The sequence below is a fragment of the Anguilla rostrata genome, chromosome 14, assembly GCF_018555375.3.
Source record: "Anguilla rostrata isolate EN2019 chromosome 14, ASM1855537v3, whole genome shotgun sequence".
NCBI lineage: Eukaryota > Metazoa > Chordata > Actinopteri > Anguilliformes > Anguillidae > Anguilla > Anguilla rostrata.
The window spans coordinates 22,728,098-22,789,450 of record NC_057946.1 but is presented as its reverse complement, the minus strand read 5'-3'; the positions used below and the strand labels follow the sequence as shown (position 1 = coordinate 22,789,450).

Genomic DNA, 61,353 nt, shown 5'->3' with positions numbered 1-61,353 from the left:
CTGGTACTATTACTACTGACGATGTTAACTGTGGTAATAGTAGCACAGTAGTAGGCTATCGTCATTTTTTTTCTTTTCAGACATGGCCCCATCGGAAAAGAGGTCAAATATGGTATAAATGTGTGATTAAAAAAAACAACCTTGAGTGCGGTATAAAAATGTAGCCAATAATTCAAAAATATCCTTAATCCTGTTTCATAAACTGAATCTATATGGCGATGGAATGTAATTGGCACTAGAGGGCGCTATAAAGTAAGTAAATGCTACTGGAAAAGCAAACGGCAGTCTAGACCTGTAGACAATCCGCGACTATCGAAATGACTGTCGAGTTATTTGTGTTTTCATATTCAGTCCATAACTGTGATAACAATAACTTCAATAACACTATTTACAATGCCTTAAGTTTTAAACCTTAAAAATTACAGAAAAAATAGCCTAAAATAGGATTATGATAACAAACTCACTGTTGTCACAGCAAAGTTTGTTGGTGGTTTTGGAAGCATTACCGTTCTCACTATGACGTACGGTAGTAGTGCAGCTTGTTGGCCTATTTGGTTGGTGATGTAATATTCTGACAATGGTGAAGCACTGTTACTTTGAAACACTGTTATTTTGACATTGCGTGTGGGCTGTCGTTTCAGAGAATATAATGAGCCAGTCACATGGACATAAACACAATACAGTGTATTTTTTTAAACAGAGAACCAAGCTCTTTTTAACAATTTAACTTTCCTAAGACCATAATATTTAAGTTGAGGACAAGTTAGGTTTCTTATAGTGATGTTTTGCATAATGTTAATGAAGAACACATTGTTTCAAGTGCAAAATATGTTGGCAATGCAATAAAAATAAAGCTACATGGAATGTAAATGCTATTTGTAAGCGGGCTCCAGTCACTGACTCTTATGCTGAACAAGGTTCTTTCAAATCGTATTTTAGAATAACATAGTCTATGTTGGTTGCAAGAATGAATTATTTGTATAGGATTACTCAAGTCGTTACGTCGTAAAACATTCGGCTTGCGATGGTGACGTCAGTGTCTGAAATGTTCTCTTACATTGCTCTCTCTCATTTATTTTAGTTTGTGGTGCAAATTTTCATTACATTACAGGCATTTGGCAGACGCTCTTATCCAGATCTCTTATCATTACTGGATCTCAGCCGTGTCTTTCATTGTGCGTGGCCTGTTTGAGATCTTTAAGACATAACACGTTAGTAAAAAGTAGTAAAAAAAAAAAACAACTATTTCAGAAACCTAGTTTTAATGGACATAAGTTAAATCAAACTTTTGTTTTCATGTAGGCTACTGAGGCAACACCTCGCTGGCACCCTTGCGAAGTCGCACAACAGTCATGTACAACCACTGCGCCAGGATGAATGAGGGGAACTTTGCTTATGCGTCAGAGACAACACACAAGTAGCCTACATTTTCATCAAACGAATGGAAGATTATTGAGTGAACAAACAACTAACGACAAAAGCTGTATGTAAGGCCTATTTTTAACTGTAGCCTACAAACATTTTTTAAATAAAGTTTTGCGCACGGATTAACAATTTAAATAGGCTATAAGATAATAAATGCACAAAAAAGGTAATGTGAGTATTCAAACGGGAGACAAAGCTAACATATTTTGTAGTGTATTCATCAGACCCTGTCTGCATTTCGGAAGGGTGTGCTAAGTGGAGCACCTTGCTATACCGGCACTCCGGCTGCAGGGGGGACACGAGACCGGCCGCGCATAGAGGGAGGGATCCATCATTACCCCTGCTCTCTCCGCGGCTCGAGCGCACTCCGGGCAGCGCAGTTAGTCTGTCTGTCTGTCTGTGACTCAGAAGGGAGTTGTCCCTGCCCACGCGCATAAAAACGTCCTACCGAAGCGACACACACCACCCAACAAAGATCACTCCGGGAGGAACAGATTTTCAGCGGATCGGTCCCGAAATATTATAATCGTTCAGCATCAGGTAAGGGTGGCGTCTGGAAAAAAGGTCCTCTATACGAATGTATTTACGCATCGTATCAGTGCAGTTTATTGCGACGTTTCTTTATCTTTTCATTTCGGAGAATCAGCCAGTGCCAATGTAAAGATAGCAATCAAAGGTGCCAGTGTAATTGGTTTCTCGACCCGTTACATCCCTTATGTCTTTATACACTTCTTCGTCGTATTGTCTGCTGTTTTCCTATTTAGCAAGGATATTTATTGAAAATTGTATTTGAATTCATAGCCTCCTTCTAGCGAGTTTGAGTCCGACTTCACACTTTTATAAGTTTTCTCCTGCAGCCTATTGGACGATAGGCTGGTTTCTGACTTTTCGAACAGTTTTCTACACCCCGACGCTCGCTTTAACATTTGTTGTTTCCAGCAAAATATTCTTTACTTCAGCCGTACATCAGTATGAGGTCTGTGGTTATCCAGCCAGTCCGTGCGGCTTATCGATAGATCCCATGCAGCGGTGGTGCAGCCGTCTGAACTGATTTACCGTTCAGCCTATAACGTTCTTTCATAAAAGTGGTTCCAGGATAAGAAAGCGAATACGAGAATGTTGCCTTACAAGGACTGGAAAGAATCGAAACGGAAGGGAATAAGCAGTTAAGGGGACACACTTTTATTGGGCCTAAATGTGAAACATTTCCACGTAGCCATTTCCACTTCATAAAGGATTAGTGGTTCGCAAAACTTACAAACCATAATGACTTTAATGTCTGTTCATGCCAGTTTATATTTAATGCATATTATGACGTACGCGTAGGGAACAGACAATCCGGAATAATTTACCAAGTCAACCAGCACCAAGCTTCACCGAAATGACACATCATTGGGAAGTTGAAGCCTGCACTTTAGAGCAACGCTGAAGAACCATAAGTAATTCCAGTGCAGATAAAATGCATTGCTCATTTTAATGAAATATTCACAAATCATATCTATACGCAACTTAAGCATGGATCAGAAATAATAATTATTGAATAAATGAGTTTATTAACGCGTATTTTAAAGCCTTGTGCTTAATATGAAGTAGAATAATATGAAAACGTAAATAAGTGGTCCTGTTCAAAGCTTCTATTTCAGTTATTAAGTGGGCTACTGCAACTGCAAATACTGTAACTGTAGCATCGTTTTGATCACGTACAAGTTTTACTTAAGGGCAGGGTAAACGCGACTCGTGCCACAAGCAAGTCGACACAAGACTAAAAATAAAACATTTACAGTTGATTAAACTGACTGCGAGGGCAACACCAAATCTATTTACATTGATTATGGCATCCCCTCTGAGATTAAATTTTGAAACAACACAAACCAACATATTTGCATTAAATAACAGTGTGGACATCGGCAGGCCTATTAAGTTTTCACGCAAACTGGGTGTGGCGTGAACATATTCCCCGTGGAGTAACTGAGCATTCCCAATGTAATTGCTGGGCATTCCCCGACTAATATTGACATAATAATCACCATGGAAACACACACAACTCTAAACAACTGATTTTCTAAATATAGGCCCATCTCCAGACAGCGTTTGAGGAAGAGCACGCGTGATGTTGACGGTTTGCCGTTAAGAGGCATTCAACTCATTATACGTGTGTCAAACCAAATGCAGAAGCGTTGCTGCAGGCTAAACAATGCACGCGGTGAGCCAGGGAGAAAATGCCCGCCCACTTGGTTGTTATAGATCCACAGTTCGTCGCTCACTTTAACCGCCATAAGAATCCTTTGTAGTATGTTTGCGGGACAATACTTAAAAACGCAATTTAAGAGATATCCTGATTAGACCCACATTTTTGTATCATCCAGAGAAGAAGCAAATGGTGGGTGTAATTAAATTCAAACTTAGTTTCCTTGGAAAGGAATGCAAAACTAAATATTTAACATTTTTTCAGTCCTTGTAGTGCTGTAATGAAAAGGCTAAAATAGTGAATTGCAGTTTATAGGGTGACCAGAATCCCTGCATGTATGCTAACACGCCCTCTGTGGACTTGCTCCACAGAGGACTTGAGTGTTGACTAAATACCTAAAATATGAAAATTGAAAATGTAAAAATACAAATAATAAACTACATCCCATTTGCACACTTGCAGATAAAAAACAGAAAAGTATCAGGGTCATATAGAAGGGATGGATTTGTTAGAAGGGACTGATCCCACAAACCCCCTTAAAATGGGCCTAGACTACAACGCCCAATAAACACATTTGCTGCTCTGACTAACTTTGTGCCATCCTGTCAAAGGTTTCGAAAAAATGAGGCTTTGGAATAGAAAAAATAATTTAAATGTTTTTAATTGTCCAGCAACAAGTACTCTACACCGTATTACTGCTATATGTAGCTACACGCTGATAATTGTGTTTTTTAGTATATTTGTGAGTGGAGTGCCACAACTGTAGTTCTTTAGCGAAAATGGTAGTTCAAAAGTTCTGAGTGTGATTCTGGCTATGATTATGATCTTTGTTGTTCATTTTCCCCAAACCCTTATTTACAGTAATCAGAAATAGTAACAAGCAATTCCAGTTATCTTCGGCTGTGGTGAACCAGGGATAAACTGGGAGGGATTTTTAAAAGGCAGGCACGTCCAATCACCTTTAAGGGGGATGATTAGGTGGCCAGGTGTAATTGGCCAGTTTGGAAATTTAGCCAGTATAAAAGGTCTAATGTCCCTCCCTACCTCTGAAATGGAAACCGAGGGCTCTTTTATTGGACCGGGCGAGTCAGGGAGTGTGTGACATCGTCTGCAATCTTGTCTGCGTGCTTTAAGCGTTTATCTCACCATTCCGTGGGAGCTGTTACTGTTACTCTGCATTTTGTCCCTTAGGCAGATTTTTAGACACTTACTGACAGTTGTTTTCAGAATTGAACCTTGATGGCTATTTTGTCCAAATGTACGAAGCTTCAGCACTTTGGGGTAGAAATGAACATGTGCATTTGCCCTTGTCCGTCTAGCTGTTTTTTTCAGTACATACTGAAAATTTAAGCAGCAGCTTCACTGCCAAGCTGTCAGACAGATTAGATTAGTGGAATGCCAGTCAATGCAACTGACACATCCGTGCTAGCAGAGGAAATGTAACGCCGGCTTCACCTGATTGGCCAGAGTGCTGTCTCTGATGTCATTCTGTATAACGCGTCTGTATTCGTTATTTAAAGTAATATTCAAAAATATATTTTCCTAGTGAGGATAAATTATGTACTTTATTTCGTATTCTTATGTATACAGGAATCAAAATGTATTTGGGTGGTGCTTTTATTTTATTTGAGAGGGACAGCACACAATAAATATATTGCACCAGATTCAGCTAAAAGCTAAGCTCCATCTGTTGTCCCTGGGTGGTAGGTAGGTCACAGTATTAAAAGAAAGCAGAGATCATGTACAGTAACATAATACAATACATAATACATTTTAAAGCACCGTTCTTGTACTTTGGGCATGGTTTCATGGGTAAGAATCCTTACCACAACCTTTGCAGCGAAGAGGAAAGGTTTTCAAAATATTGGAGAAAATATCAGTCTATTTTTCAGTAAAAGGATGTCGGGACTGAGCAGCTTTAAGTGCTGCTTTGAGTGCTTGGGGCTGTGTTAAGCACTGAGTACTGAGAACTGTGTCCAGCACTGTGTCGAACGCTGGGCTCTGTGTATAGCGCTCTGTGTTTAGCGCTGGGCTCTGTGTAGAGCGCTGGGCTCTGTGTAGCACTGGGCTCTGTGTGTAGTGCTCTGTGTGTAGCGCTGGGCTCTGTGTTTAGCGCTGGGCTCTGTATGTAGCGTTGGGCTCTGTGTGTAGTGCTGGGCTCTGTGTGTAGCGCTGGGCTCTGTGCGTAGTGCTCTGTGTGTAGCGCTGGGCTCTGTGTGTAGCTGTAGCGCTGGGCTCTGTGTTTAGCGCTGGGCTCTGTGTAGCGCTGGGCTCTGTGTTTAGCGCTCTGTGTTTAGCGCTGGGCTCTGTGTGTAGCGCTGGGCTCTGTGTAGCGCTGGGCTGTGTGTAGTGCTCTGTGTTTAGCATTGGGCTCTGTGTCTAGCACAGGGCTCTATGTTTACCGTTGGGCTCTGAGTGTGTAGCGCTGGGCTCTGTTTTTAGCGTTGGGCTCTGTGTGTAGCGCTGGGCTCTGTGTGGAATATTTCGTAAAAAATCCCACCTTATATACCGTTCCTCATGAAGCATCAGCAAGGTGACTTAGTTGCAGAAGCTGCCACCAGATATGTTCCAACAGTTACCCCCATTCCAGCCAGTACCTGTAGGCAGGCAGGCATATCTGCCGTTTTAATACATGACCCTGTGCATGCTGGGATATTAATTTGTTAATTGACTGAGGAGCAATGCCTGTGTGGCTGTCTCTTCTGTGCATATACTTGTAGAAGGTTATGCACCGATACACACAACCAACAGCTCCCAACTTAATTTGTGCTCCTCATTTGTGTGCCAAGTGATCTAATAAGTGTGTTGAAGTCAAAAGTCAAGATTTAACATGTTCATGAATAAAAAAAAGTGATTGAGGTCTTTATCAGAGGACATTTCAGGCCTTTACCCTCCTCCCAGGGAACTAGCTCAGCATGGACTTTGAACCTTAATTCTTCCTAAGCCATGGGCCAAACAACCAAGCCTATTCGCTCTCTCCTCTTTTTACAACACAATAATCTGCCAAATGCTTCCTGTTAAATGTGTTCCTTTGGTTTGTTTGAGCCCAGAGCAGGATTGGGAGAAGCATGCAGGGCTGAAATTGGAGAGGGGGGGGGGGGGGGGTTAAAATGGCTGCTCATGAGGTACAATCAGAAAAAGACAGCGATGATGAGTTCCTCCAAAGACAAAGAGGAACTTCTTTTTTGGAATGGGATGCTTAGCTGTGGAAAAATACGAGTCATTCCCCCCCCACCCCCGCCCCGCCCAGCTGCCCCCTGGTGTCCCACGGTGGTGTAGCGTCCACCAGCATCACGCCTCGCTGCAGTGCCTGCTGGGAGGCTTAACAAGGCCAGACCTGTCTGGGACTTAATTAATAAATAAACCGTAATGACCCCTCCTGGGGAAGTTTGCTGGGTTTTCATATCACGCCATACTAAGAAAGCGATCTCGCAAACATGTCACATCCAGATCAGACATGGGTTAAATACATATTTTACGTCCAGATGTTACACAGTTTGTTTTTAACCATTTGGTACACTGAATCGTTAAGATAAGACAAAGCATACATGCAGAATTATGCAAAATTCAGACTAAAGGAGACGGGGTGTGGGAAAAACCTCGTTGCTACAGGAGCAACTGCGCAGAGACCTGCTGTGTCCCAGAGGTTGCAGGTTTGATTCCCAGTCGGGGCCACTCCTAATGCACCCTTATGCACGTCAAAGCACTTAAGCTGAATTACCCCGCTAAATAAAGGGCTTTGTAGCAGACGGTGTCTGTTAAGCTGCTCTGGGTGAAGGTGTGTGTGTTAAGGTGTGATGGTTTTAAGCTGCTCTGGGTGAAGGTGTGTGTGTTAAGGTGTGATGGTGTTAAACTGCTCTGGGTGAAGGTGTGTTTGTTAAGGTGTGATGGTGTTAAGCTGCTCTGTGTGAAGGTGTGTGTGTTAAGGTGGATGTTTAAGCTGCTCTGGGTGAAGGTGTGGTTAAGGGTGGTGTTAAGCTGCTCTGGGTGAAGGTGTGTGTTAGGTTGATGGTTAAGTCTCTGGTGAAGGTGTGTGTGTAAGGTGGATGTTAGCTGCTCTGGGTGAAGGTGTGTGTAAGGTTGATGGTTTAAGCTGCTCTGGTGAGGTGTGTGTGTTAGGTGTGTGGTTAAGCTGCTCTGGGTGAAGGTGTGTGTGTTAAGGTGTGATGGTGTTAAGCTGCTCTGGGTGAAGGTGTGTGTGTTAAGGTGTGATGGTGTTAAGCTGCTCTGGGTGAAGGTGTGTGTGTTAAGGTGTGATGGTGTTAAGCTGCTCTGGGTGAAGGTGTGTGTGTTAAGGTGTGATGGTTTTAAGATGCTCTGGGTGAAGGTGTGTGTGTTAAGGTGTGATGGTGTTAAGCTGCTCTGTGTGAAGGTGTGGTGTTCTAGGTCTGATCGGTAACTGCTCTGGGTGAAGGGTGCTGTGTTGGTTGATGGGTAAGCGCTCGTGAAGGTGTTGTTAGGTGGTTTACTGCTCTGTGCAAACTTTTAGATGAGAGAACTTCTCTGTGGTCTGAAGCAGCTTGTCGCTGTAGGTGATGGCTAAATCTGCCTCGGGGAGTGTGCGTCAGGTGCAGAGCTGGGTGTTAAGCACGGTGAATGCCAGGTTAGGAGAGACAGCTGTTATTCAGGCTGATGGCTGAACATGCATTACTGCAGACTGGGTGCGCAGGGGGTGTGGCATTGTGGTACAGCTGCATCTTACTGTTATTCAGGCGACTGGCTTCGCAAACAGCAATTACTGCAGACTGGGTGCGCAGGGGGTGTGGGCATTTATGTAAACAGCTGCAGTCTTATTTTTGGAAACGGCTCCTTTGCGTTAAATACAATCACGCACCGTCTGTTAGCTGCACCCCAGCCGTGTGATTTTTTTACCTGTCAGATTAATCTATTCTCTGTTAGGAGTTTAATTGACGCTGCATAAATCATGGGGCTGTTTTTACACGCTGCCTGTCCCGTGCTGGCTGAGGAGCCCCTGTGATTTTTGGATCCGAGCGCTTGGTTCTGTTGGGGTTATCCCGGCAGAGTCTGAGCGCTTGGTTCTGTTGGGCTTATTCCTGGCAGGGTCCGAGTGCTTAGTTCTGTTGGGCTTATTCCCGGCAGGGTCAGAGCACTTGGTTCTGTTGGGGTTATCCCCAGCTGGGTCAGAGCACTTGGTTTTGAGTACTTGATTCTGTTGTGGTTATTTCGGCAGGGTCCGAGCGCTTGGTTCTGAGTACTTGGTTCTGTTGGGATTATCCCAGCAGCGTCCGAGGTCTTACTGAAGCCCCGAAGATAGGGAAGCAGTTCCAGCTCTGAACTCCCAGCATGCATTTCAGGTGACAACTCCTCCGATAAAACAGCGCTGGAGGCTAGACTGGTCTGAATTCCTGCAGGACGTGGCTGTTTGTGTGCGTGTGTGTTTATATATGTGTCTGTGTGTGTGTGTGTGTGTACTGGTTGCATGTGCTAGTCTGATTCCTGGTCCGTGTAGTTTATAGTAATGCAACATCTGGGAAAGCATTTTGCCACAAATCAATTGGTTCTGTGCCCCCCACATATCCAATGACTCGGGCTGGGGGGGGGGGGGTCGGGTGAGCCTGTCCCAGACTGAGTGAGCGCAGCTGGGGTTCAGTATGGGGGGTGGGGGGGTCTCTGTGGAACATCCTGGTGAAATTGAGTCACTCTTGTGGTGGGTGGGGGGGGTTGGCTAGGGGCTGGAGGAGGGGGTGGCGTGATCTGGGCCAATCACAGGGATTATGAAACAGTACCATATTTTCCAGTCTGCCAATGAGACAATTTGCTGAAGTCATGTGACCTGTAGACTATTTATACCCCTGCCTGCTGTCTACAGGGCAAGCAGCCTGCATTCAGTGCTGAGGGTCTGTTTACAGTTTCTTTAAAAAAACACACAAAATAACCTTAAATATGGACATCTGAAATAAAAAAGGCAAGATTATTCTGCTGGTTCATGTTTCCATAGAAACGCATCCCTGCTGTTCTCACATCTTCCCTACAGGAAGTCTATAAATGTCCTCATTCGTCATCGTCAGTGATTTCAGTCATTTAAAAAAAACAAAAAAAAACAGTATGTAATTAGGCTGAAGTTCAATTTGAATTCAGTTTTAATGCAACGAATGATCAAAAGTGCAACATACTCAGCGCACATGAAACAAAGCTTTCCCAAAATAATAAATACATAAAAATAAATCTTTGATATTGTCATATTTCATCATTGCGAAACTTCTTCAAAAGCACGAACTGCGTGGATATTTTGCAATACGATGTAGGACTGGACCGCCTGCACAGACATCCAGTGGTGAACCACTTCCTGTTCCTGTTTTGCCTGTTGGAGCCCCGTTGTTTTACACAGGGCTTAGATTGGGCACAACATGGGCTGCGTGTGGACAGGTGTAGTTCCGTGCTCCACGTTGGCGGTGAATGGAGGTGCGCTGGGCGTCTCTGCTACCTGTCCTTTCACCGCTACGCAGCTAACCGTGTCGGGTTGTTGTGAAATATCTGACAGCTAGAAGAGCCACAGCGGTTTCCTGTTGCTACGGTGATGATATTTGTCATGTAGGCGCCTCTGGCTGGTGTTTGAAGTGTGCAGTTCTGGGGAGGAACAGCGTCTTCTCTATCAGGGTACGCGGGAGTGCGGGATTTCGGATATGCATATGAAGTGGGGGTTGGGGGGGGGGGGTGGCGATTTGGGGTGGTCCCATAATTGGTCTGCAAATCCATGTTAAGGTCAGTCACCTGGACTTGAGTGACAGCCGCTGTTCTTCTTCTCTCTCTCTCTCTCTCTCTCTCTGTGTGCCCGGGTGTGCCGTTGCCACAGGACGTGCCCGTGTGTGGGCGGGAGACGTGTCATTACTGAGGACTGCTGCACCACTGACCTTACCTTACTCACTGCACCGTCTGTGATTAGGGACTGGATAGGTGCACTCTGCGTTTGGACTTTAGTTTGTGCTTATGGTGACATCACACGGGCGTGGGCCCACGCCTTTCCAGTCATAAATCACACGTTAAATCCTGTTTCAGAAGGTTAATGTTTAAGCCAGTCTGTTTGAGTGCTGTAGCACATACAGGATTTATGTATTAAGGAGGGGGGGGGCAGTGTGGGTAGAAGTGATAAAACAAAATGATAGTTATGAAAGCCAAAATTTCTGCGTAGGATCAGATCAGTCCATCATAAGCATTAGCACTGTTGTATATGTTACTGTACAAACATAAAGGTCACCAGTGAGAAAACACAAATATACAAACCCAGGGTGAAAGATATGGAAACTTCTGAGCCAATATCAGGACCATTATTTGGTAAGCCATTTTGGCTCATGCTGATACCATCTTTCACATTATAGCGACAAATGCAAACTGCAACGAAGGTTCCACATTCATGGAAAAAGTAGATCAGCACAGGCATTCAGTTCAAACGGGAAAATGTAATAAATTTTATTTTTATTAAAAAATTTCAACATTCTTGCTTTGTTACTAAGCAGAGAGCATGAGTCGAGTACTACTGAATCTTTAGTTCTTGTTTGGCCGGTAAAAAAAAAGAGATATTAAATTATAAAAAGTTCACATGACTATTAGATTAGGCTACTTTTTGTGGATGACATTTTCAATTAATCTACAACATCAGCGGGGCACCAAACGAAAAGTTTGTTTTAAGCCATTATCACTCAATACTAATATGACTCAGATATTATTGCGAGTGGGTCATTATTACATTACATTACAGGCATTTGGCAGACGCTCTTATCCAGAGCGACGTACAACAAAGTGTATACCCATAACCAGGAACAGTGTCGAAAAACCCTAGAGAGAAGTACCGTTCCAAGTGCAGGGAACAACCGCATAGTTCAACTTGGACCCTGTAGGTTAAACTGATTAACACTAACACAAACAAGAACAGCAACAATGCAGTCTATGCAAAAATACAAGCAGAAGTTAAGACGAGTGCATTAACTAAGTCAACAGCTACCTAGGTACAACCCTAAACTTACAGTCAATTTAGAGATTACAGGGGGGTAGGGAGGGATGGGGAAGGGTGCAGCCTGATTATGATACTGTGATAAACCAATGCAGAGCAGAAAGATCGTTATAGAAAGTAGGATTGCACTTTTACTGAAATGCAGATAGGGCAAGCGGATGTATAACTTTTGCCCTCAGTGATCTGATACATGAAGACTGGCAAAGATAACGTATAGGCGAGCCGTTCATTTCTTGCTACGGTATTCATAGGGGAACTTACATTTGACATATCCGTTTTGAACACAGTAGGAAAAGATAACAAGATAACTTTACTAAAGTACAGCCTGGTTTCTTGTTTGTGGCCTTTCAGAGGAGAGTTTACATTTCTGTACTCCCCTGAATGTTTGGAGAGGCCAAGAACCACCATTGGACACTCCAAATTCCCCCCAAGAAGGGGTGAAACACAATTTCAGGCATCTGTACCATGAGGTCAGTATAACTAGGGAATTGGAAGCAGAATAAATTGAGCATGCACAATGTAGTTTAAGACACGACTCATTTGTTAGCTACTCATTAACTGTGTGTGTTTTATGTCTTCTTGGTGTGCATTGTTTTGCGACCAAAACAATGGCGTAGGCGTTGGAGAAATCACAAAGCAAAATAAAAACCATTTTGGAGAGTTATATTCGGAATATATGTTTTAAAAGGCACAGCGGCCTTGTGCCAACACTGGAGACAGTGGCTGAGAAAAAAAATAAAAGAAACTTGGGACTGCTTGCTTTGTAAAACCACCTCCCCCCGAGGACTGGGATCACAAGGGGATCCTGTTCTGTGTTGGGTGTCCATTAACAAGAACAACAACAACAAAAACATACGACGCCAGATGCTGAAGTGAAAGATTCACTTTAGAAACAGTAACGGAGTCCTAACCTCATTCTGCCTGGGGGAAACATGCACGCGGAACATCGGCCTGTTCCGGAATGCTCTTTCACTCCAATTTGGAATGGTGTTCAGCGTTCGGAACTTGGAACTGGCTTCATCCTGGAACGCATCAGTGTAGCAATCTGGACGCTGGACCGTCACACTAATTGTGTAAGGATTTGAAAGACAAAAAAAAAAATAGCGTGGGGAAAAGTACTCGTTTCTTACCAGATGTTTCTCTCGCAGATGCAGGGGGTTGTGTTTGTCTGCTGTTTGTTTGTTCGTGTTTCGTTTGGCACAGGAAGCTCCGCATACTGAACGTGTCAGAAACCGCTCCTGCAAAACGGAAATGAAGTGCGGGTTACATCTTCAGTTCAGCCGCAGCCTAGAAAGCAGAGCACAAATTTTACTCAGGGACTTTCCCTTTGACACCCGCAGTCCGCACGATGCAGCGTCGGTGCGTTTAGCATAACCTGACACCAGGACAGACAGTTGAAGAGAGGGAATTAAGAATGAATTCTCTTGTTTCAACTTCCTCATTTATTTGACAGTTTTTTAAGCCTACACAGCAAGGAGTTATGTGTCTGTGTATGCGTGCGTGTGTGTGTGTGTGTGTGTGCCTGTGCGTGTACGTGCATGTGTGTGTGTGTGTGCCTGTGCGTGTACGTGCATGTGTGTGTGTGAGTGTGTGTGTGCATGTGTGTGTGTGTGTGTACGTACGTGCATGTGTGTGTGTGAGTGTGTACGTACATGTATGAGGCAAGCTGTGCTCGGACACAGCCCGTTACTCACATCTTAGAAATGCCACATACGTCCTGAAGTGGCTGATAATCTGAGTACCGCACGGCTGCCTCTTCAGATGCACTTAATGCAGCGCCTCAGAGTCCTGGGGTCTGAAGAGTGTGTGTGCGTGTGTGAGTCCGTGTGTGTGTGTGTGTGTGCGTGTGTGTGTGTGTGTGTGTATTGTGTGTGTGTGTGTGTGTGTGTATGTGTGTGTTGTGTGTGTGTGTGTGTGTGTGTGTGTTTGCGTGTGTGGGTGTGTGTATATGTGTGTGTGTGTGTTTGCATGTGTGAGTCCGTGTGTGTGAGTATATGTGTGTGTGTGTGTGTGTGTGTGTGTACTTGGAAAAAACACTCCATAGAGGGGAACAACTGTGCCATGGGTCCGTTGGAGTCCCACTCCACCCGAAAAACAGCCTCGGCTCAGTGCAGCTGTGGGGGGGGCGGCAGCTGCAGCCATCCCATTCCTGTTTCAGGACGGTGCCCCTGTGTGCAGGGGCGGAAACCCCGGACCGGCTGGGCCGGGACCTTTGGAACAGAGAGCGCAAATAACTGAAATCTCAGGGATTCAGAATGGAGCAAATAACTCACATCTCAGGGATTCAGAATGGAGCAAATAACTCACATCTCAGGGATTCAGAACGGAGAGCACAAATAACTCACATCTCAGGGATTCAGAAGGAAGAGCACAAATAACTCACATCTCAGGGATTCAGAATGGAGCAAATAACTCACATCTCAGCGATTCAGAATGGAGCAAATAACTCACATCTCAGCGATTCAGAATGGAGCAAATAACTCAAATCTCAGGGATTCAGAATGGAGCAAATAACTCACATCTCAGGGATTCAGAACGGAGAGCACAAATAACTCACATCTCAGGGATTCAGAAGGAAGAGCACAAATAACTCACATCTCAGGACTTCTGGCTGACACATTCCTGTGGGTAGGAGAACTCCCATTTAACCACTAACAACAGACAAGAATGAATCTGTGTAGGAACTGATGCAGGATACTTTTCAATGCAGATCAATATTTTGTTTTTTTAAACCATTTTACCGTAAACTCAGGTGCCAGTTTACAGTAGATTTGTCACAACGGGTCTCTCAGGGGGGGATGCCTGGCACGGGACGGCGTCCCAGTTTGACCCGCTGTGTCGCCCCATTTCCGCGCAGCATGGTGTACCACCCGGAGTTCGAGAGGGCGGGGCAGCAGCCGGGCCTCCAGGTGTGGAGGATCGAGAAGATGGACCTGGTCGCCGTGCCGACCAACCTGTACGGGGGGTTCTACACGGGCGACGCCTACCTCATCCTCAACACCATCAAGCAGCGCTCCGGAAACCTGCAGTATGACCTGCACTTCTGGCTGGGTAAGGAACCGGCGGGGGGGGGGGGGGGGGGCAGGCCTACCTCTGTCTTTCAGCCCTGCATGCTTTCCCAGCCAATGGGAAAATTTAACCAGTTCTAAGAAAATCAAAAGGAAAAATAAAAATCTAAAAGCTTGACTATATCCAGCAAACATCAAATTTTAATGAGGAAGGAGTCAGGAAGATGTCAAATGTTAAACGTGAGGTACAGTCCTGATCGACCTCAAAAGTGCAGCCCTTATTCTGCTGTAACTTTCTACACTCTACTTTTTGGCATTTTTGTACAGACCTTTCTGCTCAACAGAAAGAACTGAAACTCTTTCACTGAGTTTACAATGAAATTTTAAACCGTCAGTGTTTAGAACCCTTTTTGTACGCCTGGATTAACCGCATGACCGCTTACGTTCTTTTGTTCTGCAGGTGATTTCTGTACGCAGGACGAGAGCGGGGCGGCGGCCATCTTCACTGTCCAGATGGACGACTACCTGGGCGGCAAACCCATCCAGTACCGCGAGGTCCAGGGACACGAGTCCAAATCCTTCCTGGGCTACTTCAAATCTGGGATCAAGTACATGGTGGGTTGGAAGTCTGGACCGTGATCAGCTGGTACACTTCGACTGTTTTCCAAAATTAAGTGTGTGATATTATAAGGTCACGACAGAATCCATGGCAGAACGGTAGCCAATAGCGTTGGTGGGGCTATTGAGTGAAAAGTAGTGATTGGCAGTGGTTGGTGACTGGGGTGAGGGAATACATGTGGGTGGGGTGAGGGAATACATGTGCTTATGTGATTTAAAAAAAAAAAGTTTTCTTACCCTTTGTTTGCAGCAAGGGGGTGTGGCTTCAGGATTCAAGCACGTGGTCACCAACGAGGTCATCATGCAGCGCGTGCTGCAGGTGAAAGGTCGCCGTGTCGTCAGGGCGACGGAGGTGCCGGTCACCTGGGACAGCTTCAATCAGGGAGACTGCTTCATCCTGGACCTCGGAAATGTGAGTCACATGACGCAGGCTCCTTATTGGTCAGCTAGGGATTCGGTTGATTGGAGGTGCAGAGGCATTGCTTTGGGTTTAGGGGAAATCGGTGATGCCATTGTTGTATATATGCTGTCCTCCTTACAATATGGGATTTCGAGGCTTTAATTCGTAATTGGGGGATGTACCATGTGCTGTCAATCGCAAGCTTGTTTTTGAGCCAAACAAAAGGCTTCTTGCTCACAGTAACACCGTATGATTGGTTCTTTGATGACACCTGACAGCTCCCACATAAATAGTTTACATACCAATGCAAGTCCTCATATCATGGCTTCTTAAGCAGAGACTCACCAATTTTTAATTAAAACTGTCAATGAAAAACAGGAAGCTTGTACATCAAAAGAATTCTGTATTATTTAAGCTAGTACTACTGCAGGAATCCATCCACCGATCCCACATCACAAACATACTTTTCTGTTGTCTAACTGACCCCTCTGTTGTCTGCCCCCCCCCCCCCCCTCCCCACAGGAGATCTACCAGTGGTGCGGCTCAGGAGCAAACGCTGGATGACGAGGAGAGAAGAGCGGAGGCCCGCTGTAGTGTGCGATGAGGGGGTGGAGAGAGAGAAGATGCTGGAGGTCAGTTCTGTATGTGTGTGATGAGGGGGTGGAGAGAGAGAAGATGCTGGAGGTCAGTTCTGTATGTGTGCGATGAGGGGGTGGAGAGAGAGAAGATGCTGGAGGTCAGTTCTGTATGTGTGCGATGAGGGGGTGGAGAGAGAGAAGATGCTGGAGGTCAGTTCTGTATGTGTGGGATGAGGGGGTGGAGAGAGAGAAGATGCTGGAGGTCAGTTCTGTATGTGTGGGATGAGGGGGTGGAGAGAGAGAAGATGCTGGAGGTCAGTTCTGTATGTGTGGGATGAGGGGGTGGAGAGAGAGAAGATGCTGGAGGTCAGTTCTGTATGTGTGGATGAGGGGGTGAGAGAGAGAAGATGCTGGAGGTCAGTTCTGTATGTGTGCGATGAGGGGGTGGAGAGAGAGAAGATGCTGGAGGTCAGTTCTGTATGTGTGCGATGAGGGGGTGGAGAGAGAGAAGATGCTGGAGGTCAGTTCTGTATGTGTGGGATGAGGGGGTGGAGAGAGAGAAGATGCTGGAGGTCAGTTCTGTATGTGTGCGATGAGGGGGTGGAGAGAGAGAAGATGCTGGAGGTCAGTTCTGTATGTGTGATGAGGGGGTGGAGAGAGAGAAGATGCTGGAGGTCAGTTCTGTATGTGTGTGATGAGGGGGTGGAGAGAGAGGTCAGTTCTGTATGTGTGCGATGAGGGGGTGGAGAGAGAGAAGATGCTGGAGGTCAGTTCTGTATGTGTGCGATGAGGGGGTGGAGAGAGAGAAGATGCTGGAGGTCAGTTCTGTATGTGTGGGATGAAGGGGTGGAGAGAGAGAAGATGCTGGAGGTCAGTTCTGTATGTGTGCGATGAGGGGGTGGAGAGAGAGAAGATGCTGGAGGTCAGTTCTGTATGTGTGGATGAAGGGGTGGAGAGAGAGAAGATGCTGGAGGTCAGTTCTGTATGTGTGGATGAGGGGGTGGAGAGAGAGAAGATGCTGGAGGTCAGTTCTGTATGTGTGTGATGAGGGGGTGGAGAGAGAGAAATGCTGAGGCAGTCGAGTTTCCTGGCCAGGAGTCTTCGAGGTGAAAAAGACTGGGCTCTCCAAACAGCTCCACGGAGCAATTAATGACCCCCCCCAGAGGCGCATGTGTACCCCCCAGAGGCGCATGCTGTGAGGTGCAGTCGCGGCTGCGGCCACTGCGCTGGAGCGCTCGGCGATGCGCAGGCAGACGCAGGCAGACTGCGCTGGAGCGCTCGGCCAAAGCGCAGGCAGACTGCAGGCACTGGACCGTGGAGGCGGAGCCCCTGTAGTATAATGAGCCGGGGCCCTGTGGTCTACAACGGTCTCCTGGCAACAGCCTGGCCAAGTCTTTGTTGTTGCACAGGAGCGCCAGCCCCAGTCAACACTGAGAGTCAAAATCAGATTTTGGAGCCAGTGCCAAGGGCTGGATCTCCCCCAACTAATTTGCATATTTTTGCATATATTTTGGAATATGTAAATATTGAAGGATAGCGCTGTTTTCCATTTGCAGTAATCTATCAGTGTTGAGGCCAGAGCCGGGTGTGTAAAGTTACTCACGCTCGTTAGCGCCCGTTTATTAGCGCGTTCTGTCCTCGTTAGTGTCTGAACATCCGCTCCGCTCCCCCCTCAGCTGCTGGGACCAAAGCCCGATCTGCCCGAGGGGGCATCCGACGACATCAAAGCCGACGCCTCCAACAGGAAGATGGCTAAACTATACAAGGTATGATGTCAGAGGTCGGAGGTGAACCAAGAGCCCAGGGTGGATTCCATCACACAGGCATAGTACAAAGGACAGCGAAACAGAGACTTTATCTTTAAACTTTTCTAAGCTTTCCCTTGTTCAATAATTTTAGTCCATTTAGAGCCTTTTCCCTCCATTTTATCTTTTCCCTCCCAACACTGGGGTTGGCAAGGGGTGCCAACCACACTCGCCTGCACACCATTTCCCACAATGCACTGCAGGGTGTGACTAAGACCCTTTACAGAAACAAAGGAAATTAGGAAAACAGGAAAACAGGGAAAGACCAGGCCTGAACCCCCTAAAGTACCAGCAAGCTGGTTAAAAATGTCCCCAGTGGGAAGAAAAACAAAAGAGACAGTACTACAGGAGAGCACTAGCGTCAGATGTGAGGTTTATTCATTAGATATCTATTAGGGTCTCTGGGTTTCCATCTGTGTGAATGTACCTGAGCTTCCTGTGTTCTCTGCTCCTGACTTTCCTCCTCTTCCTCCTCCTCCTCCTCCTCCTCAGGTGTCCAACGCCAGTGGAGAGATGGCCATCGCCCTGGTGGCAGCGGAGAACCCTTTCTCCCAGAGTGCACTGGAGTCCAGCGACTGCTTCATCCTGGACCATGGCTCCGATGGCAAGATCTTCGTCTGGAAAGGTCAGCAGGAGAACAAACAAAAAAACGGTTAAAAATTCAACAAAAAGAATAAAATCTTTGTCACTTGTGCCCATGCATAAAAACTGAACCATACACATCCTGTCTGTCAGGGGCTACCCAGTGAGCACGTTTTAGGCGACATTTCCTGTTGTTCTCCCATTTCGCATAATCTCTTAAGATGACTACTTCCTACTTCCTGTTTCCCGTTTCCTGGCAGGCAAGGAGGCCAACATGGAGGAGAGGAAGGCGGCGTTGAAGGCGGGCGAGGACTTCATAAAGAAGATGGGCTATCCCAAACACACGCTGGTGCAGGTCCTGCCCGAGATGGGCGAGACCCCGCTCTTCAAGCAGTTCTTCAAGAACTGGCGGGACATGGACCAGACGGAGGGCCTGGGCGTGGCCTACGTGTCCAACAGCATCGCCAAGATCGAGAAGGTGCCGTTCGACGCCGCCACCCTGCACGACTCGCCCGCCATGGCCGCCCAGCACGGGATGGTGGACGACGGGAACGGCAAGAAGCAGGTGAGGGAGGGGGGGGGAACGTGCTGGGGCCACCAGGGGGCGCTCTGTCCTCCCAGACTCCTATTCAGTCTCCAGGATAAATAAAACAGCTGCACTCTATGGGCCAGTTTCACAGACACGGGTTAAATCTAGTCCTAGACCAGACTACATTCTAGTTTGAATGGAGATTCTCCATATAAACCTCAGTTCAGTCCAGGACCAAACTTAATCTGAGTCTGTGAAACCAGCCCTAAATCTTCCTGTGATGAATCCGGTTCTTTTCCTTTCTTTCTGGATGCCGTATCAAGGCTATTCACCTTATATGATGCCGTATCGAGGCTATTCACCTTATATGACCATATAAGGTAAAGCCGGTGATGTAATCGCTGTGTGAACGAAAGAGGAAGTCTGCCATCATGGGGAAAGCCCGGGAGGAAAGGTTTCCCCCGGCCGACGGCGGAAGGACACGGAGTCCCTCTCTCAGTTTGGACGCTCACCAGCGCGCGCCTGTCCCCCGCAGATCTGGCGCATCGAGGGGGCGGACAAGGTGCCCGTGGACCCCTCCACCTACGGGCAGTTCTACGGGGGCGACAGCTACATCATCCTCTACAGCTACCGTCACGGCGGCCGCCAGGGACACGTCATCTACATGTGGTAAGGGGCGACGCCCAGGCCTGCATCCGGGGGTCAGTCAGGGCTCAAAGGCTGTGTCCGTTTTAGTTTACGACACACGCCCTACTCACGCGGCCAAAACCGGGCTGCGTTTTTGAAGCTCACTTCCTGGTCTTGTTGAGAGACGTTGCTCACTAGCGCCAGTGCGTTTCCACCAGAAAAAGTAGTCACAATATGTGTTTCTTCTTCATCTAGTGTCTTCCCATATGCCGATTTGTTCAGTTATTGTGCTATTTGGACAAGCTGGTAATATTTTGTGGGATGAATCAGGGACAGTTTGCATCACTACCGAGTCACAGTATCTCACGTGCTTAGTGGAGGACTGGACTTCATGTCCCTTCTGCACAGCCTCTGACTCCAATTTGAACGACATGGCGGCGCTCACAAACTACACTTCCCAGGCTTCAAAACCCTTTTCAAGAAGCCCATGCAGAGTCAACGGGGGACGTCACAGTGACCTTGTCCATATTTTCCTGCAGTCTATGGCCCTACTGCTTCCGATTAGGAAAATGCCCCCCTTCTAAACTTTCTTACCTCTCGCAGGCAAGGAGCGAACTCGAGCCAGGATGAGATCGGGGCGTGCGCTATTCTGGCTGCTCAGCTGGACGAGGAGCTCGGCGGGGGGCCGGTGCAGGTAACGTTACGAATGTGGGGGGGTGGGCCAAGGGTACAAAAGGACCACATCTCTGTTCCTTCCTTTATCACGTGTTATTTTTGATCCATCTCTGCAGCGTGATCTCATGGACAAAAGCTCACTGTACTAAAACGTTACAAGCCCTCCTGCAGTTGTCACTGTCACGCAAGAATGCCATCGTATTTGAGCCTTAGTTTTATCTATCTATTTTTGAATCAGTTTTATTAGCGTTAAACTGCTGTGAACCAATCCGTCCAAGGGCAGCAAATACACCATTACCTCACCGCTTTCTGGTTTTAACCCTTTAATATATGAGATCACAAACATGTGATTAGAATGTTCTTAACTGAACATTCTAACTAACGCTGATGTCACAATCACTGCTGGTGACTGAGAGCAGTGGAGCTCTAGAACACTGGCTTTGAATTTGAAGAAAAACTTTCCAAAAAACCCGCTCTTTGAAGGGTTAAAGCAGCCAGGCAGCAGCTCTGTTTAATGTTTTTTTTTGCTGGCTGGTAACCTCTCCTCTGCTGGGACGCCGGCCATCACGTCTCTTCATCCACCCACTCTGCCGCCATCCATGGCTCTCCTGACTTCCTGTTCTGCCCCCGGGTTCTGAAACCAAAGTTAAGGCGGGCTGTGACATATCCACCCGCCAGAACTAAGCAGTCCTATTTGTTTAGAGACTTATTAGATCAGGAGTTCCCAGACTGGGATCCAGTGACCCAATGTGGCTCTGTGAATGAGTTCCACCGCAAATGTAACAATATGTTGTAAAGGTTTTTGTTAAAGGGTTTTGTTAATAGTGAAGGAAGCACTGGAGTGCTGCTTTGTATTGGAGTTATAATGGGTTCTTTCAAAATGCCAGAAAGAAGTACTGGGCGCTCTTATTTTGAAAGCCATAAGCCCTTTATTTGACATGGCTGTCAAAATGGCGGAAAATGAGCGCCTGCATGTGTTACTGCAGTATGTAGGCCTTCATCACCCTGACAAAGGGAGTACCAGAGAATCATTTTCTTTCTGATTTTTTCATTTAAATGTTCCCATAATTTACCAATTATATATGTTAGATGTGCGGTCAGCACATTGGTGGTAATACTCTGTTAACTGTAAGATTTTAAGATTGAATATAATAACAGCAATAACTAGCCTTATTATTTTAGATTTTAATTAACATGGTAAACCACTGCAGTGGATCGTGGATAATGAATTAAAGGGTCAATCCAGGTTTAGATAAGTTCTGGCGGGGTGCCAATAAGTGGATTTGTCACAGTCTGTCCCCAAAACTATTTTAATAACCCTGCTCTGCCCCCCTTCCCCCCTCCAGTACTGTTTTAATACCCCCGCTCTGTCCCCCCCAGGACTGTTTTAATACCCCCGCTCTGTGCCCCCCAGGACTGTTTTAATACCCCCGCTCTGTCCCCCCCAGGACTGTTTTAATACCCCCGCTCTGTCCCCCCCAGGACTGTTTTAATACCCCCCCGCTCTGTCCCTGCAGGTTGTGGGTAGTCCGATCACCACACAGGTACCTCTCTCTGTGCTCCAGACCTGCATGTGTTTGAACACAGCTGTGGCATGTGTGCACATCCTGTAGTTTTCACCTCCCAACCACTAGGGGCAGTGTGCTGTACGAAGGCGTACGTAACTCTTCCTGGCTTTGGGTTATCTGCCCACCTCCCCAAAAGATCAGGAGAGATAGATACGGCGTCTGAGATTGATGGATACATCCCAGCTAACACGAAATGTTCTGGCAATGTTGCTGGAATGGTTTGTCAGTGCTGTAACACTGCCACAACATGGCAGCAACATTGGGAGAACGTTTTGTGTTAGCTGGGTGTTTTGCGTGTGAGAGACTGTCCGGCGATGGCGTCCGTCGGTCCGATAAGGCGACCATAAGGCACAGGATCAGAGATACTCACATGCTCCTGACTGGCTGAGCGGTGGCTGTTAGACAAACAGGACATTCCACAAAAACTGTTTATGATAGGGTTCCGTCCCCTTTTCCCTAATTTGTCCCCCGGAAGTACGCCGTTGGCCCTAACAGCAGTTTTGTTTTTACTTTTTTGCTGACAGTTTATATAGTGAGTTACGCGGGCGTGAATTAAACTTTTTTTAAGAGAAAGTTTTCCATGTTTAAAGACCTAATTTACCTGTGCCATTACGGTCTCCTATTAATCCACATGCGTCCTACAAACATACAATCTTATTAAGAACGAAAACGATTAATACAAAGTCCATACTCTTACAATCTTATTGCCACTGTAGCTACCGTGTGGTTAATTCTCAATTAAATAATGTAGACTGTTCAAGCGACCAGCAAACTACACAGTCATGCACTGTAGTCCAAATCACAACGGATTTACAGCTCAGATCCCAAACAATACACAATCGTCAACTTCACCACGATTGAACACGATGCCCAGATGAAAACTAGGACATGCAAGTGTAATAACGCGACATAAAGCAACTTCCCACAATATTAATGCGTTAGGCTAATCCGTTATCACCAATCAAGGCTAAAAACACACGCCAAGTCTAAAGAGACACTATGTCCTTGCAAAAGCTAACTAGCAAGCCAGTATCATTAGCCAAGTCAATGGGTACGTTTACATGCACACTGATACTTTGATAGTGGCAAGCAATACTCTGATTATTGAAACGGTCATGTAAACTGATTATCTTTATCGGTGTAGGGTCATAATTGGCGTATTTTTTACCAATCTTTTGATTTTTTTGGTGCACGTAGACATCTTACTTCAAGTTTCTTTCTGCTTTTTGAAACTGCGCATGTCAGGCGGAAGTTGAATATCCCAGATGAAAACAAGTATGGCTGCTGCGTCCGTTGAGCATATGCCAATTATGGAAAGAATCATGTAAATGCGGCTGTTGGAGTGATCTCATTACATGTTAAATACTGGCATGAACTGATTACTCCCAATAATCGGGGAATTGGTGTGCATGTAAACATAGCCAATGTAGTAAGAGTTACGTGATCCACCCGGATCAGTATCAAAACACTCGCAAAAGCCAAAGGTTATTTATATGAGTCCCATCAGCAATTAACAACTTCCAGCATCCAAACTGGGAAACAGGTGACCTCACCCCAAAGGAAGCTTTCCTCTGGCCCACACCAGCCCAGTCTTCTGGCCATTTCCCGGTTTTTCAGTTGAGTTTTTCTCAATTTGTCCCATATTCATTCTGTTTTTTATTAAATGTAAAAATATAAACAAAGAACATACATGGACGTGCACTTCCAGAATGGGTTTTAAAACTCAGAGGAAAAAACTTACCTGTCTCTGAAACTATCCAGCGCCAAATAAAACGCTCACGCCGCAACATGGTCAGGCTGTTCCTCGATCTGACTCCCACTCAAATGGGTTGGCACTGCTTCAACAGTATAAATGAATCATTTTGTGCCAGATCACTCATCACACGTCAGCTGATCTGGAGAGGGGAGGTCTGTCTGACCAATCAGACTGGGGCAGGATTGGGTTGCCAGATTGACAGAGCCAGGCTGAGTTGGGTCCTCACACTGTCTGTGGGTCCTCACACGGTCTGTGGGTCCTCACACTGCCTGTGGGTCCTCACAGTGTGTGTGGGTCCTCACACTGCCTGTGGGTCCTCACAGTGTGTGTGGGTCCTCACACTGCCTGTGGGTCCTCACACTGTCTGTGAAAAGCCCTGCAGAAAGTGTGTTACTCACGGGTGCCACATATCTCTGTCCCGCCGTGAGTTCAGACCTGCCGGTCTTACAATTACACCCCCCAGTTCCCCTAAACACCAGACACAGACACACACCAGCATATCCTGAAACATACCCCCTGCCCCGATACAGCAAATGATCCCTTTCGGCTACAGGCTGTTTTTTTTAAACCACTGCTGCCCTTTGCAATCACAACCCCCCCCCCCCCCATGCTCCATGCTTGAAATTTCAGCCACCCCCACAAGCCCCACACACCTGCTCCTTAGCACATGCCGTTTGGAAAGTGTGAGCACACTGTAGTAACAGGGTGTGGTTTGAGCCGCACCGGACCGTCCTGTGTGTGGCTGTGTGCTCTGGTTATATGTAAAGACTCTTGGGTTATTGGGACCATCTTTGCTTGGCCACGCCCACACGCTGAGTGTGTGACTGCACCAGCCCTGCAGTGAGCCACACTGCATTAATATCACCGTGCTCCAGGGGGCAGTGGTGAGTCAGGGAAGAGCCTCTCGGCTCCATTCACATTCACACGTCGCCCCTCATATCTTTCCTTCCATCGTCTGTGTCGTCAGTGCTCCCAGCATGCATTGTTCTGTGCCGTAGGTGTTCCATATGCTAACAAGATAACCCACTCTCACCTCCCTCCCTTTCTTTTTGCTTTTACCTCCTTTATCTCTCCGTTTTGGAAGTTCTCCCCCAGTCATATTTATTATTTTTACCAGAGCTCGTTGCTGTAACTTCCGCTATCGATCTCCTCTGACGCATATGATGTCAGCATATCGGGTTCGACTCGCGGGTGCCCGATCGACCAGCAAGGGTCGCTGGTGCTCAACGGGACATCGTCAACCCGGGCGACTGAAACCCTACTAACTACTGGTTCCGGGGTAAAGTTCCTGCGGTGGAAACGCGGCTTATATCTGATACCAGACCCCAGGGCTCATCCATACGCCAGAACTGCGCTTTAAAAGGCCCTCCCGTTCCTTCTGTTTTAAACTAGGCAGTTTCAGTTTGTAAGATGCTGCATGTAGTGATGTCTCCATTGCAGGTTTATATATGAATACTCTGTCCTCAGCCAATGTCCCTTCACGAATACTTCTAATGAACCGGCCAATCAGAGTAAATAAAAAAAAAATACATATTCATAAACAACTTAATAAAACTACATTTGAGCCTCAGAAAAGGCAGAGACAGAACATTAAGTGTTAAGAATCTGGTTGCTATTTAGAGCACTTGTGGCAATCCCTCCAAAAGATGGAACTTTGCAAGCCGGCACAAAACAAAAATATGCACAAAAATGCTGTTGTGATAAAGACACAAAACAGTCCAATGTTAACGGGCTATATCAGTTCTGCTGATCAGATAAAGTGTGCCTTATCTCTCCCCATCGCTACACACTGACGCAGTTTAGGTCCCGTAGCGATGGCGACAACAGAACATTCACTTCAAGCCAGAAGCAAGAAAGGCTGTTCTGTCCCCTCTCAGATTTGGGGAAGGGGGTGGAAATAAAAAGGGCCCTTTTGTTCGAGCTGCTGATGAGGAGCTCCTACATCCAGCAACAGGACGTCCCGTTGTCAGTCAGCCAGACGGGGAGGATTCTGGGATACTGGAATACGGAACACTTGGCTCCAACGCCGCATTCCAGCTCGTAGCCCCGCACGCTTCTGCCACCCAGTGGAGAAAAGTTGGAATAGCAGTTTTGCCTTTGGCGCAAGTTTAAACACGATTTAAACTTGACTTGAAATCACAACCGCACAATAACCGCACACTCAAGTTTCCGAGGTTTTTTTTTCTTTTTTTCTCCATTTTCACAACATCTTAGTTATCAGTTAAAGCAAAACGAGAAGGTTATGATACAGAACTGCTTCTGACTGTGTTTTTTGCGGACGGTGGAAAATGGCATCGATGATGGGTACAGTGTTGAGTGTGTTTGATTGCACGTAAGCAGAACAGCCAGGAGATGCCGTGCCGTGTGTGAGCAGGTGTGTGTGTGTGTGTGTGACTCGTCCAGGTGCGGGTGGTCCAGGGGAAGGAGCCGGCCCACCTCATGAGCCTGTTCGGCGGGCAGCCCATGGTGGTGTACCAGGGCGGGACCTCCAGGGACGGGGGCCAGTCTGCCCCCCCCGAAACGCGCCTCTTCCAGGTGCGCTCCAACTCGACGGGGTGCACGCGGGCCGTGGAGGTGAGTACCGGGACGGGACGGGACGGGACGGGACGGGACGGGTGATGGGTCTGGGCAGGGGGGACAAGTATATATAAAATAAGTCTATATAAAACGTTAGCAGCCCCAGTAAATCATAAAAAACGATGTCATCTAATATAAGCTCTTATGTCTTTGAATGGTGTATAGCAGGGGTGTGGATGCAGGTTTTTTGTTTTAGCCCAGCGCTACACCACCTGATTCTGCTAATTATCTAATCATGGTCTTCAATCAAGACCTTGATAAACAGAATAAGGTGTCCTAATGCTGGGCTGAAACAGAATCCTGCACCCACGCCGGCTCTTTTCGGATAGGACCGGACACTCCTGGTCATGATGTCACCCGCTCTGGTGGCAGTGGTGCTGTGTCTCCCTCTCCCAAAATGATCAACATTTTCTCCCTTTAATCTAATTCTGGGAAGCTGACAACAGACATTTTCAGATTTTTTCTCATAAACTGCCTTCTCATTTGAGCGCGTCTCCTGCCTTCCTCCTCCTCAGGTTGACGCCGTCGCCTCGAACCTGAACTCCAACGACGCGTTCGTCCTGGTGACGCCCGGAGGCTGCTTCCTGTGGGTGGGGCAGGGGGCCAGCGACACGGAGAAGCAGGGGGCGCAGCAGCTCTGCGGAATCCTGGGGGTGTCAGCCTCCCCCCTGGGGGAGGGCGGAGAGGCGGGTAAGGGCCCTCGCTCCGAGCTGACTCCTTCGCCTGTGTTAGAGGGAATCTGTGTTCGCCTGTGTTAGAGGGAGCCTGTGTTAGAGGGAATCTGTGTTTGAGGGAGCCTGTGTTAGAGAGTCTGTGATAGAGGGAGCCTGTGTTAGAGAGAGTCTGTGTTAGAGGGAATCTGTGTTTGTCTGTGTTCGGGGGAGCCTGTGTTAGAGGGAATCTGTGTTTGCCTGTGTTAGAGGGAGCCTGTGTTAGAGGGAATCTGTATTAGAGGGAGTCTGTGTTAGAGGGAGCCTGTGTTAGAGAGAGTCTGTGATAGAGGGAGCCTGTGTTATAGAGAGTCTGTGACAGAGGGAGCCTGTGTTAGAGGGAATCTGTGTTTGCCTGTGTTAGAGGGAGCCTGTGTTAGAGAGAGTCTGTGATAGAGGGAGCCTGTGTTAGAGAGAGTCTGTGTTAGAGGGAATCTGTGTTTGCCTGTGTTAGAGGGAATATGTGTTTGCCTGTGTTAGAGGGAGCCTGTGTTAGAGAGAGCCTGTGTTAGAGAGAGTCTGTGTTAGAGGGAATCTGTGTTTGTCTGTGTTCGGGGGAGCCTGTGTTAGAGGGAATCTGTGTTTGCCTGTGTTAGAGGGAGCCTGTGCTAGAGGGAATCTGTATTAGAGGGAGTCTGTGTTAGAGGGAGCCTGTGTTAGAGAGAGTCTGGGAGCCTGTGTTAGAGGGAATCTGTGTTAACTGATGGATGGAAAATGTGTAAGCCACCAGAGGTGGAAATTCCAGGTTCAGAATGTAAAAGTCCTCCCCAGCATTTTGTTTCAACCACCTGGATCTGCTGATTAGCACAATTCTTCAGCCGGGAGGTAGAACTAATTAGTGAAATCAGCTGGCTGAGTTCATGGGTGGAAGAAACACATGGCAGGACTTTTACTTTCTGACCCCCTGGACTGTCCACCTCTGTTAGCTGCTAACAGACTAGGACTGTGCAACACAGTCAGTGCTGGATCTGTGCAATGAATACTGTGTGTGTGTGTCTGTGTGTGTGTGTGTGTGTCTGTGCCCGTGTGCGTTCATGCTTGTGCGTGTGTGTGTTTTTGAAGATGAGTTTTGGGAGGCTCTCGGAGGGAAGGCTGAGTACCGTACCTCCAGCAGGCTGAAGGACAGAATGGAGGCCCACCCGCCCAGGCTGTTCGCCTGCTCCAACAAGACTGGCCGCTTCATCGTGAGTCCCCCCCGTCTGCCGACCAATCAAATCAAAGAGCCGGCTGTGATGACGCTCTCTGCCCAATGAGCAGTCCAGGATGCAGTGGAGAGGCTGTTTAACACAGTAGCACATGACCTGTCTAAAATGTGGCAGCACATACTGAGAATCTATAGCAGACATGTATTTAAAACAATGCAATGCAATGCAAAATATGAGAAAATAAGATCATCATAATTACACTATATGGCCATAAGTATGCTGACACCCGACATCCAACATATCATCCAAAATTATGGGTATTAATTTGGAGTTGGTCCACCCTTTGGTGCTATAATAACATCTACTCTTCTGGGAAGGCTTTATACTAGATGCTGGAGCATTGCTGCAGGGATTTGCTTCCATTCAGCCAGAAGAGCATTAGTGAGGTTGGGCACTCATTGGGTGATTAGGCCTCGTGTTGGAAGGGGTTGAGGTCAGGACTCTGTGCAGGCCACTCAAGTTCTTCCACACAAAGCCATTTGACAAAGCCATTTCTATGGGGACCTTGCTGTGTACCCAGGGACATTGTCATGCTGAAATAGGAAAGTGCCTTCCCCCAAACTGTTGGGGAAGCACAGAATCATCTGGAATGTGATTGTATGCTGTAGCGTTAAGATTTGACTTCACTGGAACTAAGGGGCCTAGCCCAAACCATGGACAACAGCCCCAGACTAAGATGTCCAAATACTTTTGGTCACACAGTGTATTAACATGGCTGTGTAAACAACACTTATATTGTATATGAAAGCAACAAGCATACACTATCATGTACAGTTAAACAAAATTTTAACCGTAGGCTATTATTTCTCTCCAGGGGGTTTCCTCACAGTGGGGGTATCAGGACCCCAGGTTGAGGACCCAAGGTTGGGGACCCTAGGTTAGGAACCCCAGGTTGGAGGCCCAAGGTTGTAGACCCCAGGGCGAGGACCTCAGGTTGGGGGCCCCAGGTTGAGGACCCCAGGTTGAGGGCCCCAGTTAGAGGACCCCAGGTTGAGGGCCCCAAGTTGTTGTCGGACCCCTGTGGTAGATTTTAGTGTCAGAAACATGACCTCACGCTGGGCATTCTCTCTCTGCGGCAGATTGAAGAGGTTCCAGGGGAGATGACCCAGGAGGATCTGGCCACTGATGATGTCATGATCCTGGACACCTGGGACCAGGTGAATTACAGGACACATTTCATCCGCCTTAAATAATAAAACACCTCTAAAATTATATTAAATTCATAAAGGGGGGGTATACTTTTTATTTAGCAAAAGACATGGGGTGATGAACAATAAAAATGGAGACACCAATGTAAGGTCACTTAATCGGATGTGGGGTCACTGCTTTCTGTGTACAGCATGGCAGGGGATCTACCAGTGTATTTCCGTATGAGAAACACGGTTATGCTTTACAGTAAGTGTCTAAATACTAGCATTATTCGGTGCTTAATTATCATGAATAAGCCATTAACCGCATGAACAGAGCATAATTAACGTTGACTAAAGAATCATTAACTCCATTTATTGATGCTTTTTTCCTGTCTGTCCGTGCTGAACATTTAGGTACAAAAACACTGACAAACCTTAACTAATCAATGACTGTCTATAATAGCTCCTATTGATTAGTTAAGGTTTGTTAAAGTCAGTTTTTATACTGTTAGTGTTCAGCATGGACAGAGGAAAATGTATTAATAAATACAGTTAATGATTATTTAATGTTAATCATGCTCTGTTCATGCAGTATTTAATGGCTTATTCGTGATAACTAAGGTATTAAATAATGTTAGTGAATAGACACTTATTGTAAAGTGTTACCACTGAACTATCCTCTCAAGAAAAGTCAGTCAGCTCACATCCAGATGATGGAAGTGAAGAATTCCATCGTAGGTGTCCATCCCGAATATCCAAAAATGATTGACACTGACCTTGCGTTCTGTAGGTTTGAGCGCACCCAAACCACGCCCAGGTCTCCACTGAACCCCCAGAACCTCTCACGCTCCTTTCTGTTTATCGTTCCCTAGCTGTAGATAACGCAGTAGACAGTTTTATACCATTTGCACTAGCATGGATAACAGGAAGTAGCTAATATGACGGAGGAAGTGAAATCATGAAAGAGAGAAGAAAAAGTAGAATATTGATTTGACTCTGTCGTGGTATTTCATTGGTGGTTTTAAATGAGGGCAAATTTCCATGGTTACCATCACCCAGCATTTAGATGAAAGTGGCTGCCTTAGAGCATATTTATATACAATAATCAAGGGACAGATTTGAATGAAATCACACATTTTAAAAGGCAGATTTTAAACTTACGAGGCCATCCTGGGGATGGAGGGGGTGAGGTTTCTGTTTTTGGGGGTGATCTGAGAGTGAAGCGGTGGCTGGTGATGGAGGGGGTGAGGTTTCTGTTTTTGGGGGTGATCTGAAGTGGTGGCTTTCCTGCAGGTCTTCGTATGGATCGGAAACGAGGCTCAGGAGGAGGAGAAGACTGAGGCGATGACGTCAGGTGAGCAGAAGCAAACTCCAAAAAAACAAAAAACAGCAAAAGATGTTTCCTTTTCCTCCATTGACCAGCGTTTCATGACACGGGGTTTGGAACCAACTTCCAAAGGCATTGAGCTATGAGATGTATATAGTACATCTTGAACACTTTAAACACTTTCATCTCCCCCCACCAAAAAATAAATAAATAAAAATATAAAAACCAAGTCACAAAAAATGACAGGGCAAGGTTGACAGTAACACTGACACTAACAATCTATTTGTATTCTGATGGGTTCAGGAGACAAATATAAGGAGAATAATTATGGCACCAGATAAATATCCAGCTTGTAATAGACGCAGAAGGGTGCTGGGATGGGTAGCGTCCTTTCAACAGGGTAACTGGGAGACAAATGATTAGGGGTTTGATTTCTGCATCACACAGGGTTAGCTAATAAGGAAGAACTAGGCAGTGTCCAGATCAGCACACATGTCTACTATTGAGTATACCAGTTGTATAGAAGTTGTATGCAACTTGCATACTCAGTAGTAGGCAAGGTTTTTTTTGTTCAAGCCCTGATCTCTATAGCTTGTAATTTGCGCTCCAGCACAGTAGATGGTGCTGTGAACTTACAAATCAGAGCGTACTCGACGGTAAAGTCCGCTGAATGGGGAAAGCAGAGCGATGATGACTGTCTTCCTCCCCTCCCGCCAGCCGTGCGCTACATCGAGACGGACCCGGCCAATCGGGACCGCAGGACCCCCATCGTGAAGCTCAAGCAGGGGTTCGAGCCGCCCACCTTCACCGGCTGGTTCCTGGGCTGGGACAACGAGTACTGGAGCAGCGACCCGCTGGAACGCGCCATGGCCGAGCTGGAGATGTGAACTCTGACCCCACCCTAAACCCTGGCCCCGCCCCCTGCCACACCCCCCCCCCCCCACCGAGCTTCTGTCACAGACTCAAAGGGGATAGCGTTTCACCCCCTCCCACCCTTCTCCAAAATATCAAGGGGCTTAAAATGCTTTTTGTTATTGTTTTTAAGCTGAGCTTTAAACAAAAAAGAAAAAAAAAGCCAAGTTTAGATTGCATTATTCATTATTCAAGAGGCTTGGTAGACTAGGCCTGTCAGGGCAGTCAAACTCCAGTCCTGGGGGGGCCACAGTTTCTACAGGTATGTGTGGCGTCCTTAGGCCTTGAGAACGAGGTGTGTGGATTATTTAGCCAATCAACATCTTAAATGAACCACTGGAGCTGAGACGCACGTAAAACCAGCAAGCATTGCGGCCCCTCACGACTGGATTTTGACACCAGTGGTTAGGACAATTCTGAAGGTCTCGTTGCGAATGAAAGACACTGTTCCTTTGTAAAGCTCATCCTCATAAATGCGTCCTGCGCGTGTGCATTAGCGAAGCAGGATTTTAGCCTTTTATACACAAACACCGTTTTAAAAGTGATCAATATTAAATCATGAAATAGATACTCATAGGTGTATTCCCGCATTTAGCGTCATAAAAATGCATTTTCTGAACTTAACGAGTAGAATCGTTGTCCAATGTCGAGCAATTATTTATTCACCGGTATAATCGACTGACTGAGTTGCGGCGTTGACAGCGAAGGTCCGTGAGTTAAGTAGTCTAGTGGTTTCTGTTAAGGTGCAAAAGTCGACATAAAGCCTGCCGCGGCTGAGAATGTAGTTTCGAATGGCTGACAGAATTATCAGCTCAGTCGAAGGTCGTCATTTTCGGTAGAATTTGCTCTTATGTTCTAACGGAAATACAGCCTTGACTGAAGACAAAGACCGAATTTGGCTCTGGTGTACGGAAACGTGCCGGCTTTTTAAAAACAGGATTTCCGGTCACGTTTGCAGGGCTTGTTACACAAATATTTTTCATTGGGACTGGGAGAGTCAAAGCAGTCGCTGCAAGACTATGGCAAGCTGTTTTAGCTTTAATTCATTTCTAGGGGATATCGCAAATTCAAATTCTAACTAGTTAGAATGCGAATCGTTGATATTAGAAATTCGATTGAAACTAGTTATAATGTGTATTTCTGATATCAGAAATTCAATTTTAACTAGTTAAAATGCATATTATTGATATTGGAAATTAAATTTTAACAAGTTAAAATGCCAATTCTTGATATCGGAAATTCTATTTAAACTAGTCAGATTTAAATCGTTTTTCTAATTCATTTCAATGGAAGTTGGAATTTGACTTAGTTAAAATTCCAATTTCCCATATCAGAAAATCAATTACTGATATCAACAATATAATTTCAACTAGTTAAAATACCTATTTCTGATATCATAAATTCAATTTTTAACTAGTTAAAATTTGAATTCTTGATATCAATAATGGAATTTTAACTAGTTGTAATTAGACTGTCCTATTTTAACTAGTTAAAATTCAATTACTGATATCAAAAATGAAAGGTCCTATTGAAATTAATGGGGAAAACGCTTGAATTATAACTAGTTACAATTGAATTTCTGATATCAAGAATTTGCATTCTAACTAGTTATAACTGTATTTGTGATATCCTCTAGAAATGAATTAAAGCTAAAAGGGCTTGCCATACAAAACCAGCTTTTTGCTCACTAGCGATAAAGGGACTGCCTATCACCTGATGCACGCTCTGGATATGCTTCAGCACCCACTGCGACCCTCACAAGTTCAAGTGGGTATGGATAACAGATGGACGGATGATAAAGGGCCTGGCTATTTTGCATCGTCCCATATTTGTGATTTGTGTGAAGTTTCCGTTTTGGCCACGTTGATGAGACCAGATAAATGTTAATACAGACACTCCATTTCGCCCGACAGCTAAAGTAGCCCACGGTCGGTCCACTGCGCTTGTGTAGCTGTGTAATGCTGTTGTGTATTTATTGGGACTGTATCTTTTGCTTACCAGTGATAATGTGGTTTTGTCACAGCTTCCTTCATAAACCAATACAAAAAACGTGGAACACCACAGTTCTGTGTTATCGTTTCCTTTCAAATAATAAACGGATCTCCTACATTACCAGGGAAACGCTGGTAGCTGTTTATTCCAGAAGTGCTAAACGCCATCAGTCGATAATGCGGCGTGATTCCATTCATTCTGTAACAAACAGGCTTTCAAGGTGCGTTTGCAAGCAAAGCACGGTCTAGACCACATAAATGTCTCACACGTACTTTTTAATTGATAATAAATTGAACATTTTCTGAAGCTGAAAAAAAACAGTAGAAGTAGCACATTACTGAGTTTTCAGTTTGGAAAGTTACAAACATGTCTAACAGTACTCAGAACATCAGAAAAAGGTGAAAATTACAGCTATGGATAAGCATTATGTATATAATGGCTTACAGCAACGTTAATAGGCGTTTAGTAACGACAGTATAGTTTAGTATGGTTAATATTTCATGAGTTGAAGACAACAGCCAACCATAACATGAATTTATCCATTTTTAAAAAAATGGAAATCTTTGGTATGGCACCCATGATAGACTGATGATGCTGATAGCTGAGGCTTATAAGTAAAATGCATAGTAGTCATACATTTGTTTAAAGTTTTGATAACAGGGTTCATACCTGCCAGTAATCTCCAACTGGGTTAATATAGAGCAGTCCGGTTTCATATAATTAAGTTCATGAACCTACTGTAAATGAAACATTACCGTAAAAAATCTGTTCTCGTCACAGAAAAGCTTTAAAAGCATAGCATACCAATTTATGATTAATTGTAAATGAAATGTAACAAATGTTAACAGAATGGCAATGGCTTAAGGCTTTGTCAGGTCAATCCGACTGTTAGATTGCTCTTCTACACACAATCCGCTCATCTCTGTTTGAATTTAACAAAGGGCTGGTCAAAGCCGTTCATTACCAGACACTTGAAAACCCTTGCTCACACACGCAGGCACGCACACACACACGCTCACACACACACTCATGCACACACTCATGCTCACACACATGCTCACACACACACGCACGCACACACAAGCTCACACACACATGCTCACACACACGCTCAGTGCCGATCAGCAGATTCATATGACGAAACAAACGGCGCTTTCAAAGCCTCCAAATAAAATGTAAGCGAGACACCTCAAACCAACCGAAAAAACAAACGCTTCCGTAACTACCCAGAGCATGCTTTCGAAACACAGGAGGCGCGCTCCCGCCGATCCCGCGTCGGCGGCCGGGGCCCCGCCAGGCCCCGCGAAGCCCCGCCTCCGGGCCGCGGGCCGCGGGCAGGTGGTGCTCCCGCGGCTCGCGGTTTCGCGGCTCACTGCTTCAGGAAGCCCTGGATCATGTCGATGGGCAGCGGGAAGATGATGGTGGAGTTCTTCTCGGCGGCGATGGTGTTGAGCGTCTGCAGGTAGCGCAGCTGCAGGGCGGACGGCGACTCCGCGATCACCATGGACGCCTCCTTCAGCGCCCGCGAGGCGTTCATCTCGCCCTCCGCCGCGATCACCTGCGGGGGGCGCCAGCGTGGAGAGGGAGGGAGCCCACAGATGGAGAGAGGGTAAAAAAAGAAAAGAGGAGAAAGAGGGGACAGTGAGAATGAGCCTCTGACTGCCTCGGTGGTCACAGACTTTCACCTTTAATGATGTTAGCTATTAAAGTCACATTAAAATATTTTCCATTACAACTAATTGCTTTCCAGGACATTTCAGCAATTTTCACATTTTCTATGACTGGTTTTCCAGGACACGTGGGACCCCTGGTAATTATTAACTCAATTTCTTATTTGATTAAATTCAATTGGTGTTGACCCTGGGATTGGTTAGTACCAATATCAGTTATCAGTCGTTCCAGTAAAGTCCAATCCCAGCCCTGCTTAGTTCCAGTAATATCCAATCCCAGCCCTGCTTAGTTCCAGTAACGTCCAATCCCAGCCCTGCTTAGTTCCAGTAATGTCCAATCCCAGCCCTGCTTAGTTCCAGTAATATCCAATCCTAGCCCTGCTTAGTTCCAGTAATGTCCAATCCTAGCCCTGCTTAGTTCCAGTAATATCCAGTCCCAACCCTGCTTAGTTCCAGTAATGTCCAATCCCAGCCCTGCTTAGTTCCAGTAATATCCAATCCCAGCCCTGCTTCGTTCCAGTAATATCCAATCCTAGCCCTGCTTAGTTCCGATATCAGTCCCAACCCTGCTTATTCCAGTAATATCCAATCCCAGCCCTGCTTCGTTCCAGTAATGTCCAATCCTAGCCCTGCTTAGTTCCAGTAATTCCATCCTACCCTGCTTAGTTCCACTAATTCCTCAACTGTTTCCAAATGCCAATCCAGCCCTGCTTAGTTCCAGTAATATCCAATCCCAGCCCTGCTTCGTTCCAGTAATATCCAATCCTAGCCCTGCTTAGTTCCAGTAATGTCCAATCCTAGCCCTGCTTAGTTCCAGTAATATCCAATCCCAGCCCTGCTTAGTTCCAGTAACGTCCAATCCCAGCCCTGCTTAGTTCCAGTAATGTCCAATCCACCCTGCTAGTTTCAGTAATATCCATCTAGCCCTGCTTAGTTCCAGAATGTCCAATCCTAGCCCTGCTTAGTTCCAGTAATATCCAGTCCCAACCTGCTTAGTTCCAGTAATGTCCAATCCCAGCCTGCTTAGTTCCAGTAAGTCCAATCCAGCCTGCTTAGTTCCAGTATATACAATCCAGCCTGCTTAGTTCCAAACTCCCAGCCTGCTTCTTCCCGTAATATCCATCCTAGCCCTGCTTATTCGTATGTCCATCCTAGCCTGCTTAGTTCCAGTAATATCCAGTCCCAACCCTGCTTAGTTCCAGTAATGTCCAATCCCAGCCCTGCTTAGTTCCAGTAATATCCAATCCCAGCCCTGCTTCGTTCCAGTAATATCCAATCCTAGCCCTGCTTAGTTCCAGTAATGTCCAATCCTAGCCCTGCTTAGTTCCAGTAATATCCAGTTCCAACCCTGCTTAGTTCCAGTAATGTCCAATCCCAGCCCTGCTTAGCTGCAGCCATCATCAGATTTGCATGGTGATGTGGCTGCTGGCTGAGCAGTTTGCCTTTGCTAAACATTATGAAATAATGTGTGTGTTACACTGCTGACTTGATTATGTTCTGTACAACAGATTACAAAACTGCACATTCATCGCTTCTGCTAGGAACAAATACACTAAATATATTTGCCTAGCTGCTGGAAGAACATGGTGAAAAATGCTTATGAATATGACTGTGTATCTAATGAGCGCGAGGAGCAGCTGGAATTCTGGGTGATCGCCGCTAATTAAATCCTGAGAGAGATGGGTCTTCTGTGCCCTGCTCCATGAATGCGCTAACAGGATGGGTCATTTAAGGCCATGGCCATCGATCGCTACGGAAACGCGGAACAGCGGTTCTTTTAACAGCGATTAACTAATTTTAGGCCGGTTCTCGAACAAACCTCGGTCCTCACAGTACAGGGCCCTGTTTCAGGAAGCAGGTTAGCTGGATAACTGCCCTCCCAAATCCGGGACATGGAGTGTGAGAGCCGCTTGGATAAAGAAAGGCTCCTCAGAGATGCAGTGAAAGGGAGCTGTGTTACAGACACGCGCGGGCAGGGAAGTGCGCTCAGCTGCGCCCTTGCCAACCAGCATGTGCCGCAGTGAACTATGACCCCAGCTCCAGTGACCTATGACCCAGGGCTGCCTCTGACCCCTCTGGGTGTATACCAGTTAAAGAGTCACAAGCAGACAGGCGTCAAACATGAGTGTTTGTATTTGAAACAGCCCTCTATTCTTTATTTAACCACGTAGGTCAGCTAAGAACCGTTTCTAAAATTATTTTGCAGGGCGGACCGGGGGGAATCAGAAAAGACAGGAAATTCAGAGGACGCAGGTCCACAGGGTGACCAGTTGGCCAGTCTGATGGGAGTTTGAGCAGGAACTCCCGGGTTTACATCCCTGCTCTCTCAGATAGCACCACGAGAGCTGTACTGTGCACAGTAACTCAGGACCTGGGGTTAACCTCTCACTCCACAGCAACTTGAACTTCATCCAGCAACTCGACTTGGAGTTCCCCAGAGGTCTCCCATCCAAGTGCTGACCAAGCGCACGCCTGCTTAGCTGCAGTGGCTTCAGCAGGGTATGATGCATTATCTCTGAGTAACAGAGACACTATACATTATCTCTGAGTAACAGAGACACTTGATACATTATCTCTGAGTAACAGAGACACTCGATGCATTATCTCTGAGTAACAGACACTCGATACATTATCTCTGAGTAACAGAGACACTCGATGCATTATCTCTGAGTAACAGAGACACTATACATTATCTCTGAGTAACAGAGACACTTGATACATTATCTCTGAGTAACAGACACTTGATACATTATCTCTGAGTAACAGAGACACTCGATACATTATCTCTGAGTAACAGAGACACTCGATACATTATCTCTGAGTAACAGAGACACTCGATACATTATCTCTGAGTAACAGAGACACTCGATACATTATCTCTGAGTAACAGAGACACTCGATACATTATCTCTGAGTAACAGAGACACTCGATACATTATCTTAGTAACAGAGACACTCGATACATTATCTCTGAGTAACAGAGACACTCGATACATTATCTCTGAGTAACAGAGACACTCGATACATTATCTCTGAGTAACAGAGACACTCGATGCATTATCTCTGAGTAACAGAGACACTCGATACATTATCTCTGAGTAACAGAGACACTCGATACATTATCTCTGAGTAACAGAGACACTCGATACATTATCTCTGAGTAACAGAGACACTCGATACATTATCTCTGAGTAACAGAGACACTCGATACATTATCTCTGAGTAACAGAGACACTCGATGCATTAGCCCTGTGAGCTGAAGCCCGGGGTTTGAGCGGGGACGTACCTTAGCGCGAGCTTCGCGAGACGCCTCTGCTTCAGCCGCCATGGCTCTCTGAAGCTGCAGAGGAAGCTTCACATCCTTGATCTCCACCCGCTCCACCTTAATGCCCCAGTCATCTGTGGCGTCATCCAGGGTGGACTAGAGAAAAGGGGAGGAGAAATAGGTCATCCGTCCTGCACTGTGACAGCTGAGCGACAGGTGGGTCACTCAGCACAACAGCCAAAAACTAGGGGCTCGTAACAGGGTAGTGTAGCGGTTAGGGGCTCGTAACAGTGTAGTGTAGCGGTTAGGGGCTCGTAACAGTGTAGTGCAGTGGTTAGGGGTTCGTAACAGTGTAGTGTATCGGTTAGGGGCTCGTAACAGTGTAGTGTAGCGGTTAGGGGCTCATAACAGTGTAGTGTAGCGGTTAGGGGCTCGTAACAGTGTAGTGTAGCAGTTAGGGGCCAGTGTAGTGTAGCGGTTAGGGGCTCGTAACAGTGTAGTGTAGCAGTTAGGGGCCAGTGTAGTGTAGCGGTTAGGGGCCAGTGCAGTGTAGCGGTTAAGGGCTCGTAACAGGGTAGTGTAGAGGTTAGGGGCTCGTAACAGTGTAGTGTAGCGGTTAGGGGCTCGTAACAGCGTAGTGTAGCGGTTAGGGGCTTGTAACAGCGTAGTGTAGAGGTTAGGGGCTCGTAACAGTGTAGTGTAGCGGTTAGGGGCTCATAACAGTGTAGTGTAGCGGTTAGGGGCTCGTAACAGTGTAGTGTAGAGGTTAGGGGCTCGTAACAGTGTAGTGTAGAGGTTAGGGGCTCGTAACAGTGTAGTGTAGCGGTTAGGGGCTCATAACAGTGCAGTGTAGCGGTTAGGGGCTCGTAACAGCGTAGTGCAGTGATTAGAGGTTCGTAACAGCGTAGTGTAGAGGTTAGGGGCTCGTAACAGTGTAGTGTAGCGGTTAGGGGCTCGTAACAGTGTAGTGTAGCGGTTAGGGGCTCGTAACAGTGTAGTGTAGAGGTTAGGGGCTCATAACAGTGCAGTGTAGCGGTTAGGGGCTCGTAACAGTGTAGTGTAGCGGTTAGGGGCTCATAACAGTGCAGTGTAGCGGTTAGGGGCTCGTAACAGCGTAGTGCAGTGATTAGAGGTTCGTAACAGCGTAGTGTAGAGGTTAGGGGCTCATAACAGTGTAGTGTAGCGGTTAGGGGCTCGTAACAGTGTAGTGTAGCGGTTAGGGGCTCGTAACAGTGTAGTGTAGAGGTTAGGGGCTCATAACAGTGCAGTGTAGCGGTTAGGGGCTCGTAACAGGGTAGTGTAGCAGTTAGGGGCTCGTAACAGGGTAGTGTAGCGGTTAGGGGCTCGTAACAGGGTAGTGTAGCGGTTAGGGGCTCGTAACAGTGTAGTGTAGTGGTTAGGGGCTCGTAACAGTGTAGTGTAGCAGTTAGGGGCCAGTGCAGTGTAGTGTAGCGGTTAGGGGCTCGTAACAGGGTAGTGTAGCAGTTAGGGGCCAGTGTAGTGTAGCGGTTAGGGGCTCGTAACAGGGTAGTGTAGCGGTTAGGGGCCAGTGTAGTGTAGCGGTTAGGGGCTCGTAACAGGGTAGTGTAGCGGTTAGGGGCCAGTGCAGTGTAGCGGTTAGGGGCTCGTAACAGTGTAGTGTAGCGGTTAGGGGCTCGTAACAGTGTAGTGGTCAGGGGCTCGTAACAGTGTAGTGTAGCGGTCAGGGGCTCGTAACGGTGTAGTGTAGCGGTTAGGGGCTCGTAACAGTGTAGTGGTCAGGGGCTCGTAACAGTGTAGTGTAGCGGTCAGGGGCTCGTAACGGTGTAGTGTAGCGGTTAGGGGCTAGTGTAGTTTAGAGGTTAGGGAACCGGGCTGGTAACTCCAGGCCGCAGACAAGCCACTGTTTCGTGCCCTTGAGAAAGGCACTTAACCTTCAGTAAATACCCTGCTGTGTAAACGCATCGCATGTAAAAGAACGTGAGCTGTGTAAACGGCTCCAGATAAGGGCTGCTCTTAAAAGCGTAGCGCGACGCGCACGGTCGCCGCGGAAACGGCGTCGCCATGGCAGCGCACCTGCATGCTGTGGGCGATCTCCTCGCGGTCCGACAGGATCTCGGCCAGGTTCTTGGTGCCCAGCACGTTGCGCAGGGTGGTCTGGGCCAGCAGGCGCGTGGCGGCGTCGGCGTTGGTGATGTTGGCCACCGCCAGCGTGGCGTTCTGCACGCGGTAGTACACCACGCCGTCCACGCACACCGTCACTGAGTCCTTAGTCAGCACCTGGGGGAGGCGGCGTTAGCGTCACTGCGTAGCTTTCCGTACAGAGAAAACAGACCAATCAGAGCCATCGTTCAAAAAGAACAGACCAATCAGAGCCTCCGTACAGAGAAACACACCCATCAGAGCCAGCATACAGAGAAACACACCAATCAGAGCCTGCATACAGAGAAACACACCAATTAGAGCCTCCGTACAGAAAAACACACCAATTAGAGCCTCCGTACAGAGAAACACACCAATCAGAGCGTCCGTACAGAGAAACACACCAATCAGAGCCTTTGGCACAGAACTGAAATGTGCTAAGACACAGCCAGAGTGTGTCACATACAAACACTTGGCATTATCGCTGGCTGTTTTCAGAACTTGTCCCTTATTTACTCAGGTTGTCCCTTTTTATCGCCCGTTTTCATGAATCATGAAATCAGTTAAATCCTTTTAAGAATACTGAAAGCGTGTGAAAAAACAGTTAAAATCTCAAAAAAATATTATTGCCAGAGCGATGACTGGAAGTTTCTGCATCACGGAGCCCCACAGGATCCTGGGAAATGACTGCAAATGACTCATGTGGGACCATAGACCGTATAAAAATATGGACGAAGTGCTTCATGACGTCACCCACTGATTTGCTCTGGTTAGTGCTCACTGGCGCATGAAGCCCAAACTAGGGCGCAGCCACATTGCCCGTTGCAACCTACGCAAGCGCAGTGGAGCAAAAGACTGCAGTCCACGACTACAGGAAAATCCACTCTGATAACCTTACATGGTAATTAGACACGCCCACGTCTGGACAACAAGCGTGGCCTTCCAACCATAGAACCATACTGTCATAACATTTCAAAAAAGAAAATTGTGCAAGATACGTTTAGTGTTAAGACATTTACATAGAAAAATAGATAAAATAAATCACGAGATAACTAGCTAGCAAGTTATCTAGACGGACAGACAGATCGATAGCAAGACAGTAAGCTTGCTCCCCCTAGCTAAGTAAATCCCCCTAGCTTGTCTTCTTAAAGAAGCTTCAAAACTGCTTACAAATCTGATTTCGCCAACAACAACATATACAAATTATAAAATGTCTCAAATGTATTAACCGAAAGAACTGGAGAGAAGAATCCTTAGAATAGCGGTTAGTACAGTTGAACGCAGCACACAGCATTTTTGGACCTTGGACTTTTAAATGGTGAGATCGTATGTAGCCAGCTAATCGGAATAAAACGACACAGCATCACACCTGCCGCTGAAGCTCTCTGCCTGGCTGCGAGGATGGGGAAATCCTTATATGGTCATACGGTAGTAGGACAAGCCACATTGCACACACTGAAATTAACCCAGATTTAGGAATTTTGGCAGAATTATTTTAAAAGATCAGACCCAGGGGAGACATTACAAGGGATGGGATTAACTAGTTAAACCATAATTTCTTGTGTAAAAAAATTATTGACTTTATATTTCCTCAGAGAAAATTGGCCTCTTATCAGGCTTTCCCCATTGGCTTAACATTGGGTGGGCGGGGTTTCAAGTTATTTTTGCAACCAGGCATTGCAGTTCACTCTGTAGCCACTGGGGTCAAAGGCTTCACTAATAGAGGCGAGTTGTTGGTGCTTGTGTGGGACTTACTTCCTGTGGAGGGATGTCGAAGGTGATGGTGCGCATGTCCACATTGATGAAGCTGTCAGTGCAGGGAAGGATGAAGAACAGACCTGTAAGAGAGGGACACACACGCACGCACACACACACACACGCATGCATACACACACGCACGCACACACAAACGCGCACACACACACACACGCACATTATCACACTGGTCAGAATCATGAAATAGACAGCTGTAGTGCATGTAGTCATGTGTCGAAACAGTGGTGCAATGAAGTCACAGGACACAGAAGCCATCTTGGATTTGATATGAAATATTCAAACCATATGAAATAGATCAGGTCAAATGCGTATTCCCTATGAGCCTGTCCAGGTATGACAGCTACACAAACCACCCAAGTGAGGCCTAGCCCAATACCTGCATTTAATCCCCACGATGCCCGATTTATAGCAGGAGAGGAGCGGGTACCACTTCCTTTCGATGCCCAGGCTAGCAGACTGGAGCCTTTGCGCCTGCTGCTCTGTGCCAGACCTCGGCTGGTATGAAAGCTCTCACCAACAGGATTCCCCGGCAAATCCGAACAGCTTCAGATATCACGGTGATATAAGGGCTGCGAAAATGCACTGCTTTTTACTGAAAGGGAACAGATCACCACTTTAACAAAAAGAAAAAAGAAAAGAAAAACAGAAACGAAATTTATTTAAATATTACGGGCTTCTTCAATAGGCCACAACGAGTGCCCTGCATTTAAAGAAACTTTCCCTGGCAGGCAGGCAGCCAGGCAGCCCCCTGCCGCCCCAACCCCCCACCCCCCACCCCCCCACCCCAAGACCAATTTACCCGGCATTCTGGGACCTCGGCCAAGAGGCCGGCTTCCCTTCGACGAGCAAGAGCACGGAACGTTCCGCACATTCTCAACCGCCGAAATGGTAAAATGGCACCCTATTCTTTCAACCAAATACTATAAAAAAAACCCCCAAGGTCCATTTAAGGGTGTATGAAAAACAACTATTGTGAAATTCCTACAGATGTGAAATTTTAGGCGAGCTCTGGGAACGATGTTGAGTTTTCTCTGTCCTGACCATCTTTAAGCAGGCCATCGTTGACTGTCCCAGTGAACAAAGGGACTGGACTACACAGGGATTCATTCCATGGGTGCCCTCACTGAGACCTCCAAACCAGCACAGGAATGCGGACTCCCTGCACAACAGCTGCACAGGGTTGCTTTACACTTCGTTGGTTTTATAACAGCGATATAGAGCTGCGCTATATTAAGCCACCCTTTGTAGACGGCGACAGCTAGCGATTCACGGGGTCGGTTTTCAGTTTGTTTCCATTTTAGGAGCACGTTGGACACAGGCTAACGGCTTTGTGGTGCATTGTGGGAAATGGAGGCTGGCAGGAACAGGGCAAGACAAGAGTACGGTTTCATCCAAAGCCTGTTCAGCAATGTCTTAATGGAAAAAAAACAAATGGCGTAAATATTGTTTCATGACAGCTGTCCGAAGAAGCTTTCGTGGTTCTTTTGGATTCAGCAAAACATCACTTGTTCACAAAATTAAAAGGTCAACCGTAGCTTTAGGGACAGAGAGTCCATTAGAGTACACGAGTACTAACCTGTAGATTCTTAAACGTTTAGAAAAAAAAAATGCATTCCAGTAAGTTGAAATCTTTTTTTCTTTGTACCTTTCAAGCGTGTATAGTCTTCTGTGTTCCGTGTAAGTATGTAATGCACTTACAACCCCCCGCCCCCCCCCCAATCCCGCCTAGAGCTTTCATCTCATCACAAACAGCTGTCGAGTGCCTACGACGAACAAAATTCCCCCGCTCCGCTTTTAACTGGGTCTGCTGCTCTAAAACCAGATCCAGCGGGAGTGAACGCAAGGGCGGATCAGCTGAAAGAACATCGGAAAATTCCCCACGCCTAACGCTGACCCCGAAACAGGAAATAACCGCAGAAAGCAGAGATCCCAAGTTTCAATGTTCTCCAGTTTCCTCCCACAGTCCAGAGACATACAGGTAGGCGGATTAGACTCTAAATTGCCCCTAGGTATAAGTGTGAGTGAATGGTGTGTGTGCCCTGCGATAGACTGGCGGCCTGTCCAGGGTGTATTCCGGCCTCCCGCCCAATGCATGCTGGGATGAACTCCAGCATCCCCCGTGACCCTGCCGCGACCCTGCCCAGGATAAGCAGGTATAGATAATTACATTACATTACAGGCATTTAGTAGACGCTCTTATCCAGAGCAACTTACATTGTATCTAATTATACAGGTGGATATATACTGAAGCAATGCAGGTTAAGTACCTTGCTCAAGGGTACAACGGCAGTGACCAAGCGGGGAATACAACCTGCAACCTTTAGGTTACAAGACCAACTCCTTAGCCATTTATCTACACTGCCGCCCAATCGATGGATGGATGAACCCTGCCCAGGATAAGCAGGTATAGATAATGGACGGACCCTGCCCAAGATAAGTGGGTATTGATAATGGATAGACCCTGACCAGGATAAGCAGGTATAGATAATGGATGGACCCTGTCCAGGATAAGCGGGTATAGATAATGGATGGACCCTGTCCAGGATAAGCGGGTATATATAATGGATGGACCCTGCCCAGGATAAGCAGTTATAGATAATGGATGGACCCTGCCCAGGATAAGCAGTTATGGATAATGGATATACCCAGCCCAGGATAAGCAGGTATAGATAATGGATGTAGCCTGCCCAGGATAAGCAGGTATAGATAATGGATGGACCCTGCCCAGGATAAGCAGGTATAGATAATGGATGGACCCTGCCCAGGATACAGGTATAAATAATAGATGGACCCTGCCCAGAACAATCAGGTATAGATAATGGATGGACCCTGCCCAGGATAAGCAGGTATAGATAATGGATGGACCCTGCCCAGGATAAGCAGTTATAGATAATGGATGGACCCTGACCAGGATAAGCAGGTATAGATAATGGAGGGACCCTGCCCAGGATACGGGTATAGATAATGGATGGATGGATGGATGGATGTACATTATCCAGTGTGGTGAGGAACAAAACAGTGCTTTCTAATGTCGGCCTTACACTAGATATTTTAAGTGATTTCACAGTCTTAAGAATCATAGTAAAACCTTTCCAGTCTTACCCCAGTCAGTGTGCACGACTCATGATTTGAGAGAGATTGTTTTAAGATGGCTCAGAGTTTCTGACAGTCTTTTCCTTGCCTTGACCGTTCCAACAAAATCAAAAATGCTTAATATTATCATAAGTCTTTAGTCTTCGATAATATTAACAATGCAATTTATAAACATACACTGCCAACACCCAATAGGTGCGCTGTCTTTAGTCCTGTCCGTACAGGATTAGTGTAGCAGAAGAATTTGGGAACGTTATGTACCCATATCATTGCTCATCAGCGATTTCAAAGGGGGATCGGCACGGAACAAGCCTCTCCCTTCATTACTCCCCTGAAGTGCTGAGGAGGATTTTTATTTGGCTTTCCTGAGTGTAGGCCTATTCGCCACACACTCTTACCAGGAGGAAAAACACAAAATGTGTAACAATATAAAGAAACAAAATAAGTTACACACACATATATGTGTATATATATACACACACACACACATACATACATATATGTGTGTGTGTGTACATGTATATATATATATATATATATATATGTATATGTGTGGGTCGTGCTGGAAAATTGCCTATATACAGCCCATATATTTATATACAAATAGACTAAACAAAGCCTACTTCTGGAAATGGGAAGTATGTTAAAAATGTATGCAAAATAGTTGTCATTCACATCAAATACTGACAGTTGGCCTGGACGGTATTATCAGAGGACATCAGACTTTGCAGAAAAGCAGTATGTTTCGCAGCTGAAATTATTCGCGTACTGGTAGAGCACTGACACGGTCGCTCCAGGCGTGAATTACGCAGGCGCGAAATGACCGTCGTGAAACTGATCCCGTCCGGACAGGACATCAGCACAGGTACCGAGTTTCCGACAGTAAGAGGAAAGTTGAGATGATTAAAAACCTCCTAAATAATCCTGTTGGAATCGTATGAATGTGTGAAGCCGCACGATTCCCAGCAGAATCTAAAAATGTGTGCACTCCAGGACTAAAACCCATGACTTAGGACAGACTGTTGTCAGGTCTGAGCACGTCAGACTTCAGTCGTCTAGAAGCAGGTCTAGTGTATGGGAGGCTTTCTGAAATTAAGTTGTTCTCCCAATCCCAGCATGCACTACAGGGAGCTCCTGCTTCTGTGGTAATTAAACTGGGCGGAGTCTCAGCGGAAGGCTAATGCAGAAGTGCAGTTTCAGAGAAGTTTCCCCGGAGCAGGTGCGGCGCTAACTCTGCGGTTAATCCGTCTCCGCTGTGAAGCGCCGGCGCCGCTCAGTACCGCCGCTCCCTAAACCGCCGGCTCTTCCTGTGTGTGCACCGGGGATGAACGCCACAGCTGTCCAATCACGGCGGAGGAAACCGCGCACACATCTCATTCCCTTTAACAAACACGTACAATGTGCAGTCATTACTACGTCCTGGAAAAGATTTAGACCCACTGCACAAAAAAAAAAAAAAAAAAAGTTTATTTATGGTCCTAGAAACTTGAGAGACAGAAATACAACAGCGAGAGAAGTCTGTCTCCAGTCATGTCTTCAGAGCAAAGTGTGTGAAAAATGACACCAACCCGTACAGCTAGAGAGCTACAGACTTGTTTGTTTCTTGCAGAAGCAAGAAAGTATTTAAATGAGGCATGCCAGCGTAAAGCAAAAGGCACATTGTCACACTGACTGAGGGTGGTAACGAATGCAGAAATATGGAAAATATGGGGTGTGGTTCTCAGCAGAATCCCAATCGCACAGTACCAACGGACCCCGTTCCGCCAACGGTCTCCAAGCTCCGCCCACAGGGGACAGGGCGGCGCGTGCCGCAGTGCGGCCCCGTCTCAATCGGGGAGAGTGCACTGCGGGGGGCGTCATGGCAACCGTCCCGCCAGCGTTCCTTCGGGACCGGGCGATCAATCAGCGCCAATTTTGCACAGAAGACCGTGAGGAGGCGGGCCTCGTGGGAGCGAATGGGGAGACAGCCCCGCGCTCGGGCGCCTTGAAGTCTCTCGCTCCGGATAAGAAGATTAAAAAGAGCTCGGTAATCTACTTGTATGATCATTTAATCTTGCTAATTGCAACCAGACTGACGTAATGAGTCATGCTGTCATTTTATAAGCTTCATGGATAAAGGCTAGTTACTTTGAACAACACTACATAAGAAAAAAAGAAAATGCAAACCGTGTCCATATGATTTTTCTTATTATCAATTTAAACATTTGAAACTCTTGTTTCTGATACTGCCGTTGTACCCTAGAGCAAGGTACATAACCTGCATTGCTTCAGTATGTTTCCACCTGTACGAATGTATTACTTTTCACATCACATTACATTTGGCAGACGCTTTTATCCAAAGTGGCGTACAATAAGTGCATACCGAAGGTCAGTGGAGCAACTGCAAAACACAGGTCCAATAAGGTACAATACTCATTATGTAACAGTTATTCATAGCCATGAACACAAGTCCAGTTCACACAGTAATCACAGGCCAGGTGAGAAATGGATGCAATGTAAATGCTGTGTAAGTCACTCTGGACAAGAGTCTGTCAAACACCTGGTAGGGTATGTGAGAAGACTTAACCTGACTAACACATTCTACATTCTAATTATTTGGAGTCAAACAAACTGGCCGTGAGCGTGTGTACACAAATGTGAGGTTTACGAGAGCATGCCAACACAGAGTCCCCCCCCCCCCCAAAAAAAACCTGGCTGGCAGGTTTTGTGGGGTTAGGACAGGAGATCCAAACCGAGTGTGTGTGTCTGTGTCTGTGCATGCATGTGTGTGTGTCTGCGCTCATGTGCACATGTGTGTGTGTCACTGTGCCTGTGTGTGTGAGCTTCTGTGCTCATGTGTGTGAGCTTCTGTGCGCATGTGTGTGCGTGTGTGTGTGAGCTTCTGTGCGCATGTGTGTGTGCGTGTGTGTGAGCTTCTGTGCGCATGTGTGTGCGTGTGTGTGAGCTTCTGTGCGCATGTGTGTGCGTGTGTGTGAGCTTCTGTGCGCTTGTGTGTGCGTGTGTGTGTGAGCTTCTGTGCGCATGCGTGTGTGTGTGTGTGTGTGTGCACATGTGTGTGCGTGTGTGTGTGAGCTTCTGTGCGCATGTGTGTGCGTGTGTGTGTGTGCACATGTGTGTGCGTGTGCGTGTGTGTGTGTGTGAGCTTCTGTGTGCGTGTGTGTGTGTGTGTGCACGTGTGTGCGTGTGCGTGTGTGTGTGAGCTTCTGTGTGCGTGCGTGTGTGTGTGTGTGTGCGCGCGCGTGTGCGTGTGTGTGTGTGCGTGCGTGTGTGTGTGTGCGCGTGTGCATGCGTGTGTGTGTGCGCGTGTGCGTGCGTGTGTGTGTGTGTGTGTGCGTGCGCGTGTGTGCGTGTGTGTGTGTGTGTGTGTGCGTGTGTGTGCGTGTGCGCGTGTGTGTGTGTGCGTGTGTGTGCGTGCGCGTGTGTGCACGCATGCGTCTCGTACCTGGTCCTTTAGCGCCTCCCTTGAGGATGCGTCCAAGCCGAAAGATAATGGCCCTCTCATACTCCTTCACAATCTGCACCAAAAAAACACAACAGGTCAGCTCTACCGCCAGGAAGTGACACAACGGGTCAGCTCTACCACCAGGAAGTGACACAACGGGTCAGCTCTACCACCAGGAAGTGACAACAGATCAGCTCTACCGCCAGGAAGTGATGCAACGGGTCAGCTCTACTGCCAGGAAGTGATGCAACGTGTCAGCTCTACCGCCAGGAAGTGACAACAGATCAGCTCTACCGCCAGGAAGTGATGCAACGGGTCAGCTCTACCGCCAGGAAGTGATGCAACGGGTCAGCTCTACTGCCAGGAAGTGACGCAACGGGTCAGCTCTACTGCCAGGAAGTGACGCAACGGGTCAACTCTCCCACCAGGAAGTGACACAATGGACCTATGCCACACTGCATTCATCCCTGACCGCCACGCAAGACTACAATGCTACTCATGTACCTCTCCGAGTCCTCCTTAAACTGTCCGAGCCTTGGTCAAGGAGCTGAAGAATAAACAGCTCATCTGAATGCGTGATGTAATGCAGCGATGCTCAAATACTTCTGCTCGGGCCATCAGAACTACTCTCCTGCAGGCATAAGAGGAATATGCACAAATACCACGCTGTTCATGGGTGTGAAACTCCATGCTCCCATGTCACAAGACACACAACACGCTGCACTGGTGGCAGGCTGCTCAATGTGTGCTTTGGGTTTTTTTAATCCAGCCAGTTATTACGGGGGCTTTGTTTTTGCATGTGAACTGTTGTTTGTTAGCATTACCTTAATGACAGAGCTTATCACATAGGCTACATGGGTTGTGCACTGGGCTCTCTCTATTGCCGTCACCCCACTCACAGAGGCGAAAACACTAGCCTACTCTCTGAGCAAGGCCAACAAAGAAATCTAATCTAATCTAATGCAATCAAACCGAAGCCGAGATAAGCTTGCTTTTGAACCGGTGCATTACATTAAAAGCCCCACATAACCACACCTTCCTGTCGCCCACGGTTACCAGCACCTCTCACCCTCTACGTCCCCACTGCTCTTCTTCTACTGTGTCCTCAGGGAGCCACAGCCAACAGCCTCATCCTAACAGCCAGGTCCTCCAAGATAAAGATAACCATTTCTACACTGCAGGCCTAGCATCTTTATGAATGATTTATGAATCGCCCCCACCCTTCAGCAGTTAAAATTCAAGCACTTTTCAACAGCTTTCAAGGACCAATGTCGATTTTCCAACATCTCATAGCTGTTGAACTGTTGAAATGTTGAATTAATTAACGTCACCAATGCTAACATGCGAAGTTGCCGCGGCTGCTCAGACAGATTAGAATTAGCTTTCTCTCTGGCGCAACCCAGTTAGAAAGACTAACTTTACCTAACGGCAGACTACAAATTCCTTTGTGCTTTTGTCACTAAGCCGATGTAATGGAGGGGAAGAGCGGGCTTGGTGTTGAAAACAATAAATATTAAAGGTGTCAAGTAGACCATCGCTTGTCACATCTGGTTAATCTATGTAGAAGATTAACACGTTTATTTTTATTTATTTCAATATGTGTAATGGGCCATTTTTATGTGGGGAAACACTGCACACAGGATGGCCAGCCCGCCCAGCCCACTCCGGATCAGCTTTGCCGGGACACCTTGCGCGAAAAGGCCAAACCGAGCGAAATTCATCCGCCGAGCAACAGCCGACGCGACAACACGATGGCGATTTCACGCCTCCCCCAGCTGAGATTTACAGTCTGCCTGCCGCCCCACAACAAGGCTCTAAATCAAGCGGGCCGGCAGACAGCGTGTGTGACTGGAATGTGTGTGAAGAGGAAGGAGGCCCACAGACCTGAGCGGGCCCTCTGCCCTCTCCCCCCTCCCCGGACCGCCATTTTCAGCAAGCCCCTCTTCCACCTGCCGCTTGCTTACTGCAACACACTCGCGCACTTTGTGTCTGTAGCCCCGGTACGGGACTGGTGGTCAGAGGTGAAAGGGCGCAAGCTACAATGCTACCAATGAGGACACCAGTCAGAGGACGTCCTGGTACCCAAAGCGCCAGGGACAATCAGATTTCCTCACTCTCACCATGCAGCGAATGATCACCTAATCAACATGGTGCAGATATCGATCCAGGTGCTTAATTCAGAGTTTAGACAGGGTGAGCCCCTAAGGCCCTGGGGGCTTTGGTGGGTGGCTGCCCCTGGTCTTTTCTGGAAGGGGGGTGAGGTACCTTTATGCACATCCAGATGGAGATGGGCAGAGTGGCGAGCACCAGCAGGATGGAGAAGCCCATCAGACACCAGGCGCAGATCCCCATGTCGCTCTCCGGGTTCTCCAGAGCTGTGGAGTGCAAGAAAGGAGAGGAGAGCGTCAGCACCCGGGACGTCCTGCAACATTTACAATAAGCGGATGCAAGGCAGCGTGTCTCTACACTACTTCAGAATACGCTGATTAAGATCCAGGCTTCTCCCAATTTGTCCTGATCGCTGAAGCTCGATGCGAGAGACAGGTTTTCACAAGATTCAGAAAAACTCCAAAGCTCCCCAACAGGGTTGCCAGACTAAAATTAGGGCCTTCAAAACTACTCAAGGGAAGTCTGACAGCAAAAATATATGGGAGTAAATGACAGATGAGGGATTTTTAAAAAAGGTACGGGGGAATAATAGGCCTATTTCACAAGATGGCGACCAAAACCGGATGTAGGGATACTTTGTTTCCGGTTACCGTTGCTACGGACGCAAGTCCATTTCTGACAGCGAAAAATTGAGCCTGAACAGCGACCTGTTCTCACAGTCCCTAATAGCTCTGCCAAAGTTCACTGTGTCCGATGTTATCCGCATTGTCGAAGCATTGCCAGTGAACGTTAAGCGGCTATAAATTATTTTTGAGAAGTTTATATTCGGTTATGAAGGTAAGTATAACGTTAGCTCTGGTTCGCCAGAAAGCTAAATAGCTAGATTGCTAACCACAGCAAGTTAGCCGATTAAAGAGATATTTCACTTCGACATACCGAAAATTATTTTCTGGAGGTGACTCCATTGTGTTTTCGTAGCGTGAAGCAACATCTGCTGTCCGTTAACAGGGTCTCTGTTCCTCTCGGTTGTCCCGAAAATATGAATGAATAGGGAGCCTGACAGCTGTGAGGAAAAGCGATTCTGTTAACGTTGACGGTCAGCAGGGGAGGCATGCAAGTACAATGTGTTAGGCTCCACAAAATTACTTATGTTATACCTCTGAAATAAGTTTTGTACTACCGTTACTATTTTGTGACATGTTGTTTGTGCTGTACTTGTTCTAATATAGATTTATATTGCTTGTCAAATCGCCTGTGTAATGCCGGTGTTCAGTTCACTACCGAGCTGTTTGTTTTCATCGCTGATAAAAACTACCCACACATTTTTAAATCAGCTGATATATCTTAAGTAGGCTTGTCGCGATGTCCGTCAATACATTTCGTAATTACAATTAACAACTAAAATAAACGTGCATCTGCAGTTTCAACATTGAATATCCAAATATGTGCTTGCTAACAAGCTAGCTGGCTAAAACGTAATTTGCTAATCATAACATAAAATATAGCTCGCTAACTGATTTTATGACATTCTTGAGTAACAAGTACCACATGGCTGAAACTGCGTTAGTTCTCAATGAATGATAAAAAAAACAAAAAAAAACAAAAGAGTTGGTAGGGGACTCAGACATTTAGACCCAAATGTATGTGAGGAGAAAAGTGTCATAATCGAGTGTAATCTTGTTCACAAAGCAGTAGCTAACTGGCTAGCTATCGTATGGGTTAGTTTATGTTAATTTGCAACATTATGACAGTCATGCTACCTAGCAAGTTTTTTTCTTATTTTGGAGTACATCTGTGGGAATGCTGTGAAAGGGCAAATAAATTATTTTTCCAATTGGTACACAGGGGAACGCTTCAAAACAAAAAAAGCTCTTCGTCGCTGCCATTGTTTTGGTGGCTGTTAAGACAACCGGAAATGAGAGACCCCTACATCCGGCTTATATACCCGGAAATGTGAAATAGGCTTATCGTGAGAACTTTGTATGGGAGTCGAAGATGGGGAGTTTTGAGAAGGTCTTTTTTTAGGGGAATTATTTCAGGCACCTGGCAACACTGCTTGCCAACAGGCTCCACTGCCACAGTAAACACTAGATTAAGTATTGCAAGCAGAAGTACCCTCTAACCCAGTGCCAAATCCACACATACTACATTCCAAATGCCAGTCTGTGATTAAACAGACTAAAAGACTCCAGACGCTGGGAAGAAAGCCTTTCACACATCCAGGCTAACAAACAGAACGGCGCATGTTAATTGGGTTTTACCGGATCAGATTAAGACCAACCGTACATTTCATATTTAACGTTTCATGCATCTTCCTACCTGGAATATACTGCCCCTGATGATATCTGGGCGAGTCTACAGTGGTGTTAAAAGCAGGGGAAGAAGTACATAAAGATAAAACCAAAGAAAAAGGACAGACGCTACACAGGCCTGCACGTGGACAACATACATGCTGCTTGGGGGTCACGGGTTTCCAGACATAACATAAAAATTAGATAACAAATATAACCGAACACGTCACATGCATTTGCATTTATGGAAATCCTATTTTCCAGTATGAAGTTGAAAACAGAAGACTAAAGTTCATACAAATAAGTGGCATATACCAAAATCGGAGATCCTGTACATTGAGATGGAAAACAACTTGGGCTAATGCGTTTTCTGAAACATTTATTGACAACTTCGGACATAGGCGTACTAGTAACGTTCGCATGTTCACGCGTCACCTTCTGGGATCAAACTGTATGTACATGCATGCTGCTTTTTAACATGAATACTGCTTTCTCTTTTGTATTCCCATAATAATCAACGGAATTGCTGTCGTGGTTAGCATAACAATGGTTAGGTCCCTTACCTAACCTACAACCACCACCAACACACTCATGTTAGTCACTGACAAATATTATTTTGGGGGAAATTGCTTAATAAAAACGTTAAGCAACGTTAAGAGAAGCATTAGAGTGTTAAGTTTTCGTCGCCGTGTTTTGCAAGGCAAGTGTAAACTTTAGGTACATTTACATTTGAGTGTGACGAATCACCGATGTCCAGCGTAACGATAAATTTATTATCGAAAACACATGTCCCTGTTCCTGGCCCGTTCCTATCCGAGCTAACGTTAGCCGCTAAGAGCATAGACAGACACGCCCATCACGCGCATTTAGCACTTATTTATGGCTAACTAACCCCCCCAAGGACTTCATCACCTGAATTAATGTTGCGTTAACGCGACGAACAAATCTAGGCCATCCCAGGAGTATAAACTAATGCAATGGTACCCAAAAATGATCAACTTTAGCTCGGGTAACGGTAAGTTAGCTACAGAGACGTTGCGACAATAAATGAAATTAAGAGCAAAGTTTTTACATTTTCCAATACAAGTTATATCAGTTTAGTTTCCATATACGAAACAAATATACATAGACTGCGCATTTTAATAGGAATGTTACGTTTGATAGCTGAAATAAGTAATTAGCTAACATCATTGTTAGCATTAACTAGCTTGATCGCGGTTCTCTTAAGTTAGACGGACAATGGTGGTTGGTGGGAGGGTTTTCTAGAAGCAAGGTACACCACAAAGTCTGAACTTCCCTAACTATACCCCACTAAATCTGCTAGTCTAAATGAACAAGTTCGCTACCAGCATGCTTCTATCCTGTTTTAGACGCGACAGGAAATATATCCGAAGGCCGCTAAAAAAGGCGCATTCCTTACCATCCTGGTTCTGCCGTCTCCTCTCTGCTCTCATCTTGCGGGATTCAGAGTCATCCATAGTTTTCCCGCAAAGGCTGAACAACCAACGTAAGTTAGCAAATAAGCTAACTAAACTAGTTATGCTTTAATGGAGCCTAAAACAGGGTTTATCCTAACGAGCGATGCTAGGTCCCGTTACCTGGCTGAAGTGGGCGCTTAAGACCACTGCCTCTGCTCAGACGCGACAGCTCTTGTGCCAGTCGTTCTCAGATAGAAAAATACGGGGGACGTGACGACCAGGGGCGGTAGCGCCCCTTCTGAAACAAAAACATGATGTACCAAGACGAATTTAAAGAAAGTACATGCTATCTTTTTGCTTGCCTTTGTGTTCGTGTTAGGCTATGTGTTACTGTTAACATGTATAGGCTACTACTATTAAAAATATTGTTTGGAGTGAAATGGGTAGGCCTACCAACATTAGGGCACTATAAATGTAACATTTTGGTTTTGTTGGCATACTTGTCCATTTGTATTCTCAAAAGCTTAGTCTGAATATTTTAATTCATATACGACAATTAATCTTTTTCGAATTTTGAACTGAAATTCAAATACTCGTTTGAATTTTGAAACACGGCAAAATACAGATTCTGGCATATGCAAAATTCACGTGTGAAATTGCTACAAGCATTTTTTAGCAGACGCTCTTATCCAGAGCAACTTATACAACTATATAATACTATATACAGTGCCTTCGGAAAGCATTCAGACCACTTCCCTTTTTCCACATTTTGTTACATTACAGCCTTATTCTAAATTGATTAAATTCATTTTTATTCTCATCAGTCTGCACACAATTCCCCATAATGATAAAGTGTAACCAGATTTTTAGAAATGTTTGCAAATTTATTTAAAATAAAAAACTGAAATATCACATTTACATAAGTATTCAGACCCTTTGCTATGACACTCAGGTGCATCCTGTTTCCATTGATCATACAATGTTTCTACAACTTGACTGGAGTACATCGTTGGTAAATTCAATTGATTGGACATGATTTGGAAAGGCACACACCTGTCTATAGCCTATAAGGTCCCATAGTTGCATGTCAGAGCAAAAACCAAGCCATGAAATCGAAGGAATTGTCCACAGGCCTCCGAGACAGGGAGGTGAGCAAGAACCCGATGGCCACTCTGACAGAGCTCTAGAGTTCCTCTGTGGAGTTGGGAGAACCTTCCAGAAGGACAACCATCTCTGCAGCACTCCAGCAATCAGGCATCTATGGTAGAGTGGCCAGACTGAAGCCACTCCTCAGTAAAAGGCACATGACCGCCCGCTTGGAGTTTTCCAAAAGACACCTAAAGGACTCTCAGACCATGAGAATTCTCTGGTCTGATGAAACCAAGATTGAACTCTTTTGTCACAATGCCAAGCGTCACGTCTGGAAGAAACCAGTCACCGCTCATCACCTGGCCAATACCATCCCTACGGTGAAGCATGGTGGTGGCAGCATCATGCTGTGGGGATGTTTTTCAGCGACAAGAACTGGGAGACTAGTCAGGATCGGGAAAGATGAACGAAGCAAAGTACAGAGATCCTTGATGAAAACCTGCGCCAGAGCACTCAGGACCTCAGACTGGGGCGAAGGTTCACCTTCCAACAGGACAACGACCCTGAGCACACAGCCAAGACAACGCATGAGTGGCTTCGGGACAAGTCTGTGAATGTCCTTGAGTGGCCCAGGTAGAGCCTGAACAATATTACAAGTTTTTACCATGTGCCACTGAAAATCCCAAAAATGCCAATTCAGGCGCTAAAGGTTAGCTAATGTCATTCATATCACATTCATGTGGAAAGACAGAGCTAATGCTGATGTTATAGTCTGGCACTTTCGTTTCAGATCTGGACAGGAACAATCAGCTAGGTCTATCAGCAAACATATGGCTTAGCTATGCCCTCAATAATAATAGTATTTCCCAAGAAATTACGAAAAATCGTTGACAATGCTTCGTTAGGAGCAACGTCTTTGACTGCTACCACAGAGTGAATGCATATAAGTGAATACGGTAAGACCATTTTCGGTTACGCTTACCCATAATCACTTGCGGCCCCTACAAATTTTCTCTCTTTCCTTTCCGTTGCCCCTCCCCTCCCTAGATATATTTGTTTCATACTGTTAATTTGACAAGAAACACTCCCTGACAGTTCCTTAAAAACAGCATTCTACTGCCATAATTTGTTGAACCTGGGGACCATAAATGATCCCCAGCGGCACAAACACAGCAGATCTTTAAGGCTCTGGGGAAGCTATGGTGGATAATGGCAACTAAACATCACAAAATTAGTATTTTATTTTTTTATTCTGACCACATTACCACCCCAGCATTCTAAGCTGCATGGTGAAGGACGACCAAATACGTGAGAATTAAAAGCCACTAGGGTCCTGTTACTCTAATTATGGCCCTCAAGGTCCAAGAACTGCTGGTTTTCCACTCTCCCTATACCTGGGAATCAGGTATGAAGACAGTCTGGCCAACCAGTAGCACTAATTGTTCAGTTAGTTACCTGGGGGAAAACTAAACCAGGGCCAAATTGGATTTGAGGTCCAGATTTGAGTATCCATGCACTGGGGCAGTCGTAACCAACCCTGTTCCTGGAGATCCACCATCCTGTAGGTTTTCATTGCAGCCCTAATTTGGCACACTTGAATTTACTAATTAGCAGCTCAACAAAGATCTCTAACGTCTGAATGACGTGAGCATTGTCAGGATTAGAGTGAAAAACCTACGAAGTGGTAGATCTCCAGGAACAGGACTGGTTACCACTGCACTAGGCACTAGCTCATGCAGTTGATTTGACTGGTGTAGTCTTCACCGCTCCAAACTGAAGTACTGCACGAGTGCGTTACGGACTGCAGCCCCCTCAGGATCGTCCGCGGGTGAAACAGCGTGCGCGGGCTGTTGCGTTTCCGGGCCGTCCGGCTCCCCTGCGAAGGCCTCTCCGTTCCTTTCGCAGAGGTTGTGAAGCACGCAGCAGGTCACAACCATGGCCCGGATCACGTCCACGTTGCAATCGTTCCTCTTCGTCAGGCAGCGCCACCTCCCCTTCAACCGCCCAAACGCGTTCTCCGCAACCGATCCCGCCCGACCGATCCTGGAGTTGAAGCGCTTCTGCCGGTCGCTGAGGGCCCCCGTGTCCTCGAACGGTCTCATGAGCCAGCTCTGCAGAGGATAGGCGGAGTCCGCGATCACGTAGTACCCCACGTCCTCGCCGCAAATGCTCCTCGTGCGGCTGGAGAAGAGGGCGCTGCGGCGGGCCAGGGTCCACAGGCTCGACCGCCGGAGCACGTCGGCGTCGCTGGCGCCGCCGGGGAACCCCGCGCACACGTTCCAAAACAGCCCTCGGGCGTCGACCGCCGCCTGCAGGACGACGGAGTGCAGGTCTCTGGAGTTGCAGTAGTCGCGGTGGAGCTCCTTCGGCGCTATGATCGGGACGTGGGAGCTGTCGACGACCCCGACGCACTGTGGCACGCCCCACTCCCGCTCGAAGAGGGCGGCCATGTCCTCCAGCTCCTCGGGCTTGAGCTCGGGCAAGACCTCGGGCAGGACTATCCGGTTAACCGCCTGGCAGAACTCGTGCAGGCACCTGCAGACCGTGGTGACGCCGACCCCGAAGAGGTGCCCCACGGTTCGGTAATCGGAACCGGTGGCCAGCTTCCAGAGGGCAATGCCCACCCTCTTCTCCAAGGGCACGCACAGCCGCAGCACCGTGTCCTTGCGCTCGATCGCTGGCTTCACCTTCGCGCAGAGGTAGCGGAACGTGTCTCTGGAGACCCGGAAGCTTCTCTGCCACTGGGAATCGGTGAAGCTGCACGCGACGTTGTCCCACCATTCCGAGGATCTCAGGTGCTTCCACAGCGCGACTTTTCTTCTCCGCTGAAAGTTCGCCATGAGCACACTCTGCGAAAGAGAGGAAATTACTTCAAGAAGTTGGTTACATGATTGGGAAACAGTCAACCTACAAAAAAAAACTTGTGTGTAAAGGTTAACGGTCAAGTCAACCTGAACATGGATCAGCATTAAAATGAATGCACACAGTCATCAAGATAGTTACCGCTACGACAAGAGAGTAAACTTAATCAGTGGTCTGGCTGTGGATTCTTGAGGTGGTGTGTGTATGAGAACCCAGAGACACTTCACAAATTCAATAATGGAAAATAAGGCAACTGCATGAATGAATGTCGATCTTTGTGGCAATCTGGAAGCAATTTCCAGATGCAAATCAAGCTTTAAATTGAAATGATTAGTAATACAAAATGTTCCTATCTTATGACACAAATAGGTAGCAAGCAATAACGAATGTGGGTTCCGAATAATTTCTTTATTTGTAAACTACTCTCTGGGTAGTGACAGAGTGGCACCTTTTACGTCACTTGCGTCGTTGCCCTGTTTTTTTTAATTTTTTTAGTTTAGTTTATTTATTTGACGATTCACTTTAAAAGGACAATTACATGGTTGCAAACACCAATGTACATGCACAATAAAAAGAACATCAAGGATAACACAAACAAGACCAGGTCAAAACCTAGTAGGCCTATATGTCTGGACCGAACCGGCCGACGTCACAGACATACGCGCTGTAACTTTATCACTCGGTCAGTCAGTCAGTCAGTCACAGACATTAGCGTTTGTAGGGCTGGCCCCGCAGGACTTATTTCCGTTGTGGTCCTTGCTGTAGCTAGATGTCATGGAGGGGTGTGCGTGCGCGTACGCGCGGAGATTGTAGAGTACGGCATTAGCGGCATAAAAAGCACAAAAAACATAAATAGTAAACAAACCCTGAATATGCATCCAACCAATCAGAAGCCCACCTCGGACATTTCTGCAGCAGAATCTGCACAGACCTTGCACATGTTTCCCGAAATCTGAATTCCCAAACACAGCCAGTAACTGACGTAACGTTAAATTTGTTGCTGAAATCTCTTACCATATTTCTCCTTTGGAGACCACGGCGCAAGACAGATACATATTTCCTATTTGAATTTCTGAGCACCGCTGGCGGTCGGTTTGCCTCCTCGATCCTCTTTGCGCGGATAGCTTGCCTCTTCTTGTATGAATCCAGCACTGACTGTAAACACAGATACATGTGAACAAGCAGCGCTTCACATTCATCTGTGTCGTCCGCCATTGTTGAGCTTTCTTGTTCTTATACGGGGTTTGAAATGTAAACTTTGGTTAGATTGAACGCCGCCTAGTGTATTGGAGTGTGGCGACGAGATGACCGTAGGAATAATTTCAACCTCTCTGTTTACATTTAGAACCTGAAACCCATATCGCTAGTATGTTCATACGGTGGCGCCTAACATCAGCTCGATTTATCAGAAGATAAATATGACTGTATGCCAAAATAGTCAGAAGTAGGAGGAGCGGGGAAAGTAAAGCTGGTCCTGCATCACAAAGTAGGTTTTCCATAATGGTTTCGGTGCTGAATTAAACTGTACTGATGACCAATAATTTAATTGCATTCTCCTCACTTTGTACTATAGCAGGACGTGATTCATCACACCATTAATTTATTACGTAATTACAGCGACAGAAAACATACATCAAACTGCCTGCTATATCCATTTTTACAGTCAGACATGCCTGATATTAGCTTGGCATTTACATAGCAAAAATAAACCAGATGTTTCCCCCCGTGTTTGCGCTGTCTCGGTTTATAAAGCGCAAACATGGCAGTGGCTTCAGTTTACTCCAGCCCCCGCACAGCCCCCAGATCTGAACCCAATAGAGCACTTTTGGGATTAGTAGCAACGGAAGGTTCGCAGCATAAATGTATAGCCAAAAAATCCGCCGGTACTGCGTGGTGCTATTGAGTCAGCATGGACCAAAATCCCTACGGAACGTTTCCAGCACCTTTTTGAATCCATGCAGCAAAAAAACTCTGTTTTGGAGGCAAAGGGGGGTCCTGCCCAATTCTAGATAGGTGTACCTAATAAAATCGCCTCTGGGTGCATGTATTGTACTACACTGTTCGTACCCCAATCAACGCTTTCTGCTGCAGACATGTTCTGCTAATCCCACATCTTCATAAACATCCAGACCCTGTTCACCAGGCCTTAATTGGCAGCTAATTGAAAGGAAACCACAAAAACCTGCAGGCACTGCGGCCCCCTGGGAACGTAGTATTACGGCCCTGTTGTAGGCTTTCACAAAGAGGGGAAAAGGACTGCCTCCATAAATGCAGGGCTCAATCCGGCCTGAGTTTTTATCCAGCCCTTAAGATCAAATCAGCAGGTATATTCCCACTGAACACATTCCCACATTCCCACTGAACCCAGGTCAAAGCTGCAGAAGCCCTGGATCAGGACCTTAAGGAGGGGGAAGATGGTGCTGGGGGTTGAAGGTGGAGCAGCTGCAGGGTGGAGAGAGACTTGGACGTCCGGCAGTTAGTTCTCTCCAGCAGGGGGCGCCACCACAAAGGGGAAGGAAAGTTCTATCCAGCTGTTGCATAAGCAGTGCTGCACTGCCCCCTGCTGGCGGCCTGTGTCTCTGTCACCTCTGCACTTCATCTGGTGCGACTGTTGCCTTGTATCTTGGGTAGGAAGC

General features: G+C 46.5%; 3 protein-coding genes and 2 long non-coding RNA genes across 9 annotated transcripts; 1 reads left to right on the top strand and 4 right to left on the bottom strand.

Moving 5' to 3' along the window:
* The first annotated feature begins 1,731 nt into the window (after window positions 1-1,731).
* LOC135240107 (gelsolin-like) lies at window positions 1,732-33,650 on the top strand. Of its 4 annotated transcripts, XM_064309386.1 has the most exons (17): window positions 1,732-1,965; window positions 14,440-14,633; window positions 15,051-15,205; window positions 15,459-15,620; window positions 16,131-16,163; window positions 16,541-16,654; window positions 17,863-17,952; window positions 18,484-18,616; window positions 18,834-19,138; window positions 19,638-19,771; window positions 20,333-20,423; window positions 26,132-26,302; window positions 26,821-26,995; window positions 28,078-28,199; window positions 29,300-29,377; window positions 30,644-30,704; window positions 31,395-33,650. In XM_064309386.1, the coding sequence occupies exons 2-17, from the start codon at window positions 14,441-14,443 to the stop codon at window positions 31,562-31,564; spliced, it is 2,187 nt and encodes a 728-aa protein (XP_064165456.1). In that variant the 5' UTR covers window positions 1,732-1,965; window position 14,440; the 3' UTR covers window positions 31,565-33,650. The 4 variants fall into 4 exon arrangements, with proteins under 4 accessions (XP_064165456.1, XP_064165453.1, XP_064165454.1 ...); XM_064309383.1 differs by lacking the exons at window positions 1,732-1,965; window positions 14,440-14,633; window positions 15,051-15,205; ... (1 more) ...; window positions 16,131-16,163; window positions 16,541-16,654 and adding exons at window positions 17,040-17,108; window positions 21,922-21,948; XM_064309385.1 differs by lacking the exons at window positions 1,732-1,965; window positions 14,440-14,633; window positions 15,051-15,205; ... (1 more) ...; window positions 16,131-16,163; window positions 16,541-16,654 and adding exons at window positions 17,174-17,210; window positions 21,922-21,948.
* Window positions 11,012-14,443, bottom strand: LOC135240112 (uncharacterized). The gene is made up of 2 exons (XR_010325597.1): window positions 12,713-14,443; window positions 11,012-12,604 (listed from the first exon to the last, which is right to left on the bottom strand). It is a non-coding gene; the product is annotated as an uncharacterized LOC135240112 (long non-coding RNA).
* Window positions 28,193-31,409, bottom strand: LOC135240111 (uncharacterized). Its single transcript, XR_010325596.1, has 4 exons — window positions 31,314-31,409; window positions 30,512-30,719; window positions 30,127-30,222; window positions 28,193-28,292 (listed from the first exon to the last, which is right to left on the bottom strand). It is a non-coding gene; the product is annotated as an uncharacterized LOC135240111 (long non-coding RNA).
* A 191-nt stretch (window positions 33,651-33,841) lies between the features above and the next one.
* Window positions 33,842-55,040, bottom strand: LOC135240110 (stomatin-like). Of its 2 annotated transcripts, XM_064309393.1 has the most exons (8): window positions 54,769-55,040; window positions 53,377-53,412; window positions 51,214-51,323; window positions 48,949-49,021; window positions 42,393-42,475; window positions 40,572-40,775; window positions 38,538-38,672; window positions 33,842-35,139 (listed from the first exon to the last, which is right to left on the bottom strand). In XM_064309393.1, exons 1-8 carry the CDS (start codon window positions 54,824-54,826, stop codon window positions 34,951-34,953), a joined length of 888 nt encoding a protein of 295 aa, XP_064165463.1. In that variant the 5' UTR covers window positions 54,827-55,040; the 3' UTR covers window positions 33,842-34,950. The 2 variants fall into 2 exon arrangements, with proteins under 2 accessions (XP_064165463.1, XP_064165464.1); XM_064309394.1 differs by lacking the exon at window positions 53,377-53,412 and having other exon boundaries at window positions 54,769-55,038.
* Window positions 55,041-57,086: 2,046 nt separating this feature from the next.
* On the bottom strand, window positions 57,087-60,241 carry LOC135240108 (uncharacterized). The gene is made up of 2 exons (XM_064309389.1): window positions 59,732-60,241; window positions 57,087-58,704 (listed from the first exon to the last, which is right to left on the bottom strand). The coding sequence occupies exons 1-2, from the start codon at window positions 59,930-59,932 to the stop codon at window positions 57,616-57,618; spliced, it is 1,290 nt and encodes a 429-aa protein (XP_064165459.1). The 5' UTR covers window positions 59,933-60,241; the 3' UTR covers window positions 57,087-57,615.
* Between the last annotated feature and the right edge of the window lie 1,112 nt (window positions 60,242-61,353).

Excerpts from the sequence above, each read along its gene's own strand:
- LOC135240107 (XM_064309386.1), top strand. The coding sequence starts at position 14,441 with ATGGTGTACCACCCGGAGTTCGAGAGGGCGGGGCAGCAGCCGGGCCTC. Across the intron at positions 15,206-15,458 it reads AATCTGGGATCAAGTACATG|CAAGGGGGTGTGGCTTCAGG; the intron begins GTGGGTTGGAAG and ends CTTTGTTTGCAG. Across the intron at positions 15,621-16,130 it reads TCATCCTGGACCTCGGAAAT|GAGATCTACCAGTGGTGCGG; the intron begins GTGAGTCACATG and ends CCCTCCCCACAG.
- LOC135240110 (XM_064309393.1), bottom strand. The coding sequence starts at position 54,826 with ATGGATGACTCTGAATCCCGCAAGATGAGAGCAGAGAGGAGACGGCAG. Across the intron at positions 38,673-40,571 it reads AGATCGCCCACAGCATGCAG|TCCACCCTGGATGACGCCAC; the intron begins GTGCGCTGCCAT and ends CCTTTTCTCTAG. Across the intron at positions 35,140-38,537 it reads CTCGCGAAGCTCGCGCTAAG|GTGATCGCGGCGGAGGGCGA; the intron begins GTACGTCCCCGC and ends CGCCCCCCGCAG.
- LOC135240108 (XM_064309389.1), bottom strand. The coding sequence starts at position 59,932 with ATGGCGGACGACACAGATGAATGTGAAGCGCTGCTTGTTCACATGTAT. Across the intron at positions 58,705-59,731 it reads GTCTCCAAAGGAGAAATATG|AGTGTGCTCATGGCGAACTT; the intron begins GTAAGAGATTTC and ends TCTCTTTCGCAG.